Below are 72,089 nucleotides of genomic sequence, written 5' to 3'. Positions count from 1 at the left end.
ATGAGACCAAAGTGGAGATGTTTGGTCATAATGCACAGCGCCACGTTTGGTGAAAACCTAAAGAGCATATCAGCACAAACATCTCATACCAAAAGTCACACATGCTGGTGGAGGGCTGAGCCACAGGACCTGGGCACCTCACAGTCATTGAGTCGACCATGAACTCATTTGTATGTCAAAGTATTCAAGAGTCAAATGTTAGGACATTTCCAGTACAGTGTATAATGCTGTCAAATGTTTGAAAAAATAAAAATAAAATTAAAAAAATAATAATGTTCTGAAAGATGTCTCTTATGCTCACCAAGGCTGCATTTATTTAATCAAAAATACAATAAATTAATATAATTTATTAAAAAACACAATTTAAAATAACTGTTTTCTGCTTGAATATATATTATAAAATGTAATTTATTCATATGAAGCAAAGCTGAATTTTCAGCAGCCATTATTCCAGTGTCACATGATCCCTCAGAAATCATTCTAATATGTTGATTTAGTGATCAATTATTATGAATTATCAAATTACTGGAGCTCAGTTATTGATAATGGTCTTTATTATATATATATATGATTTTTATTTTTTTATTTTTTAAACTGATACATTATTTCAGGTTTTTTTTTTTTTTAAATAGAAATCTTTTGTAACATTATAAATGTCTTTACTGTCACTTTTGACCAATTTGATGTGTCCTTGGTGAATGAAAGTATTAATTAAAAGTATTAAATTCTTGCTTTGTTTTTAAATCTTTCTTACCTCAAACTTTTGAATGGTATTTTCTGGAAAAGTATTACGTTTTAAAATTTTCTTCAGTCCTTTAAATTATATCACAATATTACTGTTTCTGCTGTATTTTTGTACAAATTAGTGAGCATAAAGGACACACACACACACACACACACACATTTTTCCAAACTTTAGCCAAAGAAAAATAAATAAAATAAGAGTATTTTCACATTTCAAAAATATATCCAGTTTTAACATGCCAAAGTCAATTTTTACCCCTAGAGTTTCTCATTTCCTTGCGGAAGGCAGTTTTACACATTGAAATTGAATTTTAACAAGTGGAATTTACACATTCCTCTTTCCGCCATGAAATGTAACTCACAAACTAATGAATAATTAGTATCTAATGAATAATGAAAAGCTCAAAAATGGTCACAGATTTGTTTGTATCTTTGTTCGGGGCTTGTAATCCTCACAGTACTGCAGTGGGTCTGTGTGAGACCTCTCAGCTCTCGCCGTCCACAAGATAAACATCTCAACAGCACCGTGTCCATTTACACGACTCTCTAGGGTGACTGTGGGATGCCACAGAATAGAGCATACACCTACACACACACACACAGCGGGGACAATCAAACGCGTGGCTAGATAGAGTCGAGGTTGTATTCTCCTCGGGGACCTGGTTTCTTAGGAAAGACAGTTTATTTTGTCTTCTTTCCACTCTCTTTTTCTTTTCTTTCTGCCGTCTTTTCGAGCAGAGGGGCCCTTAAATGTATTAAAGCCCATCAAAGTATCTCTCAGACAAAATAAAAAAGGCACAGTCGCAAAAGGACACACGAGCCTTTGGCTTTGAAGAAGAGAGCAAGGACGCGGTCGATGCTGACCAAATTTGATCCCAGTAGTTACCCACAATCCTCGGCTTAGGAGGAGGGGTTTACTGGTTGGCAGAACTGGAGAGTTGTGGCATCTGTCAGTGTAGATACAGAGCAATGCTGACAGGAGACGTGTGTCACGGAATAAAGGCTGGGTGTGTATCTATATTGTTTAAATAAGCACTCATATATATATATATATATATATATATATATATATATATATATATATATATACACACACACACACACACACACCAAGTAAAATAATCAAAATTATTATTGTAATATTATGTATAATTTTTATTATTCTAAATACATTATTTATATATTTACGTTATTATAATATTATTATATTTTCTATTATTTTCATTTTTGCAATACTTTTTATTTAATAATAATAAATATTACTAATGTTATAATACTTATCATGTATATTATTATAAAACTATTATTTGCATATGAATATATTTGTTTATTATTGTAATTTTGTACAATATTTTACATTATTATATGTATATTTGTAGAATGATTTAACAATAATTCTAATTATTATTATATTATTTTCATTTATAATTAATTTCCCCTTACATTATTATTATTATTGTTGTTGTTTATATCTATATATAAAAATATATATTAGCCCTTGACTTTGAAGAAGCGAGTAGGGACATTATTGAAATTTAAAACCATTTATATCACTATGAAAAACTGTATATATAGTTACACACACACACACACACATATATATATATATATATATTTTTTTATTAATAATAAAATATTTTTATCTTAGGTGAAAAACTAATCAAGAGCTTAGCTGTTTATATATATATATTTGTTTTTTGTTTTTCTTAGTTTTTTTATTTCTTCAGAAACATTTGAGATAAAGCTGATAATCGATGAGATTCTCAGTTATGTTTCATCCAAGTCTCTGGAGCTCAAAACATGCAGATTTAGTCACGGTAATTTTGCATACATTAATGTGACTAACTCCCAATTTTTGATTATTATTTTTTTAATCCAAAAAGGGAACATAAAATAGAGAATGTGAAATGAAAAAAAAAATGAGTCTGTCTTTACAGAGACATCAAATTCAGATATCAAGGGTTATAAAACCTTCTCAGATCAAAACGAGGCCTCTTTATCTCTCTCTCTGTACTTAAGAGTGAAAAATATAATGAATATTAAAAAACAGTCTTTTCTTATTTCATAGCAAAGAGACTGAAATGCAGATTAAATGCTCTATTGGAATCTCATTACCGGCTTCATTTTCAAACGAGCTTTGAGAATTTTAAAGAGTGAATAATCAGACCTAATATAATGTAAATGAATTTATTAAAGAAGTTTACACAAAGGTTGACCCTGAGCTGATGTGCACTATAAATATCAGGAGGGTGTAGGAACAGATCAAAGGAAGCCCTGCAGACTTCTTTCCAAGGCTTTCTCCAAACCTTTAAAAATTCAGCAACACATACTTCACGAAACCTCACTTTGATACAGATCTAGCACTAAACGCCTGTGCTAAGTCTCTTATTCTTAATAAAGCGCCTCAAACAAAGTACCAGGAGATACAGCTTCCGTTTGAAAGAGTCTTGCCTTAATTAAATCTTAAATCGAGTCTTAGTTCTAATCTTAATTTTTTCATGTTAGCTTTGAAAGATACATTAGATGATTCTGTTTTTATCGTAAACAGAAATAGCTGCTTCTTTGTTGCATATTCATCCGCTGATGTATTGTTTATTGCAATCCCTTGTGTTTCCATGTTTGTTGTTGTATATAATCAATGTTTATCAGAAAGGTCCTTAGAGATATTCTGTCACATCCATAATTAATGCATACAGCGGTCTTTAGAGGAAACAAGTTGTCTCCCTAGTGCTTGGGAGAGGGAGAGAGAAATGCTCTATTCATTAAGAACCAAAAAGGAGGCCACAATCTACAGTTTTCCAGCATTTTATCCAAAGACCATGTTTAATGATGTCAAAGTTCCTTTCATTTTAATTTTTGTTTTATACAATAGCCTTCAACTCTTTACAACTAAACAGACTGTTTTACTACTGTAGCTTTTATATATACAGTGGGGCAAAAAAGTATTTAGTCAGCCACCAATTGTGCAAGTTCTCCCACTTAAAAAGATGAGGCTGGGAAGACTGAATCTGCAATAGGTAAGCAGCTTGGTGTGAAGAAATCAACTGTGGGAGCAATTATTAGAAAATGGAAGACATACAAGACCACTGATAATCTCCTCGATCTGGGGCTCCACGAAGATCTCACCCGTGGGGTCAAAATGATCACAAGAACTGTGAGCAAAAATCCCAGAACCACACGGGGGGACCTAGTGAATGACCTGCAGAGAGCTGGGACCAAAGTAACAAAGGCCTCAAATCCTGCAGTGCCAGACGTGTCCCCCTGCTTAAGCCAGTACATGTCTGGGCCCGTCTGAAGTTTGCTAGAGAGCATCTGGATGATCCAGAAGAGGATTGGGAGAATGTCATATGGTCAGATATGTCATATGGTCAAACCAAAATAGAACTTTTTGGTAAAAACTCAACTTGTCGTGTTTGGAGGAGAAAGAATGCTGAGTTGCATCCAAAGAACACCATACCTACTGTGAAGCATGGGGGTGGAAACATCATGCTTTGGGGCTGTTTTTCTGCAAAGGGACCAGGACGACTGATCCGTGTAAACGAAAGAATGAATGGGGCCATGTATCGTGAGATTTTGAGTGAAAACCTCCTTCCATCAGCAAGGGCATTGAAGATGAAACGTGGCTGGGTCTTTCAGCATGACAATGATCCCAAACACACCGCCTGGGCAACAAAGGAGTGGCTTCGTAAGAAGCATTTCAAGGTCCTGGAGTGGCCTAGCCAGTCTCCAGATCTCAACCCCATCGAAAATCTTTGGAGGGAGTTGAAAGTCCGTGTTTCCCAGCGACAGCCCCAAAACATTACTGCTCTAGAGGAGATCTGCATGGAGGAATGGGCCAAAATACCAGCAACAGTGTGTGAAAACCTTGTGAAGACTTACAGAAAACGTTTGACCTCTGTCATTGCCAACAAAGGGTATATAACAAAGTACTGAGATGAAATTTTGTTATTGACCAAATACTTATTTTCCACCATAATTTGCAAATAAATTCTTTAAAAATCCTACAATGTGATTTTCTGGATTTTTTTTTCCTCATTTTGTCTCTCATAGTTGAGGTATACCTATGATGAAAATTACAGGCCTCTCTCATCTTTTTAAGTGGGAGAACTTGCACAATTGGTGGCTGACTAAATACTTTTTTGCCCCACTGTATATATATATATATATATATATATATATACACATAAATGACCTCTGTTATGACTAGCTAACTTTAAAACAGTACTTGAAACTGCTTAGTAATGCACTAAAACACTCAGAACACTTTCGCATCAATGCATAGCAACGCCTTGACAACCACCCACAACATGCTAGGAACCGCATGAAAGCTTTGACAAAGAACTCATTACAAACTACATAGCAACCACCCAGAACACGCTGAAACAGCATAGCAATGTTCCAAAAATATGAGTGTACTAGAGTTAGAGGGTCAAATAAAGATGGAAGAGATGTGTTTTTAGCCATTTCTTGAAGATGGCTAAGGACTCAGCTGCTCGGATTGAGTTGGGCAGGTCATTCCACCAGGTGGGAACAGTTAATGAAAAAGTCTGTGAAAGTGATTTTGTGCCTCTTTGGGATGGTACAATAATGCGTCATTCACTTGCATATCACATTACATACAGGAACCACATTGCAACAAATTAAAACCACTCTAATCACATTAGCTAACACATAGAAACAACCTGGCAACCACCCATAAAACCCTAGGAATCGCATAGCAATGGTCTAAAAAAATATTCAGAGTACACTGCGTAGCAACACCCTGTCAACCATCAACAGCACAGTATTAATAAAGATGTGACACTTACAACAGACTTAAAACTGCATAGCAACACCCTGGCAACTACCCACAACACTCTAGGAATCACATAGCAATGCACTAAAAATATTTAGAGCATGTTAACAATGCCATAGCAACACCCTGGCAACTATCCTAAACTAAAGAAACCACTAAAATATTTTCAGAGCACATTTTCCACTGCATAGCAATGCCTTGGCAATCACCCACAACATTTTAATGACTACATAGCAACGTTCTAAAAACCTACTGATCATATAACAACTGCACAGCAACACCCTAACAACCACCCACAACACTTCAGGATGTGCACAGTAACAATCTATGCAAATATTCATAGCAAATGTTTAGCACAACATTTTAACAACTGCACAGCAACAACATAGCAACACCCCCAACCCCTCCCCCCAACACTAGTGCAAATATTTATAGTAAATATTCAGAATACATTAGCAACTGAATAGCAATGCCTTAGCAAACAACCCCCAACAGTGTATTAGCACAATGCTAAAACTTCATAGCAACACCCTAACAACTGCTCACAAAAGTCTAAGAACCACTAAAAACACAGAACATGTTAAATATCTAGTTCAAATCTTGCTGTGGAGGAACTATTCTTATATAGACATAAAAGTGTCTGTGACAGTAAATCAAAATCTTATCAAAAGAACAAATGATCTATTATATGTACTCTTACATCATCATCATCATCCTCATAATGCTGCATTTTTCTCTCTGTAATGCACGCTAGCTTCGCCCAAGTTTCTCTGCTCTAAACACAAGCCCTCTCAGTTTGCGGCGCCGTGACGCCATCTTGGGTTTTATGGGTTATCAATCTCCATCTGCAAGTAACGTCTCAGATTAATGACCTCACTATTGCGCTGTCCCTCTCTGATTACCTCACCACGGCCACCCATAACAGAGCCATTTGGACATGTGGGAAATTGAGCCCTGGCCCGTTATGCCTTCAGTAATGATGAAACCAAACAATAGTATGAGAAAGAAAGTGAGAGATGGGAGAGAAAATGAGAAAATGGAAGCCTCATGAGGGACCGGTTTTGTAATTCTGTCCCGACGAGAGCAGCCAAGGGATTCAAGCCGCAGATTCGCTTAAACACTCGCAACAAAAAAGATTAACTAAACACGCTGGGCTCGTTTTGTGAAGAGCTTAATTACCGTTATGTTTCATTTCTGGATGACTCTGCAGCTGTTTGAACTCATTTCGATGAGGAAAAGAGGGAAAGGCCTCTCATTTAAAAAATATAAAATGGCATTCGCAATGCGGTTAACCTTGGTAATGTGACATATTGAAACAAAATACGTATTCAACTGGAAATAATTTGGGATATACTTGAGTTTATCTATCAGGAGTTGCTTGGATTGTAAAAAGCAGAATGTGAATTTAACATTAGACATTTCAGAGGTAGATAAAATTGATGAATTCTCTTCAGAAGATGTAGAACGCTTTACTATAACCTTGCAGCGCAGCGAAGTGATTTCAAACCTTCTTAGATGGACGCAGATGTGCCAGCCGGCCTCATTCCTCCGGTTGTCCGCATGTCTTCACAGACCAGGAGTTCACTAGGGCTGCTCAAGGACTGATGTGATGTGTTGGCAGCAATCATGGTGTGGGATTTACCACCATCAGAATTGGTTGTATCAAGTGGAAGCAATCAGAATCCACGCCACTCAAGGCCTAACAGAGTTTTTTTTTTTTTTTTTTTTTCCACAAGGGTCCGGCTTTGAGAAAGGTTGTCTGGAGTCTAGACTAAACCACTGAAGTCAGATTATTTACACAGAAATTCTGGCTTTTAATTGATTCAGAACTGATCTGATACGATATGCTCAAATTACTCCAACTAAAAAATATTACATCATTGTGATGAGTACATAATTACATAGACATACTAAAAAGTGGCTTTAGAAGACAATATATTGATTGTTTTGTTTCCATATCACTAAACATCAGCATATAACTGACCTTCAGTCCAAAGCAATCCATTTAATTGAGTTTGTCAGTATGTTCAGAGGCCATTCACACAAAACATGTTCTTGCGTTTAAAATAAACAGATGAAGGACAATAGAATGCAACAGAACCGCAAAATTTGCTAAGATTCATGCCTACAACAAGAAAATTAAAGTGTCAACATGGGATAGGAAAAACTGAAGAAGAAAATTGAAGACAAGTCTTAAGTTCTTGAACAGTTTTGCTTCTCAAGGAAATTTGAATGTATAAACTTTTTGCTGGAAAACAAGATATCTTCTATACTGAAAAAATAAATATATATATATATATATATATATATAGTAGAAACAATTTTCACTTTTGCTATTAAATTTCACAAACAGGTGCAAAGAAAAGGCAAGCAATACAATTTAATTGAAAAAATATATTTTTTGTAATTACAGTGTAATTACTACACTGAATTTTGCAGTGAACTAAATGGCATCATAAAAATGTTGGGTTTTTAAGATGTTGCATGTTTACATAATAATTGTGCAAATGGATGCAAAAATATGTCCTGTGTGGTTTGGTGAAGTAAGTCTTCCTCAAACTTACTTCAGACTTGAATTGCTTAAATTGCACTAGAATTGTATGGATCATAAGCATAATTAATTGCGTTAATTTTTATGACATTATTTTCATAATAATTCATCAAAATGTTACACTGCCAACTGTAACAGAAATGTTTCTGAAATCCAACATGACATGAATTAATTTAGCGAGCCTGTGGGATTCTGAACCCTAGGCCGGCAAAATTTCCATTACAATCTGATGCAATCGCTTGGATCCAAAAGCTCGGATTTCCTCATCATTCTGAGCCACTATAAACTCAAAGGCTGAAAAACATGTCAACGACACAATGCTTTCAATCTCCTCCACACTTTTCTAAATGAAAGGGCACAGTTTGATTCCTGCGCGACTGTTACGAACAACAGCCGCTCCCCATGTCTCACTATCTCGGATATTACAAACTCACGGCAAACGAGATATGCTGGCTTCAGTAAAACAGACTGAAATGTTACCATTTCGCATTGTTAACAGAAGTTTTTAAAATGTGTGCTCGTGTAGCTTCAGATTGTATCTCTAAGTATATTCCAGCGTGAGAACAGAGAGTGTTTCACGCTCCCCTATTTCCCTCCTGCTGAGCGCGTGGCTTTGAGGAGAGAATTAACTGTGATAGACGCTAAAGCCCGTCTTCGTCAAAATTCTCGTTTTGATCTTCAGTGTTATTGCCTGATGTGTCATGTAATGACGAATACTGACATAACTCTGCAACTATCACATATACAGGGGCTCTAAAATGTGTTAAGTCACACTTAAAATGTATGAATATCACCGCATTAGATATAAAATATCAATCGGAATTGCAAGAACTAACTTCACAATAGCAATTCTCACAATTACATTTAACCAACTGGTCCCAAGGTGACTTTTAGTGGATGTAGGAAGCCATCACATTACCTACAAACATGTCCACTAATAACAACCAGAAAGTGTCTAAATACTTTTTTTGGGGGGCAGCTGTACGTAAAAATAGCACCGTTATACATAGATCGCATTTACTGTAAACCATTGAGGTCTATTTCTAGCTATACTATTCTGTGAACATCTGTGGGATTGGCTTCACAGACATTTCCCTTTGAGTAGCCTATATTGAGTAGTCGTTCATGAATGCCTGTAAAACCCATGCTGAGAGGACTATTAGGTCTGAGATAGCACTCAGTAGGATAATAATGGCTAATAATGTTGTCTGTCCTAGTTCTAGAAGTTTACCTGAATGATGGACTTGGAGGCCATTTATTGTCCCATAAATCCACTCAGCAGGAGCAATTCCGAAGGTTTCTAATGACTGGAGGCGTACATTTCCTGCTGTCACCTGGATGTCTGCATTTACGCAGACCTGCTCAACTGCATTTGTGGCACAAGTACTACTAATTTTGACAGCATAGTGGGGAGACTGTCACTCTTGTTCATAAGAAGGATGTTCAGTGTGTTCTGCAGCCTTCAAGTTCACATTCATAGCATTGTGCTAGGTGTTTATTTGCTAATGATATTTTATTGGAATGAACTGAATGAATTAAACTGGATAAGTCGGGTAGTATAAAAAAAGTATTACCTTGACATAACCGTCTTTGGACCTAATGGAGAAATTTTTAAACAAGTTTCCCATACATTCTATCTGTTATTGATCACAAAAATGTAAGTGATGCAATAATGTAAAGAAAATATCTCAACAAACTGCTTTTGTCCCTTATTTTAGACACTCAAATCGCAAAGCAATTTTGGTGGTTCACAGCTATAGAAATGTTTTCCTTGTGAGACTTGATTGACTAAACAGTTTCTTATAAAAATATGTGATAATTGGTTGTTTGGCCAGCCCTTCACCAAGTTGATATAGTTAGCATTCATCATGTATGAAAAGAGTGACAGATAAAGAGACTGATGACTCAACTTCTCATCATATAATTTAAAAATGAAGCTACAATTATAACAAATGTGTAGGAATAATGCGGCAAATCGGTAGCAGGTGCACTGTCAAACTCTGTCTCTCAGTCAGACCCCTGTGAAGGTTTTATTTTTTATTTTTTAGTTCACTAAAATCTCACAGTTTATGTATTTTTGTTGATTATGTGAAATGAGACCAGCATCTTGAATGAAGGACACTCACTCCTTCATATTCCTGCAATCTGTGGGCTCTCTGGGCTCATCAAGACAGCTTGCAACTGTATAATCATCAGCTAAATGCCGAATAAAGCTAGCTAGCTTGGTTTAAACTTTGCAAATCATCGCTTTTGGGTCCAAATATGTCAAATAAGTTGTAGGGTAAACATTAAAATAGTGACAATAAAGGTTTCAAAAGAAATAGAACAAGTAAACAGATATTGATTTATACTGCAAAAACAGCTGGCAGCTAGCAATTTTTCCACCAATTTTAAGTATATTCTCTCACAAAATGATGGTCGTTGGTATGTACAAACATAATATGCTCCACTAACACAAGTAACTACAGAGTTAGGCATACAACCCTGCTGAAAAAAACAAACAATAGAACCCTGCCCAAAACACAATAGAAAATTTAATGGTTTTAATGGTTATAATGGGAATTGTATTGGTTTTAATGGAAACTATAATGGTGTCTACTGGTATGTGATGGATTCTATTGGTGGGATGTTAAATCCTATTGGAAAAATGCCCAAAACACACTACAAAAAGGACTTTTGTAATGGTTTTACTGGAAAAAGCTAATGGTTTATAATAGTATTTTAATGAAAACCATTGGAATTTATGTGATGGTTTCTATTGGGCTTCTATTGTTTTTTTTTAGCAGGGAACATACTAAAATGCATGCGCAAATATTTATAAATAATAAAACCCAATGTATACTTTGGTTTTTATGTTTGTTAGTATACGTATACATAGAATGCATGTGGCATAAATATTGTCATAAACATAATATTTATGTGTTGTACACATGCAGCCAGATTTTTCAAACAATTTTAGTCAAAAACATTTGTGCAATCTTTGTAAGGTGGTTAAGAGATTAAAAAAGTGCACATACGTTTTTTAGCTTACTTTCAGAGAGAAATAGCACATAAACCTGACAAGGATGAAAATTTCTCTCTTTTCACAGGCGTATAGCGCCTTGTGAACGCTATCAAATTGCATGTACTTTGAAAGTATATGTGTACAGCCATATCATCCTGCAGCCCAAGACTGGTTGCCCATGAAAGCTAAGCAGGGCTGAGCCTGGTCAGTACCTGGATGGGAGACCTCCTGGGAAAACTAGGTAGCTGTTGGTAGAGGTGTTAGTGAGACCAGCAGGGGGTGCTCACCCTGTGGTCTGTGTGGGTCCTAACGCTCCAGTATAGTGACGGGGACACTATACTGACAAATGAGCACCGTCTTTCGGATGAGACGTTAAACCGAGGTCCTGACTCTCTGTGGTCATTAAAAATCCCATGATACTCATCGTAAAGAGTAGTGGTGTAACCCCGGTGTCCTGGCCACAAGTCCCGCCACTGGCCCTTATCAATCATGGCCTCCTAATAATCCCCATCCACTTGATTGGCTCTATGACTCTCTCTCCTCTCCACCTGTAGCTGGTGTGTGGTGAGCGCACTGGTGCCGTTGTCCTGTGGCTGCCGTCGCATCATCCAAGTGGATGCTGCACACTGGTGGTGGTTGAGGAGAGACTCCCCACATGATTGTAAAGCGCTTTGGGTGTATAGCAATACACAATAAAAGCGCTATATAAATGCTTCCTTCATTCATTCATTCATTCATACAGCTGTATGGAAACACTAAGTGTTTGCATCAAAAACTGAAGTGTAGTTTGGGTTTAGCGCATTGAAATGATAACTGATATAAATGATATTAAAAGTGTACAGTGCTTTTGAAAATATCTATTATATGTTCTTATATTTGCAGTGATGTAAACAAAGCATAGGCCTACTTAAGACAGAGACAAAGTTAGCGTCAAATGCTCTAAATCTGCATTCAGGTAGCTAGCTATAAACATGCTAGGAGGCTAACTTCAACTAACTTGCTAAGGAAAATTCTCTTCAGTCTTTGCTTCACTGTGACAATAACTGATTTAATAGAGAAAACAGATCACAAGTACAGTATGTGAAATCAGGCTAGTGTAGCAAAAAACTTTTGTGTTGTGTAAAATACTTCCTTAATAGCCTATTAAGCTAGCTGCTATGAGCATTTAGCTCTTCACCTTTTCACACCGTTGATCTGACAAACCATATTGACCAAGACCCAACAATTGTTGCCTGATTTTGGCACTTGTATCTCTTCAAACAACAAAGCCACATATTATGAACACAATGAAATGTCCCAATTGTTGTCTGGTCATTGTTTATATTAGCATGGTACTATTTTTCCTATTTTTGTGAGCTGAACAACCTGTAACAACCAATAACCGAACAACACTTCATTATGTGTGTATGCATCAGTATGTGCATTCTTTATACTCATATTATGAACACCATGCAGGTTTCTCACCCAGTTCTAGCAGGTCACCGCATTTCTCAGTTAATTAATCTGTTTATCGATGCCCACTAAGCATTTTTATATCACACACAGCTCATTGAGAGGCCCAAGGACAGCACACATGCATACAAAAAAGTGGAACCTCAAATCTAGAGTTTTCTTTCTGATACTCCTCCATTATGGCTCGTCATTATCACCTTGAATCACTTTTCTAGTGAGATATGCACTTTAATTATGTTTTGAAAGGCCTTTTTACTCTTATTCTGAGCTGCCTACACTGCATTTTGCTGAACTGCTCTTAAAGCACAGGACTATTTTTAAATACTCAGCTTCTTAGAATGACAGTGATTTGATAGGTGGGGAAATTATCTTTCTTCCAAATCAGCAGGCCTGGATGAGCCGTACTTGTTATGTAAAAGGAAGTTGTGAATATAATGACCAAAGAACAACTTGTCTCCTAGATTGGACGACAATCAGACATTTTGGTCTCTTCATCAAGTGGGACGGAGTGTACAAATGATAGACGAGAGAGAAAACGGGAGAGAAGGGTGTGAATCATTCCATTTAATACATGACCCCTGCTTCAGTAATTTCCAACCGTGTTGAAATCATTCATCATTTTGTCCCCTTTAGAACACGGAATCAAATTCCACCCTTGAGTAAACTCTACAGAGCCCAGGCTGCTTTGCATTTTATGATCCTCTGTCTCATGCAAGCACAGGTGGAAGGCCCATATTTCAACCTGAGAGCCCGAGACAGGAGAAGAGACACGGCGGTGAATGAGCTCTGAATTAAATAGATTTTTAAGAGAATCCAGTACAGAAGATATTAAAATGAAAATTAAATGTTTCAAATAAATTCTTCAATTTGAGTTTTGATTAACTATGTTGCCATTTTAAGAAAATTGCATGTACAAAAAATAACACAAAATCAATGATAATGTAACAAAAGTTCCAGTCATTACTGCATTTAAAAGTTTCCTTTATTAAAGTTTGGGGCCTGTAAGATGTTTGAAATGTTTTTAAATGTTTAAAGAAGTCTCTTACACTCACCAAGGCTGCATTTATTTGATCAAAAATACAGTAAAATATAATACTGAGAAATATTAATACAATTTAAAATATATCTTAAAATGTCATTTATTTCTGTGAGGGAAAGCTGAATTTTCAGCATCATTACTCCAGTTTTCAGTGTCACATGATCTTTCAGATATCATTCTATTATGCTGATTTGCAGCTCAAGAAACATTATTGTTATCAATATCAGTTGTGCTGCTTAATATTTTTTTGAGGAAACGCAATTGTAATCTTGCATAAGATTAAACGGGGTATGTAAATAAAATAAAATAAGAAGACAACAAAGAAGAAGAAGAGTATTTTTTATTATGCATAATTACTTTTTAAAAATGCATTTAAGCATTATAGATATAGGATTTAATTAAACTCTGAGCAGGGGTTGAACAAAATATAATTTTTTCCCCCTGCTTTTAAAAACAAATCCTGTTTTTTGGGGGGTAGATTTCACCTCTAATGATCTAATCACTAGTTTTTTGTAATTAAAAATTTGTTTCCATGCTTCTTCTTTCTACATTAACGAACATGGCCCGGGCTGACCAATCCTGCTGCGCATTTTATTGGCAGAACTAACTGCATTAAATCAAGGCCATGACCAAAAACCTTTTAGCGTTCTGCATTGAGCCGCCATAGAGCATCCATCCATTACTCTCATGTCCAGCCGCACCAAAACGAAACAGCAGGCGTATTTAATATTTACAGGGCACGATGAACCTTTAATGGGCTTGAACAACTCTAAACACACAGATGAGGCCTGCTGCAATATTAATGCTGTTCGGAATGAAAACACACAGCGTGATACCACTCTCATTTGTTGAGCTGGATGGGGAAGAGCATGACCGTTTAGAGCAAACATGGGCTCTGTGAATACCACAGATGAAAGCATAACCCATAAGTAATAAGACATACGAGACTTGTATTTCCATCACGGCGACAGACAACATGGAAATGGATCTGTAATGGTCTGCAATGAATCAAATATATTGAGGAAGATAAATAAAGTGGTGTCTTTTTACCATTTTACATTTGTAGGAATCAATAAATTGCTTCGATGTTATTGGTGATAAACTCTGCCGTATGAAAGAAAAATGACAAATGAGTTTACTCAGTATAGAATCTAATGTGATTCTCCTGGACCACAATAATTAGACTACTGGAGACTTTTATTAAAAGCTTCTCTGATTTTTATTCTGCGATAAAGGAATCTTATAATCTCACAGCCTTAGAGACCTCAATAGCTACACAGCAAAATCCCCAGTGTTAATTTAACACTCTGAGTGTGGACTCACTGGACTCATATAAACACTGAAGCAGTGTTAAAATGAATGAGATAATAAGGTGATTAATTGAGTGATGATTGACCATTATTGAAAACACCTGATGTTAACAAGCAAAATCACCAAAGGAGAAAATCAAAATTTGTATGTCACCATTATAGTGGTCAGTGTTTGCATTAGTTGGGATCTTGACCCTTGTCTTTTTAATTTTAAATTTTGTTTGGCTGTTGTAATTGAGTTATAACAGCAAGACAAGCCAAAAGCAAAAGTCACCAGGTGGTGATGATTATGTTTTAACATAACTGTTATTTGACCTGAATCACTGAACTCATTTAGAGTCTAATCTCTGAGTTGTATTATCGTTATTGATTACAACAGCTTTGTGATTCCACCGCAAAAGATACTGTATTTTCTATACATTTTGTAAGGGTTTCTTGCAAGCTGTTCTAATAATGAAAAAAAAAAGGTTTTCTTTTAGGCACACATAGACATCAAGAATCAGCGTATGAATCTCAACAACGGTGACAAACAGCATATACAGATAACATCACAAAACAAGCTACTAAAAAGTCACATAAAAACAGCAAAAATAAAAGAAAATAGTAAGAATAAAAGAAGACAATTCAGCTCATAATTTATTCATGGGAGCCAAGGATAAGTTTTTATTGGCTACAACATGCTTTTTTGATGGTCACCACCCTTTATTATTTATATGTCAAAGTAACTTTTAAAAACATCTGTCTGATTATGCCAAAAATGCCAGATCTTGTATTTTTCACCTTGTTGACGTAATCAACAAAGAAAACCGAACTCAGGTATTCAGGTCACTACATGATGATTAGTTCACAACATAATCAACACCACATGAGTATTTTTCCTCTGGTTTGTCTGGCTGTTACAGTTCAATTATAACAAACAAAATCTAATGTTAAAAATTGAAGGGTCAAGATCCCAACTCATGCAAACACTGATCACTATAATGGTGACATACACATTTTGCTTTTCTCCTTTGGTGATTCTGCTTGTTAACATCAGGTGTCTTCAATAATGGTCAATCATCACTCAATTAATCACCTAATTATCTAATTCATTTTAACACTGCTTCACTGTTTATATGAGTCCAGTGAGTCCACACTCAGAGTGTTAAATGAACACTGGAGATTGTGCTGTGTATGTTTTTGTCACCCTGTTTTTATGCGGATTTTGAAGTATTGCATCAGAAACGAGTGATGGAAATGCCAAATTCACAAAAATGTTTTTACACTGGCTTGAGGTGGACTTAGAGTTAATGTGAATATGGTAGATGGAAACACATTTACTGAATACATTCTTCCATGCGCATTAAAAAAGGCATGTGACTTTGTGTGATGGGACCACATAACCAGCTGACTGATCTCATTGCATAGCATTTGAAATATTGTAATGGTCATTCTTAAATGCCTGTGCAAATCTTTTATCAAAGTATTTCTATATAATTGCCTCCCAGAACTGTCCCAAAACATTGAAAACATTCCCAAACAGCAGGCATCCACCTTTGAAAGCAATGACCGCATTTATTGTGCTTCGTCTGCTTGCTCTGAGGTGCAAAATTTATTATATTCAGTGGCTTCTCCTTTTTTCTTTTTTCCCGATTATAGGGGCCCACGACTGAGGGGGGCCCCCCGGCGATCTCAACCTACTGGCTGAGGTCAGCCTAAAAAGACGCTCAGGACAGTTGATGGACCACTGCTGCACGTCGTCACGAAAGCTTATCATTTGCACTTGTTTTTAAGCCTTACCAATTTAAACATTCAAAAGATATAAGACAGCAACACCGAACTGAGCTCTCCATCTCCTGCTCTTGTACCGACAAATACATACAAAATTATGTCAAAATACCTGTCTTGGAGAGTATGTTCAAAAACACTGTAGGTTATGTCTTAAGTGAAAGTAAACAGTTGAGAAGGAAATCGGATGTGTATCATTATAATGGATGCATTGTCTCTTAAAGTGACCGTGCCTAATTTACTAGCTGCTGTCGGTGCCCTTAATGTCAATCCAAGAAAACGTTGAAGGTTTGAATTTTGATGAATGAATTGTGGTTTGACTGTATATTTAATTTTTACATTGAAGACTATGCAGTGCTATTTTACATTGAATTATTCGGTTTCTGTGACTGGACACCTACAAACTTGAAAAAACTTAAACACTGTGTAAAGAGCACAAATAAATAAATAGAACAAACATACAAATTAAACAAATTCAAACAGGGCCCACTGATACAACTTGCACCGGGGCCCCGCAAACCCCAGCTATGGGCCTGGTGCCAGTTTATCAGGAAGTGATGGTTTTGTTTTGTTTAACTCGTTTGATGGAATCAGTGCTTTATTTGCAATTGTTTAATGTGATATTACAATTTTGCACATAGTTAAATTCGCAACTTTGGATGGAAACATAGCTAATGTCTCAGTAAAAATGTGCTCAGATTTGCTAAAACAAGAATTAAAAACCACAACTGTGATCTCTTTAATATTTCAATTGTTTCTCCTATAGAGAGAAAAAAAAATAAAATGAATAAAAAATTGGAGATGTTTTCTCCAAATATAGGAGAAGTTTTTCCTGAGAGATCTCAACAACCTCTCAAACTGTTCTCAGATTTTGATGAATATCTGGAAATAAAAATAACAAAGTAATCTCATATTGCAATAGTTTTTTTTTTCCTAGACAGCAATTAGATTAAATAGAGAACATATAGAAACTTTACCTCAAGTCTCGTATACTTCTCAGATTTTTCTCCTGAAACAAGCCTAGTAATATCATGTTTCTCCTCTCAACATGTGGTCCAGCCTCTAGAAATGAAAAGAAAAAAAAAAAATCACAGACGAGCGCTACAGTATATTATGACTCAAAATAGCAATGCTATAAAATTAAATAGAGAACAAATGTGAATTATTATAGCAAGTCTTCTGCATCTCAAAACAATCTTTTGAGATAAAAGACCTGAATAATCTCAATAGGACATAACAATAACAATTGAGATCCTAATATCTTAGTTATACACATTTTCTCCTGAGAAAACTGTTTCAGTGTTTGTCTAATAGGAAATGATAAATATGAATTTCAGTAATTTCTCAATTGTTTATCTTAAGCAGAAATTATAAGAAATGGAGAGCAGAGAGAAATTTTTATCAATCTCCTTCTTCTCATTTTTTTTCTTATGGGGGAAAACAAAACAAAAAATCGTAGTAATCTCATGTCTCTCCACTTGAGTTCTTGAAATGTCTTATTTCTTACATATTTCTTAACCTTTTCTCAGATTTAACATCTCCTAGAAAAGAATAATCACAGATTAGATCTCTTTAATAAAATAACTTTTTCTCCAAAACACGAATGAGATAAAATATAGAGGAAATTGAGAAACAACCCTAGTAATGTCATCTCCTATATAGTCTATAGTTTTAAACTCTGCTCAGATTTGCCAAAAAACTCAAGTCAAAAATCAAGAGTTAAATCTCAATATTATGAACTCAAACATGTCTTATTCAAGTCCTTACAGTTGTGTAATTCGCAGTCACTTTATAGTTTTATACTCACACAATGTATCAAACATTAGGCCTATTCATGTTTATCCTAATGACTTTCTGAACAATCTTTCGAGACAAAGTCACAAAGACCACTGACAACTTTGCTGAACTAAGAAGGAGCTAACTTTAAGCCATAAAATGAGGTGGATCTATAATTGTAGTGAAACAAGCTTTGTATTTATATCCTTGTGGGGACTCCCATTCACATCTATCATTCTTAATCGTAATTACTTTACGCTAACCTAGACCATAAAATGCCGTTAAATTACATTTAGTATGGTGTGGCTGTATTGTTTTCTCCCTGGATTGCATGCTTCTGCTTTTATTATTCTAATTAATAATTTACTTTAGATAGAAATGTTTTTTTAAGTGAATAAATATAACATTTGGCACAAGGTGGTTCTTTTGAGGACATTTTCAGACATTTCAAACCTACACTGATAACAATCCAGTGTAGTTATATAAAGCTGCTTCCAATCTCCCTTGACCGAAAACATTTGTCCGTGGAGTCCATTCTGCCAAATAAGTTCTTAGTGAGTAATCTGTGGATTCAGGCACTTTCCAAACCCTTTAGAGACTGTGTGAAATGAAGTTGTTTTGTGCAACGGCTCACAATCATAATCAACCCTCTGACCCTCAGAGGTCTGACGCCACAACCACTAAACCGCTAAAATACGACTGTTAAAGTGCCCTTTCTTCCTGAAATCAATGAGTTAATTGATTATCGTCCAAGAGCAAACCATCTCCACGTTCTCTCGCTGCTGCGTTTTCTGGATCAGTGAACATTTGTGGTCGCAGGTGGCCGTTTTCCTCGCCAATCTAACATAGGCCTTCATTATTGTCTGTTTAATATCCTGAGCGATCCGGAGCCTGATATCAGGATGATAGGAGATGAATAAGAATCCGGGTGAGATGGGGTGCAGTGAAATGAGCATCACTTAAAATCACATCAGGCTCATTCACTCACAGCTCTTTAACCTCGAAAGTTCCCATTTTTCCAAAACGGTGGTCTTTATGTTGTGTTCTTGCTTCAATGTTTCTTTTTTTCTTCTCGGATGAATAAAGTTTTGTTTATGGACTTTCTTTTTAATGACAGTATGTGAATAACTGTTCAGTATATGCATGTTTTCTTCAACGCCAAGGTCATGGGTTCCATTTCCAGGAAATACATCCAGAGATCAAATTATACTTTACATGCACCTTGAATAGACGTGAGGACCAAATTAATAAATGTAAATGAAAAGTCACATGTAAAAAGGTCTTGGCTGAATATCTTATATACTGTAGCGAGCTGAGAAAAAACACCAATGTCAAGGGTTTGATTCCCATAATGACAAGATGTCGACCTTGAATGCACTGTCAATCGCTATGGATTGACATGTTGGCCAAACTAATTAATATAAATTCTTACATGAAAATCTAATACAAATACATTACACATGAATATATAGAAATGTCTTCCATACTGTAACGTTAAAGGGATCATTTACTCATCCTCAAGTTGTTCCAAAACTGTATGAGTTTCTTTCTTCTGCTGAGCACAAAAGAAGATATTTTGAAGAATGTTGGTAACCAAAGTACGGAGCCCCGCACATGACATGCAAGAAAAAAATAATAAATTGTGCGCACGATTTAGTAAAACGTGCACACGATTGCTATTTTGTTTCCTCGATTTGCTAAATCGTGCGCTCGATTTGCTAATTAGTTCCCTCGATTTGCTAAATCGTGCACACAATTTGTTAATTCGTTCCCTCGATTTATAAATCGTGTGCACGATTTAGCAAATCGAGGGAACGAATTATTAAATCGTGCACATGATTTAGCCTACTATTTTTTTACACTATGTGCGGGGCTCCGTACCAAAGAGTTGATGGTAGCCAAAATAAAAAATAAACTATGGAATCAATGGCTTATGTCATTCTTCATATCTTCTTTTGAATGTAACAGGATAAAACAACTCATCCAGGTTTGAAACAAATTTTAACAGCACTTCATAGGCAACCCAAGTTCAAGTTCTCGATCAAGTTTCTTTCCTGATCACGTTCTCATCTCTCATCTCTCATCTTCAATCAGTTCCTATCTCTTTGAACTACAGGCCTATATATATATATATATATATATATATATATATATATACACATATACACACTCACAGATAAAATATATATCTTTAATGCTGCACTGGAAAAAAAAAAAAAAAAAACATATCTCCCAAATTACTGTATAGCCTACGTCAACAAAAACCTGGCTATGTTCATTTTTTAAGACTGTCTACTCAAGGACTAAGCTTCATTTACAAATCCCCTTTAGTCACAGTTGGAAATTTCATAAAGTCACACTAATAAGAAGCAAATTATTAAAGCTCGGAAGTAATTCAAGAGTGTTATAGGAATAAAAGGACGTTTATCAACAGCAGCTTGCTGACACTTGACGTCATTTGTTATTGGACCAGCACAGTTTGAATAAAATACGAGAAGGCTTCCTGCCGAGTGACATATTGCCCGTGTTAGACTCTGTTTGCGGGGTCGTATGTTATGTTTGTTTTCTTGCTTCGCCAGTGTTGGCTCTCACCGCGCTGTCATTCTCATCACTAAATTACTGCGTAGTTGCAGCCTGGAGTTCATTAAAGCCACCGGGGTTGACCGGTGAATACGGCGGATACACAAAGAAAAGGTTATAAGAGACATATTTCCCCTTCTCTCCAGAGTAAAAGTTAATTGACAACTGTATGATATTACATTTCAGCACAACGCCGCATCAGCGAATTCCGCCTGCGTGTTCGACTTGCGATGTGTTTGTTTGTGTGACGCGCGCGCGTCCCATTTTTCATTGAGTTCAACTATCGAAAACTTCACGTCTCCTCTGAAAACTCATTTCTTCTCTCTCTTTCTCGTCCACTCGCTCACCCCATAATCACCCACAAGCCATCTGTTCGTCTCCGCCCCTGTAACCGCTGTGGGAATGCTGACACTGTGTGTCCCCTCACGTCCTGACTGATGTGGGACAGTACTGACTTCTAGTGACTTTCACTCACACAATCCAACCGCCAAGATTGGCTATCCGGATTTGGCAGAGATGAACGGCCGCTGAATGCCCTGTTGAGGAGGAAGGAAGAAGGAGAGTGAGAAAAATCGACAGAGATGGAGAGCGAGAGAGAGCAGAGCGAATAAGATATTATTTATGTTTGAGGAGACATAGATTTTTGTTTTATGGAAGCCCATTTCTGCCAAAAAAAAAAAAAAAAAAGATTTTATATCTCAGAATTTTGAGTTTATATCTGGCAATTCAGACTTTCTGGCAAATCTGACTTCTTTTCTCAGAATTCTGAGTTTACATCTCACTTTTAAAAAAAAATATAGGCCTTTATATACAAATATATATATATATATATATATATTTCGTAAACTACTAGTTAGTTACATATGATTTGTGAAACTACTACATTATTTTTGTCATTTTGAAATACAAATTGTACATAATATTTAGCAAAACAAAAAAAATTAATTATTTTGCATTTTCAATTCAGTTTTGTGTCAAAATATCTTGGCCAATCAATGCATTGGTTCCTACTCATTCATCAAATTGAAAACAGAAGGTCAACGCAAAGCATTGCATTTTGGGATACAGTATTTCGCCCAGTGTGCACTGGTTGCATACTGTACATCATGTAGTAGGTCATTTAGTTCCATTATTCCATATGCATATAGAAAATGTACATATGTGCACAGCATATACACTGTATCCTGCACAAAAAAAAAAAAAAAAAAAATCTGTTATATCCATTGAACTCTGTTATAACTCTTTCACAGCTCTCCATATTACAGTATTTATGGCACACATCTAAATCCATCAATACAATTGTTTTCATCAAATGCCCACAATCTGCACAAGTGCCTGGCTGAGAATTATAATGAACTGGATTTTGTTCATAATCAATTGCATAGTCAATCTGCACTTTAAAAATGTTTCGGCCATTGAAAGAAGGGATTAACCTCATTATTCAGGAAATGAAATTAATGAAGTAGATAAGCATAGCCTTGCACACTGAATAATTCATTCACAGGGTATTAACGTCCCTCTGCCCTGGCCCTCATCAGAATAAACACACTGACCCCTGTTACACGTCCACTGCACTGCTGCCAAGCACTCCACGATTATGGTATATTAGTATTGTATATCGACAGCAAAGGTTAAAGGCTCTTGAACTGTGATGGAGGGCTCTAACTGAAAATTTAAAACACTTAGAAGATTTACAAACTCCAAACAATTATTAGGGTACAACGGGGCTAAAGGCGCCCCGGGGTAAAAGTCAGCTTTGATATTATTTTCATCCAAACCACTAGATGGCACGTGGCGTAGCACTTTCCAAAACATCCGCTTTTCAAGATGCACCTGCAGATTTGTCTGATCTTTGACGCTATCGCTGTGCTTTCTTGATCTAATATTTTATGTTTTTTAAAATATTGTAGATTTAAGTAGCAAATGAAAATCGTTAAAATTAATGCATCTATTTTGAGACAAAGGTCTTCTTTATGAGTTTCTGTTTTGTTTAAGATAATTAAAGCAACAGTTTTTAAATAAAGACAGAATATGTAAAAGTATGGTATTTGGGGTAAAAAGCGCCCCTGCTGTTGGGGCTAAAGGCGCAAAGTAATTAACATGATAATTAATAGATTGTTGACTTTTCCATTTGTTGACATGACATGGTTAGATTCAGATGGTAAATATCATATATTATGTTGGGTGTCCATATTAGAGATAATCACCGTGTTTAGAATGAAACCATCACATTTAAAAAACATGATATTAATCATATCATACAATAAAATATAATTTGTTGTTACTACTGTAAATATATATTCAATTATTATTGGATCTCCTTCAATGCTTTCAGAATCTTTACTTATTAAAATTATTTTGTTCCTGTATTTTAAAATGTATATATTTTTATATTAACATATTGTAATGACAGTATATTTATCGAAAAAAAAATAATTCTTTTATTTTTCAAAATGAGCAGAAAATAGTACAAACTTTGCTAAAGTGATTGTTTTGAACAAGTGTTAACTTAAAAAAACAACAACATTATTTTAGCTGAAGTATTTGTATCAATACCGTGTGCCGTTTACCCCATGCTGGTGGGCCTTTTTACCCCGTGTGTGGGGTAAAAGGCCCCTCTTGCCACCTCATACATTTATAAGATTTTTAAACAAAATAAACAACTTCAATGATTTATTTTCACACAATATCTGTTGCTCTATTAATTTTCAATGCAAAGTATATATTTTTTCTGCAATTATACATTTTAGATGCAGTGAATAGCACATTTTTTCTTAAGGTGGGCCTTTAGCGCCGTTGTACCCTATTATTATTATTATTAATTTGTTTATTTTCCACCAATAAACAAACAAACAAATAAATACTGGCAATTTATGTCAAATATATGTAATACATTTAAAATATAAATCACAAATACAAAATGTACAACGTACATTACCAAGCTTAAAATACATTTTAATATATACATACATATATATATATATATATGGACCTACATTTTAATATATATATATATATATATATATTAAAATGTAGGTCCATTGCAATAAAATAAATGTCAACTGAAATAAAGGTTCATTAGTTAATGTTAATTAATGCATTAACTAATATTAACTAACAATGAGGATTATAGTTGTTACAGGATTTATTCATCTTTGTTAACTTTAATTGATAAAATTACAACTGTTCATTGTTAGTTCATGTTAGCTCAGGTCAATTAATTAATATTAACAGAACTCTGGATTTTATTAATGTATTAGCAAATGTTGCAATGAATATGAATTGAAACTAATAAATGCTTTACATGTAAAGAAACCTTATTGTGAAGTGAAATTACTATAAAAAAAAGAAGAAATAATAAAATTAGCTTGATGTACTGAAATAACTACAACTGAAAATTTATGAAAAGAAAAATACATATAAAAAAAAAAGACAAAAAAAAGAGCAAATTGAAATGGGGAAAATAAATACATAAATAAATACTGATTCACAAAATAAATACTGAAACGCTTGAATAACTGGAGCCAAGATTTCTATTCACAACAACACAAACCGAGGAGGAGAAACGCCTCATTTATTAAAGGCAGCACATGTTGTTAGCAATGAGCAGCCTTTAATTATGCATACAATATCTCATTAATCAGCACAGGTGAGGCTAGGAAGATATCTGAAGATGGACACGGACAACTATCTGGGAAAAGGACTATTACTTCCTGATGAAGGAAATCATTTCTTTTTGAAGTCGGCCTCAATTATAAAACCTTTATCTAATGAAGACTCATCTTTCGCGCTAAACAAGAACAAATAATTGACCATCTAAAGCCTGCAAATTGAACAGTCGGCTTGTATCGAAGGGCTTTGGTCTTTTCATTTCTTCATAAGCAGATTTCCCATGAGGCCACATCTGAAGGTCAACCCGACGGCAGTACCTCATCCTATTTGAAAATTGTGGCACGAGAAAATCCAGTAATTTAATTTAAAACAGAAGAGAATCTTTTTTCTCCATTTGCTTGAGGTCACCGGCTCCACCGTCATTGTAGGTCACTTTCAGTAAGAAACGTAATATGCGCAAACTATGAAAGATCTCTATTAATATTTGACCCCTCCAATGGCCCAATGGTTGATTCGGGGGTAAAAAAGCACACCCGCTGAGGGAATATCTTATTGTCATTCTGCATTATGAATTTAATTCTAGATAACTTCAGCCTACTTTATCGCCGACTAAATTGAGTGTGTGGCTGCAGGCGAGTACCTTCAGATTGAAGGTACACTCAGGGGAACTTGGTTACATTAGCAAATGTCATGGAGCAACCAAGTCATTCAAAACTTTCCCTCTTTTCTCGCCCATGCGGCGCAAACTACTTTTTGAGTACAGTTAATGTTGAAGTGTTTGCTCTGGCCTCTGACAAGAGATGAAAAGTTGATAACGACACTCCAAGGACGCTTGTTTGCCACTTTCTCAAGTAAACAAACACTGAATCTAGTCAGCTTCAGATTCTTAAAACTGACTAGTACATGGTATTAGAGCTATGATAAGATTAAATTAAAAGCTTTTTTAGATGTAAAGTCCCATAGCTACACACCAAGAACGATAACTATAACGGTAACTATATTAGCATCCATACCAACAGACAATAATGTTTATTATATGAATGCACTTAAGTTATGTTGTCTGCCAGCTTTAAATGCTCAACTCAGTGGATTCTGATTGGCTGTGAATGTTTTTATTTTATAGTACGGGGCTGCTGAATGCTTGAATCTGATTGGCTGATGAACGTTCTAAGGTGTGCAATTATTTTCAGGGAAACGCACGGCGAAGGTCTTGACCGCATTACATATCAAAATATTTCAGTTATTTCAAAGGTCTTGCAACAGCAAAATAACAAAAACCCATAATGACACAGGCCAAACAAATAAATGCAGTAAACAATAGGATAAATACGACAGATTATTGCCATCTTTTTCCACAAAATTACATTTTATTATGTACAGAAAGCACATATTCTCCTGCTCTCTCTCTCCCTTAAAGACGCACAAACATTCAGTTTGCACACACGCTAATGTTGTTAGCGCTACTCTGACGATTTTATCAGTAAGATAGTTCAGCGACTTAAAAGCTACATGACATTTCTCACAAGAGAGGAAACAATTGCATTTTAGGTTTAATACTTTTGATCTTTTGATTCCGTCCATCAAGTTCAAATAAAAAGAGAAAATAATTAACTGACAAAGTTCTATTAACATATTACTGTTATATATACTGTAGGCCTACCACCTATATTTTGGATTGCAATCTCATCAAAATTACCAAGTGTATTCTGTCACCCGAAATTTTTAATAACTTTCTTGACCTTAGCTTGAGCCAAACAGACGCTGAATCATTAACAATGTAAATGAATACCCGACATAACGACCCAGGTACACAGCACCAGCAATAATCAAAATGTCATTACGATCCCTGCTAACGCTTGGACCCATTCGCCTAATGACCCATCCCTGATTACGCCGTTAAAAAGTCACCAAGTGCAAATTTATGCAAAACACACCCATAAACAATTGTGCTTTAAAATGCAAGCAGGAAACATATGTGTATGACTCCATTCAATTGGTCAAAGTGTGTAATTCAGACAAACTGACTTGTGGGAAGGGGTTGGGCTCCATATTTTAGTGTTCGGGATTAAGGACATTGGTAAACACTTAAGCTATTGGACTTGTTGGTCGATAAGTCATTTTATGATACATTTACCAGCTCACATTAAATACATATTACCAGGTAAATCCAACCCCAGTGGCTGGCAGACTCTAAAAATAAAATGACCCATCCTTGACTGGGAGAGGAAAAGGCTCCATGGATTGCTGTCGAGTGAGCGTGACTGGGGGTCTGCAGAGCAGCGGGTGGGAGCGGGCATTATAATCCACGTGTCATGTTTGGGACGCGAGAGGCCTTTATCTCCTCACTGCAGATACACACTAGAGCAACACAGACCGCCACTGCGTCTCTGAGAAACATACGGCACAAGGACAGAGGTATGAACTAGCACTAAGCCATGGGATGAGCATTTCGCAATCGTTGTGTTGGAGACCACAATACATATTCAATTAGAGCGTTTAAAACTGCTAACGCGCAGCTTAGCAAGCAATGCTAATTGCGTGTTCGTGCTATACAACAGCGTGCTTTATCATCTTAGAAGGTGATGTTCCATGAGGTGGAAGCAAGTATCTGCCAGCTAGTTTGAATATGGATATTTTGAGCTCCAAATCGCTAGGCTCTTTATGTAAATAAAGCCATTTACTACCAAACAACATCTCTCCAGCTAGAGCGTTAGCATATTCTAAATGATTTAAAAGTATTTGGGCTATGCAGCTAACTTACAGGTGAGTTGTTAGAGTCATGATGCAGCAGTAGTGCATACAGTAGCTGTTTTAGAATAGCATTTAATTATTACATTCAGAAATAATGTAAAGTACCTGTAAACAAAACAAAATTTTTACAAACATGCATTTTATTTTCCCTCACCCCACAACAACTTCTATAAATGTAACAGTTTTAAGAACAGAAAAGCAATAGCATAAGTATTACATAAACCTAAATGATAGTGGCATCCATTATAAACAAAATTTATTAAAAATAGTGAACCTAAAGAATCCATGCTTGATGTTATTTGCATTATATGAGTTGCTTTTATATATGCCACAGTACGTTTCAGATAAAAACACAAATTATATTTCAAAACATATGGTATTCTTAGTATCTTATATATATACACACACACACACACACACACTTATATATATACACCCACACACACACACACACACACATATATGCAATGATTAATTGCGATTAAACACATCCAAAATAAAAAAAATTATGTACATAGTATATGCATGTGTACTGTGTATATTTATTATGTGCATATAAATACACACACATGCATGCATATATTTAAGAAAAATGTTATGTTTATATGAAATATATTTTTGTATAATATAAATTATATGAATATAAATATATACATGTAAATATTTTCAATACTACTGTATACTGTATGTTTGTGTCTATGTATATACATAATACATACACACAGTGCACACACGTATATTATACAAACAAAAACTTTTATTTTAGATGTGATTAATCGAGATGAATCGTTGCCCAGAACCTATATAAAAACATTAACACCCATCAACAAGGTGTAAGTGTATATATGTATATATATATATATATATATATATATATATATATATATATCTGAAGAGTTCAGATGCAAAAGCCTCTAAATGCCGTCTGAAATTTTCTTCTAAAATGACCATTTTTATCAGGCTCCTATATTTATGTTCAGTTATTTTACTTTAACTGCATAGAAAAGGACCTATACATTGCCATTAGAGTAAAATTACTGAACCTAAACATAGCAGCCTGATAAAAATGCTCATTTTAGATGAAAATTTCAGATGGCACTTAGAGGCTTTTGTATCTGAACTGTTCATATATATACGTTGTTGGCGGGTGTTAATATCAAGCCCTTTATACACTCTTACAAATAAGTGTTCACAGCGATGCCATAGAAGAACCATTTTTGAACCGTTCTTTCAAAGGTTCTTTACAGAAGCATCTCTTTCTCACCTTTTTATAATCTGAAGAACCTTCTTTCCCCACAAAGAACCTTTTGTGAACCTTTTTTCTTCTATGGCATCATGAAGCATCTTTATAAATGTATATGTCACAGTTTACTTTATTTTGCTGTCCTCACTTACATAAATGAACTATAGTGTCCTGCACCCACTAGTAAAAAGAATATCAAAAATTATTTCTGGTGTCTGAATAATTTTTGGTTTGACTGTATATGACATCGAAAAATCAAAAATTGTAAGGGTGTTGTAGTATACTGTTATGGTATTCTGAACATGTGTATGTCTTGATACATTGCTGTGTGTACTGATCCAGACTTTTCACAAAAAACAACAACAAAAAAAATGTACAATGGTACTTTTTTAAGGAACAGTTGACACAAAATATTTTATTCTGTCATGTTTTGCTCACCTTTGTTTCATTCCCAGCTTGTATAGGTTGTTTGCAATCACGTGATTCTGATGACACGCGAAATGCAGCTGGAGGGCAGGAAGTAATTTTTCTCCATAGGAATCAGTAGCAGAAAGTCCAAAATTCCTGTGTTTTGAGTTGTTTAAGGATGCTTAAATCGGCCAAACCGAGAAACCACAAGGAACTTTTATCGTGTAAGAAAATGTGTTGTTAGTAAGGGTGGAAAGTCAAGAAATTGACTGAAAAACACGAAAAGTGGCTTGTAAAGCTGCGTCTGTGGTCGGGAGGAGCGAGTCGGATAATGCTCGTGTGTGCAAATGGTTAATATAATAAGATATAATAATATATTAAAATATTAATAAAGATATAAATAGAGTGGGCTGCCACCTCTCGCGCGTTCAGCGTGAGACAGTCAGTCTAAACGCCACACGCAGACACGATGTAAATAAGATATAATTTGCAGTTGTAAGAGCTTCATCACGGAACATCAATAAATTGAAGTGAGTGACAGTTTTTTAGTTATTAACGTTATATATGAAAGCGCTATTTGCTCGCTTTCTAGGCTATAATCAATTCAGAATTTAAATAAGTTGTTTTAAGTGCTGCTAATAGGACCAACAGCCACATCCCAGATAGCAAAATACACTCGGGCCAGCTCCGGTTAGATTCTCGCCTGCCGGAGACTTAGCCTACCCCTCGGCCCGACTCCGTCTGCCTCGCTGCCCGATTCCAGGCCGAGTCAATCGGGCCAGATGCGGCGGCCGTTAGTGAGCCGACACAGCCGCATCCGAGCCGGAATCGGCCTGACACTGAAGTGTACGGCACGCTGGACGTGGCCGTTTAGCATTGAGTGAATTCTGACTGTCTCACGCTGAATGCGTGAGCGGTGGCGGTCCAATCTGTTATATCTTTATTAATATTTTAATATATTATTATATCTTATATTATATTAACCATTTGCACACACGAGCATTATCCGACTCATTCCTCCCGACCGCAGACGCAGCTTTACAAGCCACTTTTTCGAGTTTTTCAGTCAGTTTCTTGACTTTCCCCCTCTTATGAACAACAAAATGTCGTACACAATAAAAGCTCCTTGTTGTTTTCTCGGTTTGGCCGATTTGAGCATCCATAAACAACGCAAAACACATACATTTTGACTTTCTGCTACTGATTCCTATGGAGAAAAATTACGTCCTGCCCTCCAGCTGCATTTCGCGCATCATCAGTGACGTCATGTGCAAACAACCTATTGCTACTTTTCCTGTAGAAAACAAAAAGAGAACATTTGAAAAATGTTCATGCTGCTCCTTTTCTTAACAGCAGTTAATAGTAACCATGTCACTCCAGCTCACGGACCTAAAACATTATAAACAACCAATGAAATATTTCATAAGACTAAATTCAGAGACTTTTGAAGCCATACGATAACTTTCTGTGTGAAACAGTCTTCTGTCATGACAACTCGGAGGAATTGACATGGTAATGTACATGACAATGCTAATGTATTTGGTCTTGGCGGAATAGATCTGCTACACTGCTGCTGCTGCTCCGGCAGAGCAAGTACCGAGACTTGCTACTGCCAATACATCCACAACATGCTGCTGTGAGCATGTAAGAAATACTGCTGCTGCAAATATAACATACTTGAAATAACCCCCTATAGCATACATGAATCACCTCGTAGCAGATCTATACAGGTGGAGCTGGGGAAGGTGGAGGGTTTCTGAAACATGCTGCAAACTGCTACAACAATCACTAGTCATATATTTGAATGTTGAGCAGAGAGCTCTTTGGCTACATATACAGAAAAAGAACCAATCAGCTGTGCCATGTGATAATGATGTCATTAGGTCAGATTGAGTTAGACCTATCGGACTGCGCCATCTAGAGTTCCATGCCAGGACTCTGTATTGATGTTTAGTAGCCATCTTTTTTCACAAAAAGACCCGAAAGCACTCATATACAATTAAATAGCGCTAACCAGTAAGCAAAAGCACTCAACATACATAAAAAAAAAAACAAAGCATACATTGGGGGGGGGGGGAGTACCATTTGTTAAAACACTGCATGGGTTCCATATCTTCCCTAAAAAGACATTTCTTCTACAATTGTATTCCCTATATAATTTTGCTCACATGCACATGTTTCTCTTTCTCTGAATGATGAAACAGTGCTGACTTTCACATCTATTATGCACCTCATCTTATGGTCCACACCACACAGCTGGAAACTTCCCTCACAATGTCACAGCGGCACCATAATTGGACGTTTCTATACACCACCGAGCAGAAATCGGATCTGCGTTTTGCATGCCTCCCGCTAAATTGAAGGCAAATCCAGAAGCGGAGACATCAGTCAGAACTATTGAGTGGGCCACGCGCTGTCGAGAACACAGCCGTGCCAGATAAAGATGCCGTGGTCCCGTAGGGTCCTGCTCAAATCTGCAGAGCTTTCCTTGACGTGGGAAAAATGACACTGAGTGACATCTTCATTCTGAAAATGCCCTGATGGAAATGCTCAAGGTTTTCCTTCAACTTTGTGATCTGTAGATTTGACTTTTTCCCCCTTTAATATCTACCTGTTAGTGTCAAAAACAGGCAATAATTGAAACAAATTAGTTTTTTGTTCTCTGTAAAAAAAGCCATGTATGGAAACCCATTTGTGCCTCAGACTAAAACACAGAGAGATTAAAATAAGATATGAAGTCATAAAGACACTGCTTTTATCAGAAATAGTCATGATTATGAGAAAAATCTGCAATGGAAAGATATAAAGTTGCAATTATGAGAAAAAGTCAGAGTTATGAGAAAGTATCAAAATTAAGACAAACAACAATTATGAGATATAATAATTATATATATATTTTTTAAAAATCACACTTTTGATAAACAAATTTGGAATTGTGAAAGGCTCAATTGTGCAATTGTAAGAAAAGTCAAAATCATGAGAAACAAAATCACAACTATGAAAAAATAGCCATTATGCGAGAAACAATTAAGAAAATAGATATGAAGCTGCAACTGTGAAAAACAAATCTGCAATTGTGAAAAAAAGTCACAATTATAAGAAACAACTGTGAGAAACAAAGTTTGACCTGTATGAAATTCACAACTGTGAGAAATAAATTTGCAGCTATGAGAAACAAAGTCGCAATTGTGGGGAAGTCAACAGACAAAATGTCACTATCAGAAACAATGTAACAATAATGCAGTATGAAGTCGCAATTGCGAGAGTCGCAGGTTTGAAAAAAAAAAAAAAACAACAACTGTAATTGTGAATAAAACAGTCACAATTATGAGAAACAAAGTCACAATTGTGAGAAACTAAATAGCTATTATGGGAATTATAACCTACAACGTAGCAGTTATAAGATATGAAGTTGCAGTTGTGAGAAACAACTTTGCAATTGTGAAAATGTCACAATTACAAGAAACGAGAAACAGTTTCACCTGTATGAAATATAATTATGATACAACAATGCAACAATAATATGATATGAGGTTGCAAATGTGAGAAAGTCACAAGCAGGGCCGCTGCTGGCCAAATGGGTGCCCTAAGCAGGATTGTATTGTTGTGCCCCCTCCCTCAAATATTATGGAAGTAAACAAAAATTATTACCCCTACTATAGGGGTCAACAAAATAGAACTTTAATAAAATATAAAAGTAAATACATAAATAAATTGTAATTAAATTGTATTATTTACAATTACAATTCATCTGTATGTCATCTATAGCAGTGGTTCCCAACCACGATCCAGGAGGCCCCCCAAAACTTCAAAAGTTTTTCAAAAATTACCCCAAAAGTTTTCAGTGTCTCCTTAATCAAACACACCTGATTCAGATCATCAGCTCATTAGTAGAGACTCCAAGACCTGAAATGGGTGTGTCAGACAAAGTAGAGATGTAAAATGTGCAGTGTTGGGGGGTCTCCAGGAGCGTGGTTGGGAACCACTGATCTATAGCAAAAAGGTGGCCAAAAATGAGAGATTAAGCAGATATTTGAATCAAATGTTGGGTCAATAGCCTATTAGACAAGGACTTGTAGCGTACCTGAAAGTGACGCACGGGCTTCGTTTTCATCTTTTTTCCCTTCTCTTGGCGCCGGATTGCTGATGTCTTTTCACGGGCATAGATATCCATCAATCATGATCATTTGCATTCAGTCGCAAACATGAGGTGTGAGCGGTCGCGGGTGCGGGAATGGCCAGTCACTTTTTTTTTTTTTTTTTTTGAGCAACTGGGATGGTGCCCCCCTGGGAGTCAGTAGCCCCTCACTGTAGAACAAAAGTTCCAGTGGGCGGGGTTGGAGATTGGTAGGTTTAGGGGCGGAGATGGGTAGGTTTATGGGTGGGGATGGGTGGGTTTAGGGATCAGGGGGTGGAGACGGGTAGGTTTAGGTAAATGTAAGGTGGGAGGAGTTGGATCTAGATCCAACCACACCCCCTGGATCTTGTGTTCTGCAGTGAGGACCATCTCCTGGGAGTTGGTGCCCTACGCAAACTGCGTACTCTGCGTATAGGGAGTGGCGGTACTGGTCACAAGTGTCCGAAAAAAAAAAAAAAATTGTCACAATTATGCGACTGTTGCAACTGTGAGAAACCAGAGTGACAATTGTAAGTGACAATTGAGAAAGCCACAACGGTCATGAGAAACAAAGTTGCAATTGTGAAAAATATAGTCACAATTATGAGAAACAAAGCTACAATTGAGAGAAATAAATTCACAATTACCTTTTTTTTTTTTTTTTGGAGCTTGGAGGTGGAGCTTTGTTGTGGCTGTTTATGTTGGTGCACTGTTTGTCTTTCATTTAATTAACTACATGACATTATTTATGGATATACTGTATTTCCATGTCAGTGATCACAAACATTATTTGTCTAAATGTCACGATTAGTGACTTGCTCTCATTGCCGGAAACCCAGGATCTGAAATCTATAAATCTCTTGTGTGGCTGACCGTGAAGGCTAAAGCAGGTATCCGCCGGGACGCAAGATGGATAATCTGAACATTGACCAATTCATCCTTCCCACAAACCCACTATCTTTGCCTCTAGGGACAAAAATTTGCATTATGTAACCAGATGTTTGTCCTCTGCCATGATCTACATATACAAACTCTGTGTTTACATGGCTACTATGTGTGTGATTGGAGATGTAGGCTATTCATCAAACTTGAAGGGGATGAAATGGCTAAGAAACCCTGCCTCCGTGACAAAAACAATAAAATAACCTCAAGTCCCATCAGAAAACAGTTCAAAACCTCTTCAAAGAACATGTTCAAAGCTTTCTGGGTACCTTGGGAAAAGGTTTAGTACCAACAACCAATTTAAGTGCTTGCCCCCAAATGTTGAAACTTTCCTCACTTGCAATGAACTAATACAGCCATCAACATGAAACAAAAGAGACCAAACAAACTATGAAAAGAAAAACATCTCAAACCCAAACATCAGATTAGGATTTACAAACTTGAGTGTCGGTCTTTGAAATGCAAACAGTTCCCTGTGGTGTGTTTTTGGTCTATTTAAGTCTGTTAAATGTCTGTTTGCGTTACAAGGTTCTTTGGTTTCACGTTAAAGACTTGATGTGTTTTGATATTTCTCTGATAGAGCAAAAACAAACAGCATGTTTCAATGACTTCACACATCAGCCAAGACTTCACGTTGTGAATAAACATGTCAAAACGTGAGCCTAAAGAGAGTGACGCCTTTGAGAGTTAGCAACCTGGCGCTTTTGAGTATTTACGAGCAAAAAGACACCCGATTAGATGTTTGCGCGCTTCGATAACACTCATTAAGAGGCCACGTCACTGTTTGCAAACACCAAAGTCCTGATTTTTACTCTGATATCCACAATATCTGACTAGCAACGCCTTGCGCCTTTGATGTCACTCATTCGCCAGATGCCTTGATATCCATCTCCGGCCCATATCAGATCTTCAAAGTGGTTGTTTTCTTTGGATATTTGTATTGTTTTTGCTCCGTGGTTGAACATATGCTAGCCAAGGGCACTGCATTTTTAATCTGGTATTCGTTTTAATTAATAAGGCACGTCAAACTTCGCCGCACACACATCTTTAAATGGAGCTCTGGCTGTAAACATATCCGGGGTCTATAATGAAGGTTGTACTGGGAGCCAACGAACAGTATACGAAATTATTTTCTGATAAAGACGGCGTCGGTTCTCAATTATGAACTACTGTGCGGTACAAAACCTTGCACCTCTGTGAACCAATTAGTTTGTGACTTGCCAAATCATTTACATGTAAATTGCAACTTTCGCAATGGAAATCGCTCTCTCGCCACAAAGTACAAACAGACGGCCGAATGCATTTATTTACAGATGGTGGCGTCGGTTTAGAAACCTGCCTCTAGTCTATTCATCCACCAAAGTAGCTGTAATTACCGAGCCCCTCTTCGAAACCCCTCTTCATCTCCTGAGTTTCAAAGGAGCCCATCTGACAGGCCATGAAATCATAATTTAATCAAAAGAAAACAAATGTTTGAATGAATATTGCAAAATGAGAACAATAACTAATACATTCTAATGAGGGGAACATTATGGCACTTTCATCCCGCTGAAGAGATAGCAGTCTGCCAGTCTGCCAAACACAGGTTATTGTTGTGAGCTGCTTTTTATTTTACACTTTATTTATTATTTGCTCATACTGCGTACATTTTATTGATGTAAATACTCTGGAAAATACCTATTTTTCATTCATTAATGTGCAAATGTTGTCTCAGATGTTGCTGCTTAAGTTTCCTTAAAGTTCAAGGAGAAATAAATAAGACAATTGTTGATAAATTAATGTGGATAACACATTGTTTTCCAATTTAAAAATATCCAAACATCCTTAAACAAGATAAATGTGTCTGAAAAGCAAACCACATTAGATTATCACTTGTTTTCTGAAAACATATCTTGAATCATTTTGTTTTGTTTCAAGCATAATATATAAACATACTGAGTTTTTTTTACGTATGTATGCATTTATTTATTTATTTACTTACTGCCAATGCCCTAGGAAAATATAGATATAAAATATACTTTCAATTTAAATAAATACTACAATGCAATACTCTCTGAAACTTTTTTATACACAATTTCAAACTTTTTTGTTCGTTTTAAAAAATATATAGTTTTTTTGTTGCAAAACAAGATAAAATATTTATTACATTATTTTTAATAATTTAGATTTTGATGAGAAATATTTCAGTTGGTATTAAATTTTTTATTGCAGACAAACTAAGGCATTTCTTGTAAAACTGCAGAGGAAAAATGTGTCAGTTCACTGCAGTCTTTTTCACAGGAAGAAAAACTGCAGAAACACTCCCCATTTAATCTTGTTGCTGTCCACGCGCAACAAACGAGATATTAAAGAGATCTTATTTGTGATTTTTCTTTCCTATGGGCATATATTGCGATTGAAATATTTTGTTGAATTTGCAGTTCTGAGCAAGATCAATACAAGCATCGAAAAATGAAAGCTGAAATACAATAAAGATTGAACGGGAGCGTTTAACTTTCACACAATACTGATAAACAACCAAGCACCATCACATACAGATCAAACACATCCACTGTCTTCTTACCCATAAACACACCTGAGGGACAAAGATGATTTTTATAAAACTACTGACAAATTTTTCCACAGTTTAGTTTAATATCCAAAATCAATACCTTAGTCAAATAGGTGTAAATCACATGACTTTATATAAATGCTATAGGTCCATAATTTGTCTAATCTCGACTGATTGTGTGATATTTTAATTGCCATTTGACAGATGATATCCGGGTGAGGAGGCTTTGATATGGAAATGTTGAAGAGGAGCAGTCTGAGGAGCTCTGGGTTTCCTTGGTAACTTCAAAGGCCCGTCCTTGAATGAAGAATCAGGCTGTAAGTGCAAGTGGTGGCGTGGAGCTTCTGGGAAAAAAAAAAGACAACATGAGAGGCAGAAAAATGAGAAAATGAAGGCATATTTATGTTTGTGAGTGTTACACATGGAAATCGTAAGGAATTGAGTGGTTCTTGTCCTTTTGTTTGAGCATTCTGGTTTTAAAATTCGTTTTAAACAATAATATGCATTAAACAAATGTAAACAATTAAACAAAAACAATCCTTTTTTACGATCTGCTGTCTTATGAACAAACTGCACTGAATTAAGTGTCACAAACCTGGATTACAGTAAATAACTCATGGTGAGACTGATTCATGACTCTTTTTAAATTATTCATTAAAAAAGCAGTTCTTAAGAGCTATTCATTTGCTAAATGAACTAGACTCTCTTTTTATAGTTGTGGACGATGCAATAAATAGATCTATTGTCTTTGTTTTATTTTCTGATGTTTGCTTAAAGAAATTACTGCTGAGCTTGTTTTTGGCGCTTGCTACTTTCCTTTTTTGAAGTAAAAAAAAAAGAAGAAAAAAAAAAGATGTGTTGATGTTGTAGACTGTTTTGGAATATTATAATTCAACATAACATAAATTATGCCACATTTAGCCCTGAGCTAAACTATAAACCAATAGTATGAAGGAAAAACGAATAAAATATAATATATGCCAACATACCTGTGAGGTTCCAGCGATGGGAATGTCATTTTGGTGTAAATAACATGAGTGGGTCTTCCTCTCCATTGAGTTTTACCCAGCCTTCCTACATTTATATTTATCTAACCTGACATGGTTCTCCATTTCTTTTCCTCCCTGCTTCTTTTTTCACCAGTGATTGTGGGGAAAGAAAAAGAAGAAGAAGAAGAAGAAGAAATGAGTAATCAGGATTTACTTTTAAATCTGACTGTTACCTTTAGTCGTGCCCGTGATGTGTTCAGTTAACGGTTTATAATCAATGTCTAATTTCATATTTTCTGAAGAAAATGAGAAGTACAAAACTCACCACCACAGTGCTGGTATTCTGGATCGTTGCTAGGTGGTTACTTAAATTATGGTCTCTAAATATGGCTTGAGACCCTGCTGAAAAAAATCTCCAAGCTGAAAAGTACTCAAAAACACAATGAAATCAACAAGAAAGACCAGCACAAAAGACCAGACCAAGTGCCAGCAAGTCTCTAAAAATGAGCAAAACAGACCAGCCTGATTAGTCGACAAGTGCTAAAACCACTCTAAAACTAGCAACTATACCATTTCTATAATACAACTATACCATCAGCTGACAAATTCTCAAAAACCCTCTTTGCTGACAAGTTCCTAAAAAGAAACCAGCAAAGTAGTCCAGCCTGAGTATCTGACAAATAACCACAACCCCTCTAAACCTGTCAGAGATGACAAATTACCAAAACCTGAAAAAATCAACACCAGCCTGAGCAGCTGAAAATGCCCCAAACTCCTCTTAAACCATCACTGCAAGTGCCCCAAAACCCCTCTAAAGTTACCAAACTAGACCAGCACGATCAGCTGACAAGAGACCAATACCTCAGAAACCATCATTGCTCAAAAATGCCCAAAACCCATCTAAAATTACAATAGTTGACAAATGTCCAAATGTCCAAAAAAAAAAACCCCAGCAAACAAGACCAGCCCGAGCAGCTGACAAATTCTTAAAAACCTCTAAAAAACATAATTGTTAACGAATGCCCCAAAACCCTCACCAGCAAACTAGACCAGCCTGATCAGCTGACAAAAGATCAACCCCTCGAAAACCATCATGGCTCAAAAATCGCCCAAACCCATCTAAAATTACAGTAGCTGACAAATGTCCAAAGGTCTAAAAAAACCTCCAGCAAACTAGACCAGCCTGATCAGCTGACAAAAGACCAACCCCTTGAAAACCATCATTGCTCAAAAATGCCCCAAACCCATCTAAAATTGCAATACCTGACAAATGTCCAAAAAGCTTACAAACCAGCAAACAAGACCAGCCAGAGCAGCTGACAAAAGACCAACCCCTCGAAAACCATCATTCATCAAAAATGCCCCAAACTCATCTAAAATTACAATACCTTACAAATGTGCAAAAATCTAAAAACAACAACAACAAAAAAAACAAACAAAAAAAACAACAAGCAGCTGACAAATTCTCAACTCCCCCAAAGACCATCTTCCCTGACAAGTGCCCCTTTTAAACCATCAGTGAAGACAAAGCCCTCTAAAATTACTAAACAAGACCCATATAAAAGTATTATAGTTGACAAAGTCTCACTAAATACTGGAAAACTAGACCTGTTGGAGCAGCTGACAAGTGCCCAAAAACCCTTCTAAAACCATGACTTCCGACAAAACCTCTTTTAAACCAGTAAACCAAACCAGCCTGACCAGCTGAAAAGTGTCCAAACCCCCTTTAAATCCAGCAAACTGGACTACTAGAACACCAGCAACCTATCTTAAGCTTAGTTAAGATGTTTTTTTTTCAAGCAAGAAATGCAATTTTTCTCTTATATTATCATACACCAGGCGAAAAATCACACATGCCAGATTTAATACTCAAGGTTCATAGTTTGTTTAAATTGAATGAAAATATGAGCAATAGTAACAGTGATGCCCGCCTTGACATCTGCATACCGAGTAACATTATCATCTTAAAACGATTACAGTGAATGGAAGTGGAAATATAATAAGACCATTCAGAACCAGATGATACGTTTATGGGTTCTCACCAATTGCAACAGACCACCGTTGGGTGTCTCTGCCCGCCTGAGCACCGAAATCACATTAAAACAGTCAGTCTTTACCCACGTCCTTCCATCTCAGGTGAGATGTCTAATCTTGTGAGCGCATATTTCAAAGCGGATTTAACTGACACATGCCTGGTTAGGTAGCACCGATAAAGCTCTGCCCACAGGTATGTGTCTCTTTTCATTGTGTAGGCAGGCCGAAAGCTCCTCGGAGGCATCCGTGAGTGGAAAGCGCCCGCACAGGCTGTCATCTCACATGATTTTTTTTTTCGCTTTAAAGAAGCAGCCATGTGACTGATCCTCTCTCCACATCTTGGACAGAATGACTCTGGCTGATTATTTCCTTGCAGTTTTTTTTCTGTATTCACGCGCTTCCTCTCCAAGACGCGACAAGAGCGGCCCGTCGCATCGCAGCTGAGAAGTCCATGCTGTTTGGCAGAGAGGATTAATCCAGGGCTTACTCTTAGCTCCCGCTCTGTTTATCCATGGTGGAGAATTTGCTATTTGTGAAAAAAGTGCAGTATTTCCGTGCTTGGCTGAGGCTTCGGGCATCAGCGGGCGCATGTTCCCTGGTTGTTAAAAAAAAAGAATAGATTCAGAATCAAGTAAACAGCTCCAAATGTCACCACAATTACTGCTATTGGCATTAGTTTAATTACAGAAGTTGCTCATTCTAGATTGGAATTGTCATGCTTATCGAGACAAATTAAATGCCGTGGCCTGTCTGCTTACATGTGGCCTAGAAATGGCTATTTCTGTGCACTTATTTGGAGCCAAGTTTCTTTTTCGTCTTGGAGCGCAAAACAGTCCGTGGTTGATGTATTAAAAGGGTGGCGGAAATACTTTTTTTATTTTTTTATTCAGCTCTTATGAAGTAAGTTATGAATGCAAATCTCAACTGCTTGATTACTTGTACTGCTGTTCCCCAAGAAATTATAAACATTTCATTTCAATATCATGATTTTTGTAAAGCTGCTTTGAAACAAGGTATATTGTGAAAAGCGCTGTATAAGTAAATTTGACTTGACTTAATTGATGTTAAATACTGTTTTAGCCTTTCTTCTTGTTGCAAATTATAGTATTATTTTACACAAAACATCATTCAAAAACACCAAAATGAGGGATTTTCTTCTCATGTTTGATGCCAATTCGTTCAGATTATCTGTCTTTTTTTGCTATACAAACTCTTGAGCTAAAATTTGTGAATGTGCTAAATTTCTTTAAGTTTTAAATTTAGTTTTGGAACATTCTCAAAACTAAACATGCAGGAATTATTTTTTATTGTAAAGTTTGTCCTTAAATGACTTGTATAATATAAACCACTTCAAATATAGCCTCATGGAGTGACCAATTTCCTCTGGTAATTTTTTTTTTCCTTTTCCCTGTCCAATCCAAAGCACTTCGAGCTGTCTCAGTCACCTTTACAACTCATCTGCGGCGGTTCTCCGGGGCCACAACCGTTTTTCTCCTGGGTTCAGCCTGGTCCTACCTCCTCTCCGACCTTCACAGGCCTCCCAGGCCTCAACGTCATCTCCAACATTAGCTGGAGAAAAATTAGTCCCCCCTCCTCTGGAGTCAGCTCATTTTTCTTGTGCTGTCAGAACGTATGCGGGGGCTGTCTCGGCCGGGTGTATACCTAAAGTACATTCTGCCTTTATTTAATCTTAATAAGCTCACATCAGCTAGGCCTGGGTCGTATAAACTCAGACACAGTTTTTGGCAGGGTGACTGCGGTCTTCCACACTCTGATCTTCTGCATACAGTTCTTAGAACCTGATGCTATAGGACTCAACAATAGGGATGGCTTGATGGCACAAGAGTGTTCATTTAGAGTTTTATATATAACTATATTTTATAATATATATAACTTTTGTAAATTGTTTGTTAAAGGTTCCATAGAATGGAAAACTGTATTTACCTTGGCATAGTTGAATAATAACAGTTCTGTACATGGAAATGACATACCGTGAGCCTCAAACATCATTGTTTCCTCCTTCTTATGTAAATCTCGTGAATGCAAAAGACCACTGAAAAATAGGCGAATCAGAATATAACACAAGACTGTGATGGGATCACTAATAGTTACGCCCCCAACATTTGCATATATCCGCCCATGGCCAGCCACCAGCCGAACCTGCACAGCTGAATCATCAGAAGTTCTGCAGGTATTGTGAAGAAACAAGCGAGGAATGGCAGATCATGGAAATAAATGTTATGTTCCAGGCTGTGCAGGGGATGTGAAGTGCAGGGATGGGTTGGTGTCTGTATTCAGAAAGGCACGGAAAGCATTCTAATAAAATAACGTGAGCCATGACTAAAGGAACATGGTAGCTGCTTGCTAGGGGTAGCCTGTTACATTACAGTACATAAGATTTCAGTTACCACATAAACAGAGTAAGGAGAAATGACTGAGGATGATGGCGAATGATTTACAGATCCTGAGCACCACTGACAAGCATCTGATCTTGTAAAATGTGTGATAAGTACTGCCGATCCACAGTATAAACAGAGTACGATGCGATCGCAAATCTCGAAAGTGAACCTAAAAAGCAGTTTCAATGCCCCGCATATTAATAGTGGTTCCCTGATGCCCGCATATTATTTACAGTATAATTACCCAACGATATAACTGCGTGAGAAAGTATTGAAATATATATTTTCCCTGTGTTTCCTTCCTGCTGTGTGAGCTACTGAAATTAGCTGTACTTTGAAACAGCCAATCATAGCAGAGCTCAACATTGAGCCACACTGTGTAACAGCCAATCAGAGCAGAGCTCAACATTTGTATTCATGACCCTTCCAAATAAGGTAATAACAGACCATTTCATTCTAGGGACAAATCCTAGGGTTGTAAATGGACATGTAAAACCCAGGGTTCCTACGTGGTTTGGAAAAGTATGGAATTTGATTAAAGTAATTTCCAGGTCTGGAAAAGTATGGAAAAGAGAAAGCAGAGTATGGAAAAATATTTGTTTTTCCAGACTTTTGCCTCTATTTAGTTTTTTATAATAGAAAATTAAGAATTTAATGAAAATACATTTATCGTACAAGAAGTGAGGTTTCATGGCAGCTGTTTAGTGATTCTTTAGTGATTGTCAAATTCGACAATGAATTCAAGGTGCACTTTTTCACTATGCAAAATGCAGGTTATAATCATTTTAGTTTTCTTCTTAGCACCGTATTACATAGCCTCAAGGACCTTTGAAAAAGACAAAAAATATACAGACTTTTATGTACGCACAAGAAACCATTAAACTTGGCATGTAACACAATGCACACTGAGCCACCTATTGTGCCATCAGCCCACTTTACGGTGTGGTTTCTTGGCTGCCACAGACTATGCGTTAAATGCCTTGAAATATGGCATACTGCCCCAATGAAAGCCAAATCTTAAACACTTTTTTACAATACCAGTCTTTTTTATAGTTCCTTGGCAAATTTGATGCCATCAGCCCATTTCATCTCATGGTTTCTCTGCTGCCACAGAGGATGTGCTAAATTTGGACATTAGGCCTTGATATTAGAGGTACTACCGTAAGAAAAGCAAAATTTTGAGCAGGTAGATCTCTGTTAATTCATGTGCATCCATGCTATCGTTTTATTCATAGTAAGATGGCAGTGATGCACAGAGGAAATAGGTTATATAAAACTAGAAATTATACTGAGTAAGCATGCAAAACATTCCCATGCATATATGAATAGTTTCTCGAGGGCACAAAAAAAGTTTCTTGTGTGCATGTAAAAATCTGTAATTTTTATTTATTTAATTATTTTTAGGGACTCTGTGTGTTGTCACTTCGAGAAACTGTACTATATACCAAATATGAAGCTGAAAATAATGCTCTATGAACAATTTATGTTAAATATGGTCTGAAAATCTACCGAGAGGTTTGGAAATTTGAGTCTGGAAAAGTATGGAATTTTGAAATGGAAAATGTGTAGGAACACTGAAAACCGTTTCTGGAGAGCACCTTTAAATTTGTTTTTAATAATGTCTGTTAACTGTTATTAGGGCTGTGAATCTTTGCGTAAACAGCGAATCGATTCGATTCACGATTCATAAGGTTTCGATTCGATTCAAGAACATTTTTTGCAAATTCAGAATGATTCTATTCAAGACGATTCAGTTAAATTCAATGTGATTCGATTAATGATTCGATTCTGCATTATTTAAATGCCCTCACAGGATTATTTAAATGCTTCCCCTAAATACTGTAAATGCTTAGTCAGGGGGCAAATTACATGGCCGCCTTTATGGACGCAGAGCGTGAGGGCAAAGAAAAAAAAAAATAACCTTTTATACACTTTTATGATATGGCATGACATATGGCATATGTAGAAATTTACCCTAGTAAAAGGTAATATATTTAAAATTGCCTACATTTATTTCAAACTAATCTATTAACATTATTTACTGCCTCACTCGAGACTTACTGATATAAAAATTTCAATTAAACTTTATTTGGAGTACTACTTGTGCGCAATGTGCGTTACTTTAATTATATACTAACTAATGATGAGGATTGTATGATCTTTGAATACTAAAGTATACTTGCAATAGTTCCACTTTAGCACGATCAAATATACTTCAGTTCATCTTTAGTTGGACTTCAGCACTATTACCAATTTAGCAAACTTTATACCAGTGTAGATATGTGAGGGCACAAAAACGCTGTTCAAGGTCTCCATTAATTCATGCTTGTAGTAATTTAATATGTTTTTTTTTTTTTTTTAAAGCATTGAATCGCTATAGAAATCGCTATTCATTCAATTCTTAGTGCTTTAAATCGATTATTGGCCGAAATCAACTATTCACGATTTAAAAATCCATTTTTCAAGATCGATACATATGCATCGTCAGGGTTTGTAATCGATGCATCAAGAAAACGAGCGATTCGTTGCACCTCTAATTGTTATTATGCTGTATGTAATTTTTTGGACTGTATTACAGCATAGAACTGCCATAATATGTTTGAAGATATTTACGAAACATGCTATGTTCACATACTTGTTTCTCTGAAAAAACAGTGCTAGAGGCAATTATTCTACTTTGAAATGTGCGTTCGGTGTCAGAATGTCTGTTTTTTGGTCTTTGTGATTCCACCTACTGCCGATTTACCCAACAGTATTTTGACACCCTGGGTCGCCAGTTGGCAGAAAACAAAGTGTACTGAAGCCATGGAAGCGAGCAAACCAACTGGCTCAGAGATCGCAGATTATATCCAACCTAAAAAGCTCTATGACCAGAGGCATATTAAAATGTAGAAAATCAACTTGTCAGCTTACAGTATAAGGCTCGTCACCTTCCATTGTTGATTAACTCTTCGCATGGAGTTTGATTGACAGTTGATCTGACCAATCATAATGCCAAATCTGACATTTTTGTTTGCCAAACAAACCAGACAGGACAGTAGATTAACGTCGGTGGACTTGAACTTAAAAAAATGGTGTGTACTGACATCTTTCCGTGGTTGAAGTAAGATACCTTTTGATGTTCGTTAATGTATTTTCTATGAAATAACTAGTAAAGAGGAAAACATGACCAGTTCACATGCCGCTTGAACTGAGGCACTACACGTTAAAGAGCCACAAAACGGAATTTATTGTGTGAATTTCTTTAAAAAAAGACAAAATTTGAAAAATTTGTTCCATACCAAAAGTAACCTGCACTGTCTTGTCTGTCAGTTCCCCTTTGCTCCGCGATGTTGTTTTTCACTGCGTGAGAAAATGATGTGTGGCATGAGAGTGGCATGCCTTGTCGGACATTGCAACAGTAACGAAGGGGGCGGGGTGTCTTTACGAAAGGTCAATTGAGCTTCTTACTGTTGCGCCACGTCAATCTGGCAACCCGTGTAAGTGTCGAGTCTGAGGAGGAGTGGGAGGGTGAAACAATATTTAGAATTTGGACTGCGGTACCCATTTTAGTCGCAAGCTGTCTATATTAAATACTGCACCATTAATTGTTAATAATGTTAATTGATCTATGCTGCCATAGTTTTTTTCCTGAAAATATATAAATAAAAGTTACATTGAAAACAAACAAACAAAACTCCACATTCTTAAAGACAAAAATGCATGTATTTTTGTAGTGGAACCAGTAACAAATGTTGGCAGGTTAAATAAAAAAGCTGACTGGACCTGCAGAAAAAAAAACAACTAATCCTTATAGTTGAGCCCTGCTCTTTGTTTTTCGTTTCTTTCATCATGTTATCTGTTGTCTCCACTCTTGTTGGCTTAGCTGTCTCTTTTTTTCCCCTGATGGTACCGATAATAGCTCACCAGTGTCAAGTCCAGTACACTTCTTTCTCTGCTTCTGTCGTTTGTTTTGTTCCCTGCCTTGCATCATGGGGATCCAGGCTGCCGTTGAGCTCCTAAACTGATAACGTCATGTACAATATTCAGGCTGGGATGTATTCTTCAAACAATGAGTTCTTTATATCCCTGTCACTTCCTCTCCAGCTAAAATATGCTAATATGAACTCTGCAATCTTGATGTTCCTGTTTGACAGGTACACAAAACGATTGTTCTGATCCATGCTGATTTTGTTCCCTATTTCAAGGCTTAGGGAAGGAAATTCTACACTTAACTGCACTAAGGAACGAACATACAACAATGAAAACAATTACAATCCTTCTTAACCAAGAAAGAAGACTATCTTTTAGCAAGATGTTCAGGAGAACATTGCAAACGAAAACTCGCATTCAGTTGCAAATAATAATTGCAGGGTTTGTTTTTAAATTGCTTAGTTAAGTCTGTTTTATGAACATTCAAATTGCCAAAAAAACACAGTGGGAAGGTAAATAAGTTCTGATAATTAAACATTTTTACAATTTAAAACAGGTTTCCAACCAGCATGTACAGACATCTCAGTACTTTTTAGCTTTTTAAACACACCATGATATCAAAATTGGGATTTAATGCTTTTAGTACATCTCTGTCAGCTTTGAAGCAAACATCTACATGTCTATTTACTCATCAGTGATCCTAAATTATCTTGTAGCATTTTATAGCAGATAAATGCATTTAAAATCAGTTTTGTTATTGTTAACTAAAACTTTTAAAAATCATTTTCAGTAACTGAAATAAAGCGGAATTAAAATATTAGATGAAAAACAAAATAAATAAATAAAAAATCCTTGACAACTAACTGAAATAAATGTGTTTATGTTTAAGTACTAAAAAATATTTAAACTGATGAAAATAAATTAAAACTAGACAGAAATATACAAAAATTAAATGACATTTGCTGTGGCTTATAGAGCTATGTTGGCCTGTAACCAGGGGCGGATCTAGAAAATAATATTTAGGGTGGCAAAGGGGTGGCATGGGGTCTATGAGGGGTGGCAACACCAAAGCATGCAAAGATTTGGGGGATTTATTGTCTGACGTGCACAGTTATGTTCACAAATATTGCATTACCATTAAGTAATCATCTATACTGTTTAAAATGAAAAATAAATAACAACATTTCAATATCCATCATGGCACCAAGTCAATACACAATATGAAAAACTTCAACAGGTCATAAATGTTTCTGAGCTTGTATAATTAAAGAAGACATTCTGTTATTACCAGAGGTGGGAATGTCTGTAATCACCCAGAACACTATCAATAGTCTAGCAACACCCCAGCAACTGCATAGCAAAAGCCTAGCAACCATCTAGAATATCCTAGCAACCAACTAGCAACACTTTAGCAAACATCTAGAACATCTAACTGACCAAACTATTTATTTTTCTTAAATAAGACTTTAAGACAAGCCAGCATAAAATTGTCTTTCAAACTTTTCAATCTAGTTATTACAGGTAGCCTATTCTTAAATGCTTACAAACAATTAAAATACACAGATGACATTCCTGCCCAGTGAATACTCATGAGATCAATAACACTTAACAAAAAGCTCTTATTAGGATTCAATTATTTTTGCAGCTCAATCATGTCTATTACAGTATACAACATAAATTAAATTGCGGATAATAATAATAATTCAGCAATTAACTTTTGGGAATGGATAATTTTCATTTTACTACTGGAAAGTAATCTTTCAGTAGATGAAAAACACTAGAAAAGTTAAAATACCAAAGAATTGTATATGAACTTGGTATGCACCACAATACAGTACAGTACAAAATAAAATAAAATAAAGTAAATTCAGCATCCTCTGCACATTTGGTCAAATTTCATTACAGTGTACAGTACTATAGCAGTTTCCTGGTCTCCTGACACAAGACTATATCTCTAGGCAGTCATTTCTCAGTTCTGCAAACATGCAGTACACATAAAAGATGGTTACAGATAAAATTTGACAGTCACACGTTTGAAGGTGTACAACATGTGCTACAGTTTACTGTACATATAGAATAGTGAAATTTCCATCATGTACTGATACTGTACTGTAATTATATTGAATGTGTAAGTATAAAACCCATGTATATTATTCGGTCAGCTCTCTCCGTTGTTAGGATGCAGAGATTCTGATTGGTGTCATCAGTTTTGCTGCCTAATCTCATTGTTAAACTTTTTGAGAAATGTGTCTTTGTTTTGAGAACTGAATTAATGGTTTGGGAAAATGGGCCAACTAAAATCAGTTATATTAAATTAACAATAGAGAAAACTGCAATACAAGATTCTTACCTAACTCTGCTATTAGTTTTCGTGATCGGCTCATGTTATTGTTTCGTCCGATGTGGCAGAAAGGCCTCTGTATCCATGATGAAAGTGGAGCGAGCGGTCAGAGAATCGATCACCAAACAATTACGGGATGAATCTCAGAACACATCCGGACGGGATTAGATTTCTCAGAGGACTTCTGAATAAACCGAGAAGCAGTATCTGATTCACGAACAAATGGGCTGCGCTTTGTATTTTTGACTCAAAAAGAACCGGTTCTTAAGAGTCATTTGTTAATGAAGCCGACTACACTGGGCGCGCTGCGTGCGCGTGCAACCATCGCGCGCGGTCATCGCCGCGGCTGAAAAGTAGCACATGAAACACTGCTTACATTTATATTTTATTCTGTGATAATTCTGGGGTGGCACAGCTTTTTCTTAGGGTGGCACTTGCCACCCCGTGCCACCCCGATAGATCCGCCCCTGCAACTAATGTGAGAACAAATACATGTGATGTATGTTTTGCACAACATAACAGAACAACTAAAACTTAAACCAGAATATAAATGAAAAACAAACAAAAAATCTCATTTATTCATTCATGTGCAGATTTAGTATGCCACTGTAGAAACTGAACAGTCACATTAAACTTAAATTAAATATATTATGAATATTTAATATATTGCCCAAACGTTGTGCAGTACAAAGCCCATAAGTAAACATGATGGAAAATTGTAAAAAATTTTAAGAAAAATTTAACTAAAATTAAATTAAAATTCAATGAAAAATTTAAATTCAATGCTTTGTGTTGGCACACTTTTATGTTCCACTCAAGAAATCTCTCAAAAGTATTGCAATCCCCACAATTAACTTTTTTGCATTCATTCGTAAAGGCATTGAAATATAGTTTTTAATTTATATGAATATATTTTTCCCTCCTAACTCATACTATTTTAATCGCAAACATTTCTCAGAGGAACATAAAGTTTTGCATGCAAATCCTTGTTTTTTTTCTTTTTTTGTAAGCAAAGTGAGCAAAACACAAAAGCAATATTATAGGTTGAAACAATATTTTGAATTTGGAAACAATATTTGAAACAATATTTTGAAATGATTTCATCTCATCACTACATCCCATAGAGACTCTGTACTGTAGACCTCATGATTTCTTCTAAATTCACTCTGTAGCAGAAGTTTTAAAGTTCGTCTCCTGCCACAATAAGTTTAAAATGATGACTAAACAAACATCCACTTTAATCCAAATGTAGATTTCAATATACCACAACACCTGGCTAATGCATTTCTAATTAGAGCCCACACATCAACTCCTCCACCGTTCATATTGAGTTTATTCTACTAGCCATTCATCAACCAAAGTTCTGACAGAGTCCCCCATGCCTATTCTCATTCCAGTTACCAGCATTCAGCCTAAGCAGAACTTTATGCGACGTTTAATCAGCAATGCAGTTTAACGCGCAAAGTAGTTCGAGTTCTTTGGCAGGCGCATTAGTATGAAACACTTAAGGTTTTCCGATTTTGGAGTGGCTCCCAGAATGAAGTGTAATGACAGAGAATTCTTCATTTCAGCCGCAGTTTAACTTTGCTTTAGCATTAGCATGCTAATTTGTGAGGAAACTGCTGGTATGTCCTTGAATTTAAGTTTGGTAGAATTCATTAGACAATGAAGACACTATTTCAATGCAAACACTGGAGTTCTTTTTAAAGTATGTAAAATAGACTTATACATCGCACTTTATTCTCAAAACTATATTAGTGCCTATGGAAAGTGCTTATGAAAAACTAGCCGCAAGTGTATAGATGCCAGTTTCCACCACTGAATAAAAAATAAATAAAGCTAATTTCGAGTTTTTATCTCTCAATTCTGATTTTTCTCAGAACTGCATAATACAAACTCATAATTCTGTCTTTTTTTTCAGAACATAAATTCAAAATTGTGAGATAAAAATTCAGACATTTTTTTTCACAAATGCTAGTTTATATCTCGCAATTCAGGCTTTTTTCTTGCAACTCTGATTTTTTTTAATTTTTATCAGAATTGTGAAACATAAACTTGCATTTGCGAGTTATAAAGTTCAGTTCTGAGGAGGGAAAAAGACTGATATGTTCTCAGAATTGTGAGTTTATACCTCACAATTCTGGCTTCATAACTAGCAATTGTGAGTTTATATCTCACAATTCTGCAAAAAAAAAGAGTCAGTATTGCAAGATGTAAACTCGCAAGATGCAATTTTTTACATTTTTATTATTCAGTGGTGGAAACAGGCTTCCATATAATTGAGAGAAGAAAAAACTAAACGTCCAAGATTTTAAGTTACAACCAATGTTTACAACAATCTAAGAGAAACAGTAGCTATTAGCGGTTTTCTGAGGTGTTTCCACACAGCTGTGCGGCAGTGCCGAACAGGTGGTGTTTTGTCTACTGTGAACCATTCATCACAAGTGACCAATGACTCGCACACATTGACCAGACGTACCACTGCAGAACATCAACCGCACCAGATGAGGAAGTTGGAAATGGGCATAGGCTTACACAGTTAACAGTGTTTGCCAGCTACTTTCTGAAACAAACAATTCTTTCTGACTTTTCTTACAATAAAGTATTGTGGCAGTATTACAGTAGTATTTTGATATACACCATTTCAATAAACAGCTTTCTTTTTATTCATAACACATTAGCATATTTATTAGAATTAGCATTCTAGCTTGCATACAAATCTATACTTTGGTATATAGTTTACCAAGTTTTATTCACAATGATACAGTAATATACCAAATAATACCATAGTTTTCAAATATACAGTTTTGTGTGAGAGGTAATAATATGGAAATTCTAACAAACATGCTAATGCATTTTGAGCTAAATGTCATTGAAGCGGAACCAGAATGCAAAATCACCTAAAAATAGCTGCTCAGTGCAAACTGTTAACCACAGTCATGTCTTGTTGGAATTTTCATAATTACGAGATAACTTGGAGATCCTACACAGTTCATGTCCTCTGACTAAATTATTCATTTCTATGGCAATGCTCAAAGGAAACTATTTAATTACTACATTAATCAAGAGCTGTATTATTTTGCAAAATATTGAGGGCCCACCATGTAAGATCAGCTATAATAAAATGACACATAACATTCTAATATATGTAAAGATAGCTCCCTGGCTACCGTTAACTACTAGAACCCCTGTCGTTCGGATTGTTTTATTTTGTGTCACAATGTTAGTCAGAGCTTCCATAAAATTCAGTTCCCTATCTGTCGGTCACTACGAGTTATGTCGTGACGACATAGGGGATTTACTTGGGAGCCCCAATCATCTCTGATTTAAGAGAAAACGCCAATGAATATTGGCTAGTGGATTTTGCATACCTGCGCCACTCCCCGTGCACACGGGTATAAATAGGCGGCAGGTGCGTCCACTCATTAGCTTTTTGCTTCGGAGCCGAGTGGATGAGAAGAGTGCTGATCTCCACAAAAGCCTTCATCTTTATTTTGTTCCTGGTTGGCGTCACGGTGCAGTCAGCGGAGTCCCTACCAGCAGCGATTCCCCTGGGCACTTCAACTGAGAGAGCAAATTCTAAAAGAGCAAAATCACGAACAGTCGCGTCTTTTTCAATATGTCGTTCCGTTCGTGTATTCTTGGTTGCAGTCGTTACCTGTCTGCGGATGACGGACACGATCGTTGTCTTCGGTGTCTGGGTCTCCAGGTGATTTCGCTGGTTCGTCCCCCGAGGCGCCCAGCATTTCATTCGGTGCGCCGCCCGAAGATACGATGTCGATTGCAGCATCGGGGGATGGGCTTATGTCCTCTGAGGATGACGGTGCGTCGGAGCTGCCCCCTTCGGGTGTGGTTGCCGCCGCACCAGACCCAGAGTTGACGGCCATGCTTGCCCGGGCAGCCGAGAGCATCGCGCTGGAGGTCAACAGACCGCCTAGTCCCGAGCCCTCTCGGCTGGATGATTGGTTTCTCGGAGCGAGGCGCGGCTCATAACCGCGCCCTACTCCGGTTCCTTTTTTCCCGGAGGTGCATGAGGAGCTGACGAAGTCGTGGATGGCCCTCTTTTACAGCCAGAAGCCGCTCGTCCGTCTCCTCCGTCCTTACGACCCTCGACGGCGGGGCTGCCAGGGGGTACGCGGGCATTCCCCAGGTGGAGAGAGCGGTCGCGGTGCACTTGTGCCCGCGAAACGCCGCCACTTGGAGGAATCGTCCGCGTCTCCCGTCCAAAGCCTGTAAGCTGACGGCTGCGCTTACGGCCAAAGCTTATAGTGCGGCGAGCCAGGCAGCCTCTGCCCTGCATGCCATGGCTATCCTGCAGGTTCACCAAGCCAAGGCACTCAAACAAATGCACGAGGGTAGTACCGACCCGGGGTTGATGCAGGAGCTGCGCACGGTGACTGACTTTCGCTCTACGAGCGACGAAAGTCACAGCGCGGTCCCTCGGGAAGGCGATGTCCGCCATGGTGGTCCAAGAACGCCATCTCTGGCTCAACCTGGCAGAGATGAAGGATGTCGACAAAGTACGCTTTCTCGACGCCCCAATGTCCCAGTCTGGGGTGTTCGGCAACACTGTCGAGGGCTTTGCCCAGCAATTCTCGGCAGTGCAGAAGCAGACAGAGGCAATCCAGCACATCCTGCCCCGGCGTGACGCACCGTCAATCGCTGCCCCCGGGGCCAGGCCTCCGTCTGCTCCAGAGCCGCTCCGCCCCGTGCTGAATCGGCACCTAGGCCAGCGCGTCTAGCCTCTCGCAGGAGTGCGGCGTCCCGAGTTTGCTCTTTCCCAGGAGACGACGAAGATAGCGTCGCTCCTTCCCCCGGAGGAGGGCCGGGTGGAGAATCCTGTGTTTCGTTTTGTTTCTGTTCCACAAAATCACAGAAAGAGCAATTTCCTTCCCATCTGGGTTTTCAGGTCCACGGGCCGACAGTGTGCGACGCGTTGCCTCCTCACTCTCGCCCGCGACCCATCTTGCCAGCGACCAAGAGAGTGCGGTTCGGGGACGCAGTGCCTCCCCACGCACCTCTAGCCAGTCCCCTTTGGGACCCAGGGAGTTTTGCGAGGATGCCTCAGAACGCACAGCCTTCTGTACCATCCCGCTCTACTCCCCTTCGCTGCACCACCACAGGTACGTTGATCGTGCCGTTGGAGCCACTTGCACGGCGTCTGGAGGCGTGGCTCACGCTGCCCAGACGTCTCGTTGGCTCATGCGCACGATTCGACTCGGCTACGCGATTCAGTTCGCCAGGCGGCCTCCCAAGTTCAGTGGCGTTCTCAAGACCTCAGTGGTAGCTCGGAACACTCCTGTCTTGTGCGAGGAGATTGCTGTCCTCCTGGCAAAGGGTGCAATCGAGCCGGTCCCTCCAGCTGAGATGAGGCAAGGGTTTTACAGCCCTTACTTCATCGTACCCAAGAAAGGCGGTGGTCTTCGACCAATCCTGGACCTGCGAGTCCTGAACCGGGCCCTACACAGGCTCCCGTTCAAGATGCTGACGCACAGGCGCATTATAAAGTGCGTCCAGCCCCAGGATTGGTTTGCAGCGATCGACCTGAAGGACGCTTACTTTCATGTTTCAATCCTTCCGCGACACAGACCGTTCCTACGGTTTGCGTTCGAGGGTCGGGCATGGCAGTACAGGGTCCTCCCCTTCGGGCTGTCCCTGTCTCCCCGTGTCTTCACGAAGGTCGTAGAGGGCGCCCTTGCCCCGCTAAGGGAAGTGGGCGTCAGGATCCTCAATTATCTCGACAATTGGCTCATTCTGGCCCAGTCGCGAAAACAATTGTGCGATCACAGGGACAGGGTGCTCGGCACCTCAGCCAGTTGGGGCTTCGGGTCAACTGGGAAAAGAGCAAGCTCTCCCCTGTGCAGAGAATCTCTTTTCTTGGTGTGGAGTTAGACTCGGTGAGTATGACGGTGCTGAGTATGACGGTGCTGAACTGCCTGAGTTCCTTCAAAGGCAGGACTGTGGTTCCTCTGAAACAGTTTCAGAGGCTCCTGGGGCATATGGCATCCGCAGCCGCAGTCACGCCGCTCGGATTGCTTCATATGAGACCACTTCAGCACTGGTTGCACTCCCGAGTCCCGAGGTGGGCATGGCGTCGCGGTACACTTCGTGTGAACATCACACAGGAGTGTTGCCGCTGCTTCAGCCCCTGGACGGACCTTGCCTTTCTATGGGCCGGGGTGCCCCTAGAACAAGTGTCCCGGCATGTCGTTGTCACGACGGATGCCTCCAGTACGGGTTGGGGCGCTACATGCAACGGGCAGGCAGCCTCGGGGCCCTGGACAGGGCCTTGACTGCTTTGGCACATCAACTGCCTAGAGTTGTTGGCAGTGCATCTAGCTTTGCGGCAGTTCCGGCCACTGCTGCTCGGCAAGCACGTGTTGGTCCGTACGGACAACACTGCGACTGTTTCGTACATCAACCGGTTGGGAGGTGTACGATCACGTCGCATGTCACAGCTCGCCCGCCATCTCCTCCTCTGGAATCAGACGCGGCTCAAGTCGCTGCGTGCTGTCCATATTCCGGGGGAGCTCAATCGTGCGGCCGACGCGCTCTCACGACAGCTCACGTTCCCCGGAGAATGGCGACTCTATCCCGAGACGGTCCGGCTGATCTGGAGTCGATTCGGGAAGCTCAGGTAGACCTGTTTGCTTCCGCGAGTCCTCCCACTGCCAGCTGTATTACTCCTGCCCGAGGCCCCTCGGCACGGATGCACTGGCACACAGCTAGCCTCGGGCTCTGCGCAAGTATGCGTTTCCCCCAGTGAGCCTGCTTGCACAGACACTGTGCAAGGTCAGGGAAGACAAGGAGCAGGTCCTGCTGGTCGCGCCGTACTGGCCCACCCGGACCTGGTTTCCCAAACTCATACTCCTTGCGACAGCTCTTCCCTGGCGCATCCCTCTGAGGAAGGACCTCCTTTCTCAGGGGCTTGGCACCATATGGCACCCGAGCGGTCTCCCACGGACTGTGGTAGAGACCATCACTCAGGCTAGAGCTCCTTCAACAAGGCAAGCCTATGCACTGAAGTGGAGTCTGTTCGCGAACTGGTGTTCTTCTCGCCGAAAAGTCCCCCGAAGATGCACGATTGGAGTAGTGCTTTCTTTCCTGCAAGAAAGGTTGGAGCGTAGGCTGTCACCCTCCACCTTGAAGGTGTATGTGGCTGCTATTGCGGCCCATCACGATGCAGTGGACGGCCGGTCCCTGGGAAAGCACGATCTCATTGTGAGGTTCCTGAGGGGTGCCAGGAGGTTGAACCCTCCTAGGCCACCCCTGATGCCCCCCTGGGATCTCTCTATTGTCCTGGCTGGGCTTCAGAGGGGTCCCTTTGAGCCGCTGGACTCAGTTGAGCTTAAGTTCCTGTCTGCTAAGACAGCGCTCCTGACCGCGCTCACTTCCATCAAGAGGGTCGGGGACCTCCAAGCATTTTCGGTGAGCGAAGAGTGCCTTATGTTCGGGCCGGTCTACTCTCACGTTGTCCTGAGACCCCGGCCTGGATACGTGCCTAAGGTTCCCATCACGCCCTTCCGCGATCAGGTGGTGAACCTGCAAGCCCTGCCCTCGGAGGAGGCAGATCCAGCCTTGGCGTTGCTGTGTCCCGTAAGAGCGTTGCGCATATACGTGGACCGCACCCAGAGCTTTAGAAGCTCTGAGCAGCTCTTTGTCTGCCACGGAGGTCAGCATAAAGGGAAGGCTGTCTCCAAGCAGAGGTTGGCCCACTGGATAGTGGATGCCATCTCCTTGGCGTACCAATCCCAAGGCGAGCCGTGCCCCCTAGGGGTGAGGGCTCACTCCACACGGAGTGTTGGCGCCTCTCTGGCAGACATCTGTAGAGCTGCGGGCTGGGCGACACCGAACACCTTCGCGAGATTTTACAATCTCCGCGTCGAGCCAGTTTCTTCCCGTGTGTTGGGTAACAGGTAAGTGGCGGGAAGAGCTGGCCGGTGTCACGCTTGCTGCGCCATTCCCCCTCACCCGGGGATGTGAGCGCTGTTTTCCTCCTCCAGTTCAGTTCCCCGGACGGCGAACCCTGGTGGAGTTCCTCCAGCACCCCCGGCAGTCAGACTGGGCGGAGCAGTCTGACGCCAGGCCCAGTACTTGTGTTAGCTCGCCTGGTCTCCGGTCAGCCCCTGTACTGGGCTAGGTGTCCGTATGGCTTGATTCTCTCGGGTAATCCCATATGTGTATTCTACCACGGTAAGGTTTCCTCACGGTAAACCCGTGTCTTCCCTTTGACAGAGCCTTCTGTCAGGCCCTGCTGGCAGCTCTCCTCCCTACCCCTAGGTAGGATCTGCCCCAGGGTCCAGTCGTATGTAGTACTGCCCCAGGCCTGGGTCAGTCCATATCAGTGTCTCCACATGTTACCTCCCTTCGGGCAGGATGTGGCTTCTGTAGCGCCCTTCTCTGGAAGGCTCGCTTCCCCGTCGTTACTGCCAAGCTGTAACAACAAATAGGAAAGACTTGAAGCTATCTTTCATTGAAGGTCGAAATCCCTTCCGACTTCTGTGGGGAAAGGAACAACGGCTTGGCTATCTCCAGCAGCGATGTACTCAGTGGTCCCTGCGGGCACCAAGGTTAGCGAATTTGCGCTGCGGCGATGGGAAGGTTGCGACCTTTCGCATGGCATTTGTCTGTCACGTGCTCGCTTGTCAGCATCTGCATGCCACAAGGTTGTGACGGGGTTCAGGTTGTGGCGCTTTCCATAAGACCCCTATGTCGTCACGACATAATTCTTAGTGACCGACAGATAGGGAACGTCTCGGTTACGTACGTTATGTCCCCATGCCACAATCTTGAACCATCGCTGGTTGCCAGGGACTCGTTCTCTGCTCCTCAGCGTAAAACCGAATGAGTGGACGCACCTGCCGCCTATTTATACCCGTGTGCACGGGGAGTGGCGCAGGTATGCAAAATCCACTAGCCAATATTCATTGGCGTTTTCTCTTAAATCAGAGATGATTGGGGCTCCCAAGTAAATCCCCTATGTCGTCACGACATAATGTCTCCGTTCCCTCCATCAGGAAACGAGGGTTACGTACGTAACCGAGACGTTTCCAACAAGCAATTACAACTTTGACAAAAAAAATGGTTTTTATTACTCCCAAACTTGTTTGCTGAAGGAATTGTTCAGCCATGAATGAAATTTGTCATTATTTACTCACTAATCAATATGTGCAAATGCAAATAACATTCGAAAGCTACTGTATGACTTGGAAAACTTAAAAATAAGCACTCTTAAAAATAAAGGTTCCAAAAAGGGGTTTTCGCAGTGATGGTTTTTAAGAAACTTTTGGGTTCCTCAAAGAAACTTTCAGTGAACAGTCCTTACAACACATTTTAAGAACCTTTTGTGGAATTGAAATGATTCCATGGATGTTAAAGGGATAGTTCACCCAAAAATTAAAATTCTGAAAATGAAAACGCTGGTTCCCGTGTCAGCAGAATCACACGCATGCATCAGGTACTCTTGTGAATACACGTCGAAGACTAACACTAAAGGGAAGAAGTTGTTGAATAAAGTCGTCATTTTATTCTTTGTACACAAAAAGTATTCTCATAGCTTCATGAAATTATGGCTGAACCACTGATGTCACATGGAATATTTTACTGATGTACCTTTCTCGGCCTTAAAGGTATCAGTTGCGTTGTTGTCTATGCAGGGTCAGAAAGCTCTCAGATTTCATCAAAAATATCTTACTTTTTGTTCTGAAGATGATGAGTAATTAATGACAGAATTTTCATCTTTGATTGGACTATACCTTTAAAGAGTCTTCATGAAACCAAAGATGCCAATAAACAATGTTCATTTTTAACAGTTCAGCCTTGTGAAGAAAGGTTTTGTTGTATGGAAAAGAGCAGCTTGAAAGTTCTGCAAAAAAATTTTTTTTTATTCTACTGAATAAAAGTAATTCATCCGGGTTTGGAACGACAAGAGGGTGAGTAAATGATGACAGCATTTTCATTTTAGGGTGAACTAACCCTTTAAAGGGGTCATATGATGCAATTTTATGTTTTCCTTTGTCTTTGGAGTGTCACAATCTGTTTGTGCATATATAAGATCTGTAATTTTGCAAAGATTAAAGTCTCAAACCCAAAGATATATTCTTTATTAAAGTTAAGAGTCATCCACGCCTCCTAAAATGGCTCGTTCAAACACGTCCCCACATCTACGTCTACGTCACGGTGTGGGAAGATTTGCATAACACCGCCCAAACGTAAACGCAATGAAAGGAGGCGTAAATTTTATTCTCGCTGTAGTATTGTTGTTGCCTTTCTCCATGTCGTGGAGATGCTGTGTTTCGTTGTGAAAGCGAAAGTACTTTGTTTGGCCTTCCAGATGAGTACACAACTAAAAATCAGTGGTTAAGTTGTTACAACACTGTTCCAGAACAGTACAACGCAAATATTTGAGTGTGTGCAGCGCATTTTACAGAGGACTGTTTCCTGATCCTGGGAGAGAGTAGCCTACAATGTGAACACTATGAATGGCTTGAACACTATAAAGTAGGGCAATTACAACGTCACAAGGACCGTCTGGTGCTTCTGACTCACAGCTTGTAAGTATATTTTGATATTTAAAGAATTTGCTACTGACTATTCAAACGCGAGTTTTGAGCAGTGTAGAGTAGTGCTTGTTTGGCATTTCTACGATCACAAATGCAGATATGGTGTTATGTTTACGCGGCGCAGCACAATGCATAAAAAGACCGTATGAGTCATTATAATCAGTAATTATGTCCTCACTGAATGCAACAAATGCCTCATTTATAGTGGGTTTTATTGTTTCAGTCTCGTCGCAACGGGACACGGCATCACAACATGGTAAGGGGCGTAACATTTCCGTCACATGCTTGAGGTATTCGGCCAATCACAACGCACTGGATAGCTGGCCAATCAGAGCACACCTCGCTTCTCAGAATGATGAGCTTTGTAAAAATTGACGCGTTTCAGAAAGGCGGAGCATAGAGGAGCAACAATAATGTACAGTATGTGGAAAATAATGTGTTTTTTGAACCTCGAACCGTGAAAAAAACAAAATACACAAAATAATTTTATTTTTAGCAACATCATATGACCCCTTTAATTTTGTGTTTTGGAGATTTGGAGTGGTAGTATTTGTATTCTCCCCACTGAACTGCTGTGATTTTTCAGTAAACAACATTGTTTTTGCATAATGAACAGTTTAATAAAGCTACGATCAGAAACTCACTTACCACTTATTTTCTGTTCACCCACAGGATATGAATACACCTGTTGATAATACCCACCGTATCATCCTGGGCTCTAATAACAGGCTCTCCGGCAGTATTTTCTTTTTTTAATGAAAGCTGGATCTCAGGGGACTTTATGTCCTGCCGTGGGCGGCTATGTCCTCTGCACATGAGTGAAAACACCGGCCCTGCCGCAGGCTAAGCTCTGAGCATCTCTTGAAATTGCAGCTTGTATTTACAGTGCCCAACAGATCAAGCCCTGGAACATGAAGCAAATGTCCGATCCTTGTTCTGTGCTCTCTAACTGCTGCTGGTAGGTGAGGCTTTAGATCAAGCATTCTTCATTCAGCCCCTGTTCATGAATTTGAGTTTGATGAGGTGACTTTCCCACAAGTCTATGGTCTGATTCCTCTTTTCAGTGACCTGAAGAAACAGGATGTAATATTTAATAAATTTCTCATATCAATAATTACTGTAGTCCAACTACAAAGAAAATCACAAATTAGATCTCTTTAATATCTCAATTGTCTCTGGGCAGCAGCACTAAGATTTAATGAAGACCAGCTTGCCTGCTATATAGTTTGGTCTGGTTTGGTTACCCAGTAAGCATGTTATATTAACATTTTGAAGCCACTTTTCATGACATTTCCAAGATAAATAAAATGAAGAAACATTTCTCAAATAGTAGTTTGGTATTATTAATTTTTGTTTTCTAGAATGCTTTCCAAATGCAAATGACCTAAAATGCAATGTTGTAAAATTGTGTGTTTTATGGTATTTTCCTAAATCTAGTTGCTGTTTGGCACGGATGATTGTGGTCTTCCAAATATTGTATAAAATGAAGATTTCTCAAACTTTTTCAATTAATTGGTATCAATCTTTTTTTTGTCATGATTTGGTGACACTGCAGGAAAAAGAAAACGTTTTAATTTTTGTAAAATTGTATTATCACACACATACAAGACCAAATAATTTGAGCTAAACACATTTGTGGAAAGAGTATTTACACAAATAGTTCACCCAAAAATGAAAACCTGTCATCATGCACTCACCTCATGTCATTCCATGTTTTCACTCTTTTGTGGAACCAAAAAGAAGTTTAGCAACATATTCAGGCTTTTTTCCCCACACAACATAAATAGACAGTGACCAGGAGCTGTGAAGGGTCCTAAAGGATTAAAAATAGTCATAAAAGTAGACCATTAGACATTATAACTGTATGTCTTATTTGCATATATTTTATTTCCCCTAAATAACTTTAGTAGAAACTACTGAGACAGTTTTATATATTTAAGTTTTATATATATACATACATTTTATATATGACAAATTACAGATTAAGGCTCCATTCAAAAATTCCTTGAGTGTTAAAAGGTTTATCACAGAACCACCAATCTTTTTTTTTTAAAGTGTAGCCATATGAAGAACATTTTTTCTTCTTTTTTGGTACTATATGGTATTGTTGTGTGGAAAATAAGCAGTTTGAAATTTCATTTTGTGTTCCACTGAATATAAGCAAGCCATATGGGTTTGAAACGACATGAGGGCGAGTAAATAATGCCAGCATTTTCAACAAAACAAAAGTAGACAGTGACCAGCTGTGAAGATGCTTAAAGGGTAAAAACAATCATAAAAGTAGGCCATTTGATTTACTACTATACTATAACTGTATGTCTTATTTGCATCTATTTTAGTTCCCCTAAAGAACTTTAGCAGGAACAATTGAGACAAAGTTTTATAAATGAAAAATAATAAGGCTCCATTAAGAGCTGTGAAAAAGCACTAAAATTTTCCTCTGGGTTTAGATGGTCCCCTGAGAACTATTTCCCACTACTAAAAGCTTTAATGTCTTTTTAAAAGCAACGAAACACAATACTCCCTGCATGCCAGATAAATATTGCTTAATCTTGAGGTGACGTTTCACCCTTGTTGGTCAGGCAGGATATTTTTCTTTATAGTCATAAACATGCGGTCTGCAGGCCTGGCAAGACAGATTGATTGATCAATGGTCATAATGAGATGTTGGTGTGATTAGTGACCGGACGGGCATCTGGCCGCTCCAGATGTCTCGCACCCAGCAGCAGCTGATAGATTCTGGCCAGCCCATCGCTCTGTCTCTCTCTTTCCAGGAACACACAATTTCTGTCAGCATCTCACGTACACCCAGGGCTCTCCACCGATCACGCTCTCACAGAGTCACAGATTCTCACTCAGGCTTGCTTTCTCTTTTCTCAGTACATACATTTTTAGGGCAAACTGCAAGATGATCTGTGAGATGAAAAAAGATGGTTTCATATTCCACCACAATTTTGCCTAGCTGATGTGAGAAACTGAAGCTATGGGGAGTAAAGTGTGTGTGTGAGAATCAAGAACAGGTCTATCATTATCTGCACTGTAACAGGACCATCATTCATTTGGGAACAGCACGTACTGAGCCAATCAAGTTGGATCTGGTTTAAAATTGAAATCAGTCAAATTGTAGAATGGACCAAAATGTATGTGCTGCTATAGTGCATGGTAAAACACAATAGATATGGGTATCATACATTCATTATGCCAATGGTACAATGTTTTTGCACCAATATCACACTTTCATATCAACAAACAGTGGTAATACTATGGTGATACCATGTTATTTTTTTAGACATGTTTCATGACAATACTGCCCTTTCAAAAAGTACTGTGCAAGTAACGTGGTACAGAGATGGTAATACTAAGGTACCTTGTACTACCATGGTACCGATTTCTATACAGCATGATATGATTCCTCCAAGGATACCGTGGTATTACTATATATATACAGTAGGGCAAAAAAGTATTTAGTCAGCCACCAATTGTGCAAGTTCTCCCACTTAAAAAGATGAGAGAGGCCTGTAATTTTCATCATAGGTATACCTCAACTATGAGAGACAAAATGAGAAAAAAAAATCCAGAAAATCACATTGTAGGATTTTTAAAGAATTTATTTGCAAATTATGGTGGAAAATAAGTATTTGGTCAATAACAAAATTTCATCTCAATACTTTGTTATATACCCTTTGTTGGCAATGACAGAGGTCAAACGTTTTCTGTAAGTCTTCACAAGGTTTTCACACACTGTTGCTGGTATTTTGGCCCATTCCTCCATGCAGATCTCCTCTAGAGCAGTAATGTTTTGGGGCTGTCGCTGGGCAACACGGACTTTCAACTCCCTCCAAAGATTTTCGATGGGGTTGAGATCTGGAGACTGGCTAGCCACTCCAGGACCTTGAAATGCTTCTTACGAAGCCACTCCTTTGTTGCCCGGCGGTGTGTTTGGGATCATTGTCATGCTGAAAGACCCAGCCACGTTTCATCTTCAATGCCCTTGCTGATGGAAGGAGGTTTTCACTCAAAATCTCACGATACATGGCCCCATTCATTCTTTCGTTTACACGGATCAGTCGTCCTGGTCCCTTTGCAGAAAAACAGCCCCAAAGCATGATGTTTCCACCCCCATGCTTCACAGTAGGTATGGTGTTCTTTGGTTGCAACTCAGTATTCTTTCTCCTCCAAACACGACAAGTTGAGTTTTTACCAAAAAGTTCTATTTTGGTTTGACCATATGACATTCTCCCAATCCTCTTCTGGATCATCCAAATGCTCTCTAGCAAACTTCAGACAGGCCGGACATGTACTGGCTTAAGCAGGGGACACGTCTGGCACTGCAGGATTTGAGGCCTTTGTTACTTTGGTCCCAGCTCTCTGCAGGTCATTCACTAGGTCCCCCCGTGTGGTTCTGGGATTTTTGCTCACAGTTCTTGTGATTATGACCCCACGGGGTGAGATCTTGCTTGGAGCCCCAGATCGAGGGAGATTATCAGTGGTCTTGTATGTCTTCCATTTTCTAATAATTGCTCCCACAGTTGATTTCTTCACACCAAGCTGCTTACCTATTGCAGATTCAGTCTTCCCAGCCTGGTGCAGGTCTACAATTTTGTTTCTGGTGTCCTTTGACAGCTCTTTGGTCTTGGCCATGGTGGAGTTTGGAGTTGGACTGTTTGAGGTTGTGGACAGGTGTCTTTTATACTGATAACGAGTTCAAACAGATGCCATTAATACAGGTAACGAGTGGAGGACAGAGGAGCCTCTTAAAGAAGAAGTTACAGGTCTGTGAGAGCCAGAAATCTTGCTTGTTTGTAGGTGACCAAATACTTATTTTACCGAGGAATTTACCAATTAATTCTTTAAAAATCCTACAATGTGATTTTGTGGATTTTTTCTTCTCATTTTGTCTCTCATAGTTGAGGTATACCTATGATGAAAATTACAGGCCTCTCTCATCTTTTTAAGTGGGAGAACTTGCACAATTGGTGGCTGACTAAATACTTTTTTGCCCCACTGTATATATATATATATATATATATATATATATATATATATATTATTTACGTATCTTTATACAGGGTGTTGTCAATAAAGTGCTGTTAAAAGCATACTAGTTAATAATAATAATAATTCTAAATTAAATTTAGATACTATTATATGCATATTATTTATAATGATCTATAAACCTAAATTCAGTCCAGTTTTATTTTAATATCACTGAGATAATATTAGTTATTCCCCATCCATTATTTATTTGGTGAAATAATCATTACTTGCATCTTTGAATTGTACTTCTCTTATCTGTTCTTCAAACCCTGTACATAACACCAACATTTATGAAACACATAGTGCAATGTCTCACTGTTATTTATCATATCAAACTACCCGAAACTACTAGGCCTCAGTACTCTGTAACCTTCACATCACCGTCTGGGCGAGAGATTCTTAAACATGATGAAAAATGTTTGAAGACGCACGCGTACACACACTTCAACCCTACCTGTTTGAAGGCATCTAAATATGGTCATTTGTGTTATCAGCGCTATTCAGCGGTCCCCGGGGAACCTCCTCCATCACGGGCAGCGAATGACAAGATAAACAGTCAGCGCGGCGGGACAGGCGGGGATTGATTGCGCATTTGTGCGATTAAAGCGAGACAGAGGTAACATGCAGTCGGGAGGCAATTCGAAAATGGTAATGAAATTTAATGATGCGTGAAGATGGGTTTGGCTTTTTGTCAGTGGAGAACACAAGAAATAAATGCTTTGCACTAAAGCGATTCGTAGCTGTGGGAAACGGTCGAGCAGGGCCATCGTCAGGGGGAAGGACAACCGGGAACATTGCTCTGGGTCTTGTGACCTGGGGGCCCATCAATATATATGTCGCATGCATGCAGCCACACACGTAGGCTATACATACAGACATGCCCTGGCTCACCAGAGATGTTTTTTTTTTTTTTATGCATTGGCAGAGTTGAATTCATTTACAGGATATCTCTGGAACAAAGTAACGCCTCTTAAGTGAATGAAAGTCATTGATTTTAATGAAAGTGTGGACCTGCACTGGAAATACCAGATTATTCTTTGATAGAACTTCTTAATACCCTTTTGGTGAAGGTCAGAAAGCTGCCAGGGGGTTTATCATTAAACTGATAAAATTACAGGTTTGGAATCAATATAATAGAACATAAAAATCCAGGTCAAAAAGAAGAAATGTTTTCTTTTGAAGGAAAAACCTTGAAATCTGTAATCATTAACTCACTCTTATGTTGCCCAATGTTTTCTGTCTTTGGTGGAACGCAAAAGAAGATGTTTAACAAAATGTTCAATCTCCTCTTTTCCATACACAGATGGTGAACAGGATCTGTGAAAATGCTAAAAAAATAAAGTCATATGCAAAATATCTTCTATTGTGTTCCACGTAATTTGATTTCCTCAATACTTATATCATTACATTTTTGTCCTTTAAAGATGTGAAATCTTGAAGGATAAGTTATGAATTCATTTCCATGACTTGTGTATTGAGAATTTTGGCTCATTTTCCAGTTAAACATCATAAAAATATTCCACAAGTAATCTAAACAAATCCAGTCCATCAATTAACATCTTATGAAGTGAAAAGCTGTTTGTAATAAACAAAGCCATCAAGTTTTTTTTTTTTTTTTTTTCTTCAATCCATAATATTGCTTTCTTCACTGAAAACGTAGTCTCATCTGAATCAGGAAAGAAATATATATATATATATATATATATATACATACACATATACATATATATATATATACACACACACACATACAGTCTATAAATATCTTTTGCAGTGTTGCTTCCAGTAAATGAATTTTCAAATAGATACTTTTACTTAAAGAAAAAGACTAATTAGTGAAACATTTTTGCAGTGCACATTATTTGTCTGATCAAAACTTACCCTGAAAAAGAAATGTGTTTAATAAAATGACCAAAAATATCAATATCTGCAGTACTTGGAAGAGATTCTTACATTCCTTATTTCAGGTGATAACAAGGTCTCTGTAAGGTTTATAAACCATCCGCTTCACATTTAGTCTAAAAACGACACCGTCAACTGATGATGCACTCAATTACGATACTCAAATATTAACCTTTCACAATCTCTATGGCACAGTGGAGGCATACATGCACATTATAGCATCATTAAGCTTTTGGAACACGCTAGCAATGTCAGTTTCAGTGAAAACCAAGGCCTTGTTTTTCACCGAGTTGTTTTCCTGGAGATAACTAATTATGAAGACCACAGCTGAAAGGTTGTTTCACAGCCACATAAAGATAAAACTAATGGAAATGCATGAAATGCATGACAACAAATTAATAATGTTGTGGTTCTCCATGGCAGCCCGTCCAAGGAGACGTTTATGTCTCACTGAAACATAAAAATAATGCAGACATAATGGGACAAATATAACAAGGCTATGTATTCACAGCAATGCATTATGGGTGAAGGTGCGCCCTTGTTCTGCAAATGATCATTGATCACTTACCTACGCTTTGGATACTTACCACCTGCTGCATGCATGGTTACATCTTGCAAAATACACAATCAACGTGACTAGCCATTGATTTGACGGTCTTGCAAGAAATTCTCAAACTGTCGTGTTCAATAGGGATGATATGGTAAAATGAGGGAGTTGATGAAGAATTGATTAGTTTTAAATGGTGAGGCTGATATTGTGTTATTAGAATGCTACAATCTCCTCTGCTTGTTTTTCGTGATGCCTGCGCCCCCGGGGAGCTGATGTTCCCTGTGCTGTAATGGTTTCCAAACAAGGTTCATTTCATCAGGGCAAGGAACATTAAATATATGACAGCCGTAATGTAGCAAATCTGAAAGCTGTGGTGATTTTCTATAAGGTTTACGTTGCAATTTCCGTTCCGCAAATGGTTGTAAATTGTAGCTTACTCATTTAAGTCAACGTGAAATCGAAATTGATTCTATTTACTTATTAATACATATTTTTGGTGTTCTTGTGAACAATTTGCACATTATTCAAGGGTAAACAAATATTTGCTGTTGCAATCTTTTATCAAAGTGATGCACTGCTACACTTTTTTTATTTCTTATTTCAAGTGCTACCTGGAAAAAGTTGATCGTTACCACTGCCATTCATCTCAGAAGGTTGTTGAACCACTACTGGTTGCAAAATTAGCTAAATGAATGTAGAAAATATGTTATAGCAAATAAAATGGTTTTAATTTCTTTTGAAGTCCACCAAATTATTGGTATAAACGCTGACAGATTTTGTCGAAACTGCCGCATCAGTGCACAGTTGTGTGCTGTATGTTTACACAAACTTCCTTCTCCATCTTCATCCGTCTAAAACATCCATATCTAACGATGCCCCTGCCGCGATTTCAGCGGCTCTGAGAAAGCTGGTGTCTATGAGCCACTGGCAGGATTAATTTCTCAGGTCATCACTTACAGCGTGAGACGCTCGCAAGAAAGCTCCAGGCAAGGACAGAGTAAACTCTAGGGAGACATGGAGAGAGAGTGTGTGAAAGAGAGATAGAGTGGGTGAGATGTCAAAATGTGTGCGTATGTGTGTGTGTTTGTGTGAAACCATAAGCTGCTCTCCATCATACTAAAGACCAAGGGAAAATTGAAGAGGTCATTGGTCCAGACCCACAGTCAGCCAGGATTCTTCAACACTGACGCCGTGCTGGAACCATCCAATTCGTCATCTTTCGGCTAATTGCACAGAAATGCTTCCTTATTTACACAAGTAGGACGTGATCCTGAAAAAAAAGTCACACAATCATAACTAAAATTACAAAGTACAGAAAAATTCTATGAGCAGATTTTTTTTTTTTTTTTTTTTTCAAAGATTGAAGAACAAATTCTTGCAGATGCAATACTCACCATCAAAATTCGAAGGCATCCTAGTTGGTTGATAGGATGTTGCTATTTGTTCACTAGGGTGTTTTGGGTGGTTGTCAGGTGGTTACTTGCTGGCCTCAGTCAAAAAGATCCCACAAAGAGTCCAATCTATGATATTCTCGCCCCGAGATATGGGTCAGGTCCCTATTTCAATGCAAGTCTAAAGGATTTTTTTTTGGTCATTCTAGGTCACATAAAAAGTAAAAGCACATGTCTCCTTATGAATTGTCACTGACTTCTGTATAAAATGGTGTGGAGTGAGATTAGTGAGGAGCGAGACTAGAAACAGTCTATTTATATTCAGTACTTTAGGTGCAGTTACATTCAAATATCTGTTGCCATTAAACATTAGTATTGTTATTTAAGTATCTACACATTTTTACACATAACTAGCTCAGCAAGATTCTCTCAAAACTATTGATCTGCCAACAGGAGTTGACCTGGAAGAATAAACAGACCATATAAGGAATCAGTTTATGCTTATGCTTTGCGACAACTTGCAAAGCATACAGAATTGCACTCGGTTGCTCTCATTTTGGAATGCAACGTGTCAAATTAAACTTGTGTAAATAAAATTGTTAGCATATTTTCACATACTTGGGTAGAGTTTGTTTTGGGCCTTACGCACCAACTTTTAATATTTAAAGGAGTAGTTCACTATCAGAATTAAAATTTCCTGATAATTTACTCACCCCCATGTCATCCAAGATATTCATTTCTTTCTTCAGTTGAAAAGAAATTAAGGTTTTTGAGGAAAACATTCCAGGATATTCTCCACATAGTTAACTTCAATGGTGGCCAATGGGTTGAAGGTCAAAATTGCAGTTTCAATACAGCTTCAAACGGCTCACGATCCCAGCCGAGGAATAAGAGTCTTATCTAGGGAAAGGATCAGTCATTTTCTAAGGAAAATACAAATCTATATAATTTTTAACAACAAATGCACATCTTGCACTAGCTCAACCTCAAGCATTACATAATCAAGCATAATCAAGCACTTGGGCATAGGCAGAAGTACTGACCCAGTGTTTACAAAGTGAACATGCAAAGAAAGGAAGAAAGACATGAACATCTTGGATGACATGGGGGTAAGTACATTATCAGGAAATGTTCAGGAAAGGTTTCATTACTTAGCAGACGCTTTAACTTAAAAAACTTTTTAACTTAAAAAGTTTCAATCACAGCCCAGGGGTGTGTTTCCCAAAAGCATTGCTAGCTAACCATGGTTGCAAGTTTCATTAAACTGTATTGGTAATGATGGAACTTGCGACCATAGTTGCTTTTGGGAAACGCACCCCAGAATATTAAAAACTAGGAGGAGGAATATAATAATAGTCAAACAAGAAAGTGTTTTGCAGTATGCAGTTAAGTGGCCACGGAAGAGATGGGTTTCCAGTTGTTTCTTGAATACTGTAAGGGATTCTTCATTCTAGGTATGGTTAGGAAGATCACTCCACCGGCAAGGAACAGTGAATGAAAATGTCCTGGAAACTAAAGGTTAATAGTTTTTTGTTTTTTTTAAACTGTAACCTTAACTGAACAATAGTAGTAGTACTACTTGTCTTTGCAAGCACAGGTTGATAGAATTAGTTCAGGCCCCTGAACTCAACCCACTGTCATTTCAGGAACAACAAGGATGTTGAACATGTTGGGTAAATGTTAAGCACACCTTCACATGTCTAGGCTAGCTCATAGATTAGGACTGTGACATTCGAATATATGCAAATCTACAGTGCCCCCCCCCCCTGTTTTTGACCTTAAAACCTGGAACGGACAAGAGTCATCTGTGGGGATCTCTGGGGCATCAACAGTCTCCTCTGTGCTGTCAAACTCTGATCGCACCGGCTGCCCTTTTCGCCCGTTATGTATTCATTCCTCCCGTCCCCAAAGGTGTAAAAACGAAAAAGAGAAATGAGGAGAATAAAATGACAGATTAATTTATTGACCAAGCATCCTCCTCTCTGCTCACACCTCTCCGTCTATCGCCGCCCCAGGTGTCTTCCTTGCCAGCTGCGTGATGGTCTGACGCCAAGTGACTGAGAGGTGATGCACGGGCAGAAATTGAGAGCGATGGTCATTCATCACGCGGGGGTAAAATCCAGCACCTCTTTCCTCCTGAGACAGCAGCAGGTGATGGGAATGAGAAAATCAGGCTGAGGTTTTTTACGTTGTCTGGCCCATATATCCCATAATGCCGTTGGCTTTGTTAACGTCAGGCATGGAAGGGGGAGCTGGGTCATCTTTTTCTAGGAGTGTTCCTGTATCCTGTTTTCGCGCACCTTTATTATGGCGGTGTTCTCCATCTCGACCTCTTGTATATATCACACCCTTGTCTTCCTGCTGCTTTAGGTTGATGTAGAGGGTCATGTGGTTACCACATGGACCATGGTTTGATGGACAGTATCTGTTTAATGCAGGAAAAGAATGATATATCATACTTCCAAGCTTTTAAATAATGTTTACACGTGTGACAGGTACTGCACACTGGGATAGATTTGTCTGTACAAATTCTGTTGTCAGTATTCTATTACTGCCTGGTGGGAAATCAATTCTGGTCACATTATAGTTCACTTAAAAAAAAAAAAAGAAAAAAAGAAAGAAAGAAAATGTGTCGTAAGCAAAACTACAAAAAAAAGTCCAAAAAGACTGTATCATGAAAGTGGTCCATACACTTACAATGTATTTCAAGTCTTCAGAAGCCATAAGATAGCTTTGTTTGTGGAACAAAGCAGAATTTAATGTTGGGATGTAATGGAAATAGCGCCCGATCCTTTCTTTAGTATCGTATTTACTATTGTAGTAAATACTTGTACGACTTCGTTCTGTTCATTGGTCGACTGGATGAATGCAGATTTGAATGCGAGCTAGGAGTACATTGTAAAAAGGATGGTGTTTATGAGAAAAAAAAAATACTTGAGAAGTCCAGAGAGAAGTCGAGTTATATTGATATTTTGATTAAAAATTACAAGCAACAAAATTACATTGAGATCAATAACATGTATTTAGAAAATAGATTTGATTGTGACTTGTAGTTAATTGCTGCAAACTAACTCTCAAATCTTGTCTGACATTGGCATTTTCAAACTTGGCATGTTGTAATTGTTTACAACATGTGAGAGCCAATATATTTTGGCATAGTTTGCAGGATTTTATCCATCAGGAATTGTTCAATGCCAAAGGGAGGCTTTCTAACATTGGACATGGAGGTACAGGTCAAATTCATGCTCAATAGCACAATTATAAAAATTATAATTATAATATAATTACATCTCAAAAAAAAAAAAAAAAAAAAAAAATATATATATATATATATATATATATATATATATATATATATATATACTAACATACATATATCTCAACATAAACTAACATATTTAACCAACAATAAATTAAACTGCATTAACAATTAAAAGATGTTATTGTAGCCTAAAACTATTTAATCCTCTGCAGCCTTGGTTATATAAGCTGAAATGGAAAATTATTTCCAAATTTGATTAATGACTATAAAGTCAAACACTTTAGAATATACACTTATGAATCATGCACAAAAAGAACAGGAATAAATGTTAAAGTTGTTTTGCATCTCTGCAGGTGTGTTGCAGTCATGAACATGGCTGCACTAACACTTTATGTTTTAGAATTTAAAAATAGTACATAGTTTTGAAGTATTTTTATCCCATTGTGCATCTAAACATTTACTTTGTATTTGAATAATGAGTCAAAGCAGAGTAAGGCATCAACCCTCATATCTCCCACTTGGCCTCATTCATGAAACACGAGCAGAACGAATTTCTCCGTGAATCATTTGCAAAAACCATTATTACGTAATTCAACGATTAATGTGTGAATGGTTTTACAGAGGATTTATGGATGAATTCGTTCTGCTTGTGTTTTATTAATGAGGTCCGATGAGTTGCCGCATTACTCCAGCAAGCATACAGAATCTGATAGCATGGTATACTACTAATTCTCCTCAGAGCACAAGACTGAAAAGCTGATGAAAGGAAGGAAGATGCCTTGCTCTAGGTTCAGCGATTTCATTTTTGAGCTGTAGGTCTTGGGATAGATGCCGAGATGTAGCAGGCGAACAGACAAGAGGCGAAAAGTTTGACATCCGCTTCTTCCGAGGTTCAATCAAGACGTGTGGCTGTAAGCAGGAGAGAGAATGAAAGAGGGTGAGTGAGAGAAAGATACCTAACCTGGCCAAGTCATGATGGATGAGTCCAATTGCACCCCCTCATCAATCAGCAAATGCTGCAGCACTGTAAAAAAAAAAACTAAATGGAAGGAGAGGAGGGAGCCCATG

General features: G+C 38.2%; 2 long non-coding RNA genes across 3 annotated transcripts; both read right to left on the bottom strand.

Annotated features, from left to right (window-relative positions):
- Positions 1–16,933: 16,933 nt before the first annotated feature.
- LOC131530847 (uncharacterized) lies at positions 16,934–21,662 on the bottom strand. Its single transcript, XR_009268524.1, has 3 exons — positions 21,366–21,662; positions 17,640–17,724; positions 16,934–17,544 (listed from the first exon to the last, which is right to left on the bottom strand). It is a non-coding gene; the product is annotated as an uncharacterized LOC131530847 (long non-coding RNA).
- Positions 21,663–35,767: 14,105 nt separating this feature from the next.
- LOC131530846 (uncharacterized) lies at positions 35,768–59,822 on the bottom strand. Of its 2 annotated transcripts, none has more exons than XR_009268523.1 (4): positions 59,528–59,822; positions 37,957–40,260; positions 37,632–37,772; positions 35,768–36,986 (listed from the first exon to the last, which is right to left on the bottom strand). It is a non-coding gene; the product is annotated as an uncharacterized LOC131530846 (long non-coding RNA). The 2 variants fall into 2 exon arrangements; XR_009268522.1 differs by lacking the exon at positions 59,528–59,822 and adding an exon at positions 48,327–48,715.
- Positions 59,823–72,089: the final 12,267 nt, after the last annotated feature.

This window comes from Onychostoma macrolepis, chromosome 22 (genome assembly GCF_012432095.1).
Source record: "Onychostoma macrolepis isolate SWU-2019 chromosome 22, ASM1243209v1, whole genome shotgun sequence".
In the NCBI taxonomy this organism is placed as follows: Eukaryota; Metazoa; Chordata; class Actinopteri; order Cypriniformes; family Cyprinidae; genus Onychostoma; species Onychostoma macrolepis.
Note: the sequence above shows the minus strand (reverse complement) of the source record. Positions and strands in the feature narration are given on the sequence as shown.